The sequence below is a fragment of the Diceros bicornis genome, chromosome 19, assembly GCF_020826845.1.
Source record: "Diceros bicornis minor isolate mBicDic1 chromosome 19, mDicBic1.mat.cur, whole genome shotgun sequence".
Lineage (NCBI taxonomy): Eukaryota > Metazoa > Chordata > Mammalia > Perissodactyla > Rhinocerotidae > Diceros > Diceros bicornis.
This window is the reverse complement of record NC_080758.1, coordinates 4,634,456-4,702,950: the sequence shown is the minus strand read 5'-3', so window position 1 is coordinate 4,702,950 and position 68,495 is coordinate 4,634,456. Positions and strand designations below refer to the sequence as shown.

The 68,495-nt window shown below is 47.8% G+C and overlaps 5 protein-coding genes across 8 annotated transcripts; 2 read left to right on the top strand and 3 right to left on the bottom strand.

Annotated features, from left to right (window-relative positions):
- Positions 1 to 2,331: 2,331 nt before the first annotated feature.
- Positions 2,332 to 15,192, top strand: NELFCD (negative elongation factor complex member C/D). Of its 2 annotated transcripts, XM_058562394.1 has the most exons (15): positions 2,332 to 2,439; positions 6,303 to 6,418; positions 6,668 to 6,777; positions 7,612 to 7,721; positions 9,318 to 9,425; positions 9,905 to 10,057; positions 10,278 to 10,408; positions 11,063 to 11,228; positions 11,536 to 11,670; positions 12,106 to 12,245; positions 13,299 to 13,413; positions 13,789 to 13,884; positions 13,969 to 14,109; positions 14,466 to 14,595; positions 14,693 to 15,192. In XM_058562394.1, the coding sequence occupies exons 1-15, from the start codon at positions 2,353 to 2,355 to the stop codon at positions 14,725 to 14,727; spliced, it is 1,773 nt and encodes a 590-aa protein (XP_058418377.1). In that variant the 5' UTR covers positions 2,332 to 2,352; the 3' UTR covers positions 14,728 to 15,192. The 2 variants fall into 2 exon arrangements, with proteins under 2 accessions (XP_058418377.1, XP_058418379.1); XM_058562396.1 differs by lacking the exon at positions 13,969 to 14,109.
- A 49-nt stretch (positions 15,193 to 15,241) lies between these two features.
- On the bottom strand, positions 15,242 to 24,386 carry CTSZ (cathepsin Z). Its single transcript, XM_058562397.1, has 6 exons — positions 24,100 to 24,386; positions 23,506 to 23,669; positions 19,228 to 19,407; positions 17,224 to 17,374; positions 16,721 to 16,883; positions 15,242 to 15,840 (listed from the first exon to the last, which is right to left on the bottom strand). The coding sequence occupies exons 1-6, from the start codon at positions 24,237 to 24,239 to the stop codon at positions 15,730 to 15,732; spliced, it is 909 nt and encodes a 302-aa protein (XP_058418380.1). The 5' UTR covers positions 24,240 to 24,386; the 3' UTR covers positions 15,242 to 15,729.
- Positions 24,387 to 35,777: 11,391 nt separating this feature from the next.
- TUBB1 (tubulin beta 1 class VI) lies at positions 35,778 to 40,534 on the top strand. Its single transcript, XM_058562392.1, has 4 exons — positions 35,778 to 35,859; positions 38,500 to 38,608; positions 39,117 to 39,227; positions 39,353 to 40,534. Exons 1-4 carry the CDS (start codon positions 35,803 to 35,805, stop codon positions 40,429 to 40,431), a joined length of 1,356 nt encoding a protein of 451 aa, XP_058418375.1. The 5' UTR covers positions 35,778 to 35,802; the 3' UTR covers positions 40,432 to 40,534.
- Positions 40,535 to 44,200: 3,666 nt separating this feature from the next.
- Positions 44,201 to 47,909, bottom strand: ATP5F1E (ATP synthase F1 subunit epsilon). The gene is made up of 3 exons (XM_058562393.1): positions 47,795 to 47,909; positions 45,822 to 45,948; positions 44,201 to 44,355 (listed from the first exon to the last, which is right to left on the bottom strand). The coding sequence occupies exons 1-2, from the start codon at positions 47,824 to 47,826 to the stop codon at positions 45,825 to 45,827; spliced, it is 156 nt and encodes a 51-aa protein (XP_058418376.1). The 5' UTR covers positions 47,827 to 47,909; the 3' UTR covers positions 44,201 to 44,355; positions 45,822 to 45,824.
- A 771-nt stretch (positions 47,910 to 48,680) lies between these two features.
- PRELID3B (PRELI domain containing 3B) lies at positions 48,681 to 58,853 on the bottom strand. 3 transcript variants are annotated; one of them, XM_058562389.1, is made up of 8 exons: positions 58,745 to 58,853; positions 54,063 to 54,231; positions 52,793 to 52,882; positions 52,296 to 52,366; positions 52,078 to 52,180; positions 51,564 to 51,647; positions 51,338 to 51,461; positions 50,619 to 50,741 (listed from the first exon to the last, which is right to left on the bottom strand). In XM_058562389.1, the coding sequence occupies exons 1-8, from the start codon at positions 58,774 to 58,776 to the stop codon at positions 50,710 to 50,712; spliced, it is 705 nt and encodes a 234-aa protein (XP_058418372.1). In that variant the 5' UTR covers positions 58,777 to 58,853; the 3' UTR covers positions 50,619 to 50,709. The 3 variants fall into 3 exon arrangements, with proteins under 3 accessions (XP_058418373.1, XP_058418372.1, XP_058418374.1); XM_058562391.1 differs by lacking the exon at positions 50,619 to 50,741 and having other exon boundaries at positions 51,394 to 51,465; XM_058562390.1 differs by lacking the exons at positions 51,338 to 51,461; positions 51,564 to 51,647 and having other exon boundaries at positions 48,681 to 50,741; positions 58,745 to 58,852.
- Between the last annotated feature and the right edge of the window lie 9,642 nt (positions 58,854 to 68,495).

Here is a 68,495-nt window from a genome sequence, read left to right as displayed (position 1 = left end):
CACGAATTAAAAAAAAAAGATCCAAGAGGAGAGGTAGTAGGAGTTTAACAGCCATCCATTCTTTGCAACATTTTCAGAAGGCAAACGAAAATGAACCCTGAAACAAGCCAACAGCAGGGGTACTCATTAACTTAATACACTTTAATCTTGTGAACAGAAGCTGGAGCTCGATTCAGTGAATCCAGAGCCTCAGACTTCCACCTCGGGCCACCTGCAAGACACCTCGGCATGGGGGTTCTGACGGCACCTCCAATTAGCACATCCCAGTCTGAACTCATTATCGAACTCATTATGGTCCCTTGCAGAAACCTGCCCTCCTCCTGGGTTCCCTGACTCCGAGGTGCGCCATGCCTGGCACACAGGCTGCAGGTCTCAGCAGCATCTTCCTGGGCCCGCTCCTTGGCTCCTCCAAGGCTGCTGAGTGCTCAGGATTTAACCTCAATCTCACAGCAGCCACCCGGCCCCTTCTCAGACCCAGTTAACTCTCACCGAGGCCTCTTAACTTGCATTCCTACCTCCAAGCTCCCCTCCATCAGCCCTCCTGTTTCAGCTATGGACAGCAGTCTTAAAAACCTAGACACGGTCCTGTCACTTCCTCAAAGCAAGCAAATCAAAAAAAACCCCAAATGTTTCATCCTCATCATAACAACTAATAACTTCCTGTGCACCTACTGTGTGCAAGCTCCATGCTCAGTGCTCTACATACATTTTTGCATTAAATCCTTTCAAATAGCCCTCAGTTAAAAACCTAACTCTCAAGGACGGGCCCGGTGGCATAGTGGTTAAGTTTGCGCACACCGCTTTGGCGGCCTGGGGTTCTCAGGCCTGGATCTCTGGCATGGACCTATGAACTGCTTATCAAGCCATGCTGTGGCAGTGTCCCATATACAAAATAGAGGAAGATAGGCACAGATGTTAGCTCAGGGCTAATCTTCCTCAACAAAAAGAGGAAGATTGGCAATGGATGTTAGTTCAGGGCCGATCTTCCTCACCAAAAAAAAAAAGCCTAACTTCCTACCAAGATCCACCCACCTGCCTTGCCCACTTCATCCAGGCTTCTCCCTGGCCTGCCAGGTGCCAGTCTCAGTTGCCTCTGTGTTCCAAGGCCACATTGCAAACCTTGCCCTGGCAGCTCCACTCTCCTAAAATGCTCTCTCCTTAGTCCTAGCTTGCTTGAATCCTTTCGTTATATGACTCTCAGCTCAAATATGTTTCTCTGATCGCCCAAAGTCGGTCTCTCCTGTTATCACAAAACACTAGCACTTGTCACCCTCTGTCATTATTTGTTTGCTCCCTGTTTAGCGTCCTTAGTGGAATGTAGGCTCCCCCAGGGCAAGGATCATGTCCAATTTGTTCACCAATGAGCTCCAGGAGTAGCACAGTGCCAGGCACTTAGGGGCACTCAATAAACAGTAGTCGACCGAATGAAAGAAGAAATGAATAAAGACACAGAGCCTGGTAAGCCCTCCGTAAATGGTCGCTATTATCAGTGTTCTAGAGTTTACGTCTCTCACACACTTTCCCCACCGACATGGGCGTTACCTTTCAAAGCATTCAGATCTGATGATGTTAACATCTCTGCTCAAAACTCCTGGTGAGGATCACCAGGCTCTCACTTTTGGATCTCCTACTATGTGCAGGAACCATGCTACAGGCTTAAGCATCATCCCAGTTATCATTAACAACTACCCCACAAGACAGGCCCTCTTTTCCAGGGCTGCATTATGACATTTGTGGGCCCTTGGCACTTTTGCCTTCGTGGGCCCATCTTCCATAAAAGAATATTTAAAATTATGTGTTACACTGCTCTAGTTCTTTATACCAATCATAGTTACACAAATATAATCCAGGCTGAATTCATTATTATAATATTCATTTTTCTGATTTTAAAAGAAATTAAAAGATTTTCGTAGGCCCTAGACACAGTGCCTGATAAGTCAGCCCTGCTTTTGTGTCCAGTCGTCAGATGAGGAAACTGAGGCTCGCAGGACCGAAAGTCGCAGCGATGAAGGCGGTGAGCCGGGACCAGAACACAGGCCAAGCGTGAGTCTAGTTTTGAAACTTACATCCGGAGCTAAAACCCCTGGGATCCAAGCAGGCCGTGTTCCTGGATCAATTCGGGACCTTCCCTTTGCAGGTCCTCGCCAGTCTCCCGCCCTGGGCGCCAGGAGCAAACAACGTGGGGCAGCCCTCTGCCCCGCCCCTCCTTCCAGGCCCCGCCCCCCGCCCGGCCCCGCCTCCCGCCCGGCCGAAGCGCGCGGCCGAGGGGGGGCGGGACCGCGGGGCCGCGCCTGCGCTCTCCCGCCCCGCCGTGCGCATGCGCTGTGCTCGCGCGCTCGCTCGCGGGAAAGGATGGCGGGGCCCGCGCCAGGCGCCATCATGGACGAGGACTACTTCGGGAGCGCGGCCGAGTGGGGCGACGAGGCGGACGGCGGCCAGGTGAGCGGGGCTCCGGGCGCCCCCGACGAGGACTGTTGGTCTCCGTCGCCGGCGGGCCGGCCTCGCCCCCGCCACGCCCGCGGCGGTCACCGTGAGGTTCAAGCACCGCCCGCCCCGCCCCCTCCGGCGGCGCGCCCCCCGCGCCGCCGGCCCCCCACCCCGGGCCCGCGGGCCCCCTCGCGCCGCCGCCGCCGCCCGGGGTCCACACCCGGCCCCTCCCCGCCTCCGGCTCCGCGCTTGCGGACGAGTCGGGTGGGGGCGGGCCCGCTGCACCCGCCCGGGGCCTCAGTTTCCCCAGTGAAGGGCTCTTGCTGGCGCCGGGTCCGAACACGCGGTGGCCCGCTGACCACTCCGTCTGGGCCAGCCCCACTGCCAGACGCTGTGATTGCTTCGCCCCCAAGGCGGGGCGGACACAAACTCCAAGGGGAGGACTGGGCGCAGCGCCACACAGTTTTGTTTTGTTTTTTAATAATACGGTCTTTCAAAAAAATCGAAGTCAGAACTAGGGAAAAAGTTGAACTTTGGGCTTCCTTCCATGGGTTTGACTGGTGTGTACACCTTACCCTTCAGTGCTTTGCGCTGATTTACTAGTCCTTGGGCCGGCCAGCCGACATCGGAAGGCTCTTCCGGCCTTGACCTTGCAGGGTTTGGTGTGGAAGCCCAGGAGGGGTCATTGGTTCTCCTCTGGAGACGGTTGGAGAGCCCGAACTGGGAGCTCTGGCCTGGCAAATGTACCCCAGCCTTATTCTAATCTTGAGACCCACCCGAAGGGCACCTTTCAACTAGGGCTTCTCAGGTCCCTCACCCAGAGACTGTGATGTGGTTGGTCTGGAGGGGAGCCTGGGAATCTGCCTTCTAACAAAAGTCAAGATTAAATATGTTTGGGAAATATTGAACTAATATTTTGAAGGAAGAAGGGACGAAGTGGGGCGTACTTCCTTGAAAGGGGACAGCGGTGCAAAGAGGGCATTGGAGGCACAAAGACGCAGGGATAGGCGCTGTATCTAAAAGGAGTCCTGGAACTAAAAGGAGTCCTTGTGTGGTTAGTTGCCTGGTGGAAGCAGGTCCTGAAGGGCCTTTGAGAGCTGCTGAAAAGTATGACTTGTTTAAGAGTTTTGGGCAGGGAATGTCACGTTGGATCATTCCACAGTGTTGGAGGCTTATAGTGGAGTGGTTGGAAGGTCAGATTTAGGTAATTGAGAGCTTGTGTTAGCTAGGTGTTTTCATGCATTATCTCATTCTACGCTCAAGATTTTGGTTGGGTGTTCATTTTGTAAATGAAGAAAGCAAGGCCAAAAGACTTAGTGGCCTGCCCAAGGTCATGAAACTAATAAATGAAGGAATGGGGATCCAACCCAGGTCCTTTGTCTCCATTGCCACTTTGTCAAACTGCTGACCATCGAAGTGGTCTAGATGAGGGAAACTTAGGGTGTCAATTAGCTTAGTGGTGGGTTGGTGTTTGGAGTATCCTGTTCAAAATGTCATAGTACTTGTCACATTGAGCCTTCAAGTCATAGAATGTTAGAACTAGGGTGTATCTAAGGGCCATCTAGTCCATTGCCCTCATTTTATAAACAGCACTGCAGTTACTTGCCCTAGGTTATGCAGCTAGGAATGGCGGAGCCAAGCCTAGACCCCGCTGATGGGAGGTTGGAGAGTCTCATATTGAGAGAACTTTAATCATGATCCTAATTCGGCCCACTGACCCTAATTGGCTCTCATTGATGAGAGGGGTGGACCAGATATTCATTTCATATTCATTCTGTGACTGCTTAGAGGAAGGAGAGAAAGCCAAGAAAGGTGACAGGGGTGGCATGAGCTGGATTTTGAAAGACAGTGGTAGGTCAATTTTTGTGACCCTAATTCTATTCACTGGACACCATGTTAGGTGGATTGTGGGAGGTAGGCAGGAAGATGCGTAAGGAGGCTCCTGTGATGTTAAGTCCAGTTGATAGAAGCTAAGAGCAATTGAAATGCAAATAGTTTAGTCTGGCTGCAGGTTGCCAATGGGGAATGGCCAGAGATGAGACTGGCCAGGCAAACAGGTAGAAGCATAAGGTCATGGATGGCTTTCTTGGATGGCTTTCTTGAGGGAGATAGGAAACTTTAAACAAGAGAGAGACATAAGCTTTGTGGCTTATGAAGGTCATTGGGGCATCAGTGTGAAAGATGATTGAAAGGAAAGAATGAGACTGAGCCGTGAGGGGAATATACTACTGCCCAAAATAAGGAATGGTAGAGGTGAAGATGGAAAGAAGGGCTCAACTGGATAGATATGTGGAAGATAGAATTGATGGGTCTTTGTGACAGGATGTGGGGGTGGAGTGAGGGAGAGAAATTGAGGATGACTCCTAGATTTGTGAGTTTGGGGTAACAGGTAGGTAATGGAATCCTTTACTGAAATATAGGTTGTAGGAAGATGATCTGCTTAGAAGGAAAAGATGAGGTCAGTTTTGGATCTAATGGGTTTGGAATACTAGTGAAACATCCTAATAGAAATGAGAATAGACTGTTGAATACTTGAGTCTGGAGCTCGAGAGAAAGAGAGAGAGATCTAGGCTAAATTTAGATTGATGAGCAAGAAGGTGGCATGACCCAAGAGAAGATATAGTAGAAGAGAAGAGGGTCCAGAGTAGAAGTCCAAGAATACAGACACATAAGGATGAATCTCAGGGTGAAGTTGGGCCTTCTTTCACAGCCTGTTCAAGGCTCTTCACACAAATAGGGTCTGAGCGAAGACTCCTCAGTCCGCTCTGTGAAGGAGTCATGCTCCACCTGCTCCCAGGACATTAGTCTAGACCAGAGTGGGCAAACTTTTCTGTAAAGGGCCAGATGGTAAATATTTTAGGCTCTGCAGGTCTGTCACAGCTACTCAACTCTGCCGTTGTGGGGGAAAGCAGCCGTAGATAGTATGTTTAAAAAATGGGTGTCGCTGTTCAAGTAAAAGTTTATTTACAAAAACAAGAGGAGGGCTAGATTTGGCCCTGGGCCATCGTTTGCCGATTCCTGGCCCAGCTCTTATGCCGTTATGTTAGTCAGTTGTATGGAGGTTGGTCTCTCCTACTAGTTTATGAATTCCTTTGGTGGAGAAGGCCATATCTTGTCTTATATTTTCTTAGGTTCCCTGGTGACAAGCACAAGTGCTAAGTGCAGAGTAAATATTCAAAAAGCATCTGCTTGTTATTTAAGATGACAGTGTTAAAGCTGGATAGACCTTGGGGTCATTCAGTCCATCGTCATCACATCATCATCCTGCTTTGTCCTTAGATTCAGTAACTTGTTTAAGGTTGCTTCCATGCGAACTGGGACTAGAATCCAGCCAGACCTGCTGATTCAAGGCAAGTCAGTGATCTTTACTTTCTAACTGCAAATTGATGGCTTATGCCTTCAAGAATCACTTCATCAGTCTTTGTTGGAAAGCAGTAAATGGCACATATGAAATAATAATAGTGAAAACAATAATAGCTAACATCTATTGAACTCTTAGAAAATGTCAGGTACTATACTTGGCTCTTCCAAAAATTAGCTCATGGAGTCTTTATAATGGCCAAATAGGAGTAGGTACTGTGATTATCTTTGTTTAATACAGGAGGAAACGGATACCCAGAAAGGTTAGGTAACTTGTATGACTGCTGGACACAAGGTCATTAGGGTGGAGTTGCGACACAAACCCACCCGTTGTGATCCCTTTTTCTTAGCCACGCATTACTCGTTCAGCCTATTTCATGAGATTGTTGTGAAAGAAAAATGAAATATTGTATATGGAGTACTTTTGAAAGGGACAGTGTTATACACTTTAAGGAGATATTACAGAATATTTGTATTAGTGAAAAAATTGCCTGGCTCATGGCGTTTACCAACAGCAGGAGGATGATTATGGAGAGGGGGAGGATGACGCAGAGGTCCAGCAAGAATGCCTACATAAGTTTTCTACCCGGGATTACATAATGGAGCCCTCCATCTTCAACACTCTGAAGAGGTATGTGAGAAAGGTTATTTGTATGGGGAGGAAGGTGGGGGATAATTTGGAGAAAGTTTTGTGATAGACCCAAAAGATGATATGTAAAGGTAAGAATAATGTGATATTGGAATGGAAGGCTTCTAGGGGTCCCCCCACACTTAAAAAAACTTAATAGCCTGTCTTCCTCCTCATCTCCCTGTTGTCATCCATTCCCATGCCCATCTACATTCATTTTAGTGTAATAGCTTCTTTGTTACTTTTTTCTAGATATTTTCAGGCAGGAGGGTCTCCGGAGAATGTTATCCAGCTCTTATCAGAGAACTACACTGCTGTGGCACAGACTGTCAACCTGCTGGCTGAGTGGCTCATTCAGACAGGTGCATTGTGGGTGGTCCCTGTCCTGGCTAGTCACCCCGCCTTTTTTAAATAGACCTTTGGATCATGATAATGCTGATAAATTGGAAAGGCCTTCTTTGTTTTCCTGGTTTTTTAGACTTAAATAAGTAAGAACTGAACTTCTTACCCATCTTCGTCTGCTTGATTCTTATCTTTGATTCAATAATTGAGGTTTACAGATAGCCTGCAAATGCGATTCTCATTGAGCTGTTTTCCCTACCATGTTGTAGAATTATAGGATTATACAGTGTATGTTCAGTGTGTCATTTTTAAGAGGTCTATTATAGCAAGCAGTAAATGATGGATAATTTAGGACTGGGTATGATTATGGCTTTTAGCTAATATGATCAAAGTAGAGCCTTACTGTAAATCCACTAAACTGGGTGCAGATGACATCACTGAGTAAGTATTGTCCGGAAACTCGTCATTCATTGCTGTCACAGTGCTTAGATACCAGTGTGTCTCTTGGCCAGATCTGCTCTGCTCTGCTCTGTCAGGGTGTGTCTTTCCATCTCTCCCACCTGTCTGTTTTGCCAATTTGTCCTCCTCCTCAGTGAGGTTTTGAAGATGTTGTTTTCCTTTCCACGTAGACAAGGGTAGAACGTCCTTGTGTGTGCTGCTCTTGCTCCTTTTTGGGTCTTACCATCAAATATGATTAATAAATATTAATTTTTATAAGAAGTCTGAAATCCTAAGTGGACATGAGTGATTCTGTTATTTGATTCATAGACTTTCGACCGGACTGCTTTTTCTGAAGTATTACGACAGATTCAGAGATCACCATCTTCCATCTAGCTGCTTCCATTGTTTTCCAGGTGTTGAACCAGTGCAGGTTCAGGAAACTGTGGAAAATCACTTGAAGAGTTTATTGATCAAACATTTTGACCCACGCAAAGCAGATTCTATTTTTACTGAAGAAGGAGAGGTGAGGAATCTTTTTTTTTTTAAGTAGTTTTTTTTTTATATAATTTTATTTATTTATTTTCCCCCAAAGCCCCAGTAGATAGTTGTATGTCATAGGTGCACATCCTTCTAGTTGCTGTATGTGGGACGCGGCCTCAGCATGGCGGGAGAAGCGGTGCGTTGGTGCGCACCCGGGATCCGAACCCAGGCCGCCAGCAGCGGAGCGCACGCACTTAACCGCTAAGCCACGGGGCTGGCCCAATCTTTTTTCTTTTTACTTTTTTTTTTTTTTTTAATGAGGAAGATCAGCGCTGAGCTAACATCCATGCCAATCCTCCTCTTTTTGCTGAGGAAGACTGGCCCTGGGCTAACATCTGTGCCCATCTTCCTCCACTTTATATGAGACGCCACCACAGCATGGCCTGACAAGTGGTGCTTCCGGTGCGCGCCAGGGATCCAAACCCGGGCCACCAGCAGCGGAGCGCACGCACTTAACCGCTACACCACGGGGCTGGCCCCTCTTTTTTCTTTTTTTAATACCAGTTCCCAGGGTCTTTTTCTAATTCCCTGTGCACAGTGGAGTGTGGCATATTATGTAAGTAATGTAAGAGTTGGGTAGTAAAATCAGAGTGTGAGACAAATTGCATAGAGTCAGAATTGCCCTTTAAATGCTATACTCAGTGTACTGAGATCCTGCATGCCGGGAGGCACATAGGTACTGAGCCGGAGAGAAGGAACAGCAGATTCATACCTCCCGTTTGACGGTAAGTCTGGGGCACAGGCTCTTTGAGTGGTGTGCTGTACTTGTTTGAGTCCTCCAAGAAGCAGACACCAAGACAGGATTAGATGTGCAGGAGATTATGGAGGACACGCCTCTGAGGGAAGCTGGGTAGGGGCTGTAGGAGCTGGGGGAGTCGTGATGCAGTCACACCCCTGAAGGCATGTGGGAAGGAAGGACGTTTGGGTAGGAGGAGTCTTAGATGATAGTGCAGTTTTTGGAATGTTTCAGCACTATCACCGGGGAGTCCTCAAACCACAATTACCTGTCACTGGAGCCCCGTGTCTCCTAGGAACAGGCCTGCCTCAGGAGCCTTGCTGCACTCAGTCAGCGGCTGGGAGCAGCCCATGGGAAGCCTGGCCTTGGGACAAATGGGAGGTGGACTCGGAGTCTAGCCCCCGGTCTGTCAGCCACATAGGAGGAGGGCTGAGAGAGACATTTTCGTGGCCACTACACATGCTGATGGACAAAACCACCTGCGCCTTTTTCTCTTTTGCCAAGGGCATACAGCTGATGTAGCCTGAGTTAATGGTGCGTCTGCTGCAGCTCCACCGTACACATGCTTCCACCAGATTCGTGTATCCAGGAAGCACCTTTCAGTGCGCTCTTGTGCAGAGTCGGGTCTTCCAGAAGCTCTGAGTGGGCATTCAGGGGCTCTGGCTCTGCCCCTCAGCTACCCATGTGGCATCACCAGCTCCAGGTCTGCTTCCTCTTATGGGGACTGCCAGGCCAGAGCTCACAAGGGCTCTTGCAGCTGCAATATTTTGTGATTGTTTATACCACATAATCTTGACTTAAGCTAAAGCTAGGCCTCTTCTCTTGCTGTTTGTTTGTTGGCAGACCCCAGCTTGGCTTGAACAAATGATTGCACATACCACATGGAGAGATCTTTTTTACAAACTGGCTGAAGCCCATCCAGACTGTTTGATGCTTAACTTCACTGTTAAGGTAGGAAGAGTACTGGAGACAGAAAAGATAAGAGTGTTTATGAGCAGAGGTTATTTTATATTGGTTGGTGGTCTCTTTCCTTTGAAAGATCATATTTGCTTTTCTTGGTAAAGGTCTTCCTCATTTCACTTTAGAAAGTCATACATTGAGAAAGAAAAGCGTAGAATATGTATCTGTGTTTTGGGAGCAACATGGACTATATTTTGGGATTTGGCAGGAACGTATTTATCGAGTCCGTTGTGTTCTGAGAGGAATCTCCAAGAATGTCTCCTCCATCTTATACACAAAGAAACCCAGGCGAGTGGTAGCCTGGGCCGCAGACCTAGCTCGTAGTGAAGCAGGGATCAGAGTACAGGTTTGAGACCTGAGACCAGTGCTGGCTTGTCCGCCTCACCACAAACACTGACGACAAGCCAGCTTTCCGTGAAATGTGTGCTCACTGCTTGTTGACACTTTGGCTTCTTATTTTTGTCCCATAGCTTATTTCTGATGCAGGGTACCAGGGGGAGATAACCAGCGTGTCCACAGCCTGCCAGCAGTTGGAAGTGTTTTCTAGAGTACTTCGTACCTCTCTAGCTACAATTTTGGATGGAGGAGAAGAAAACCTTGAAAAAAATCTCCCTGAGTTTGCCGTAAGTTCTTTATGTATCTCGGATTAGAGGGAGGCTGTTTTGGGTCTTGCATTTTCAAACATAAAAAGCTCCTTTACTTTAGAGAATGTCCAGGTCGGAAGGCACCTTCCAAGATAATAACTTCCGTGCAGAACTGTTGAAGTCTGACTCTTTTCTCTGCGTTTGTTTTCTTTTCTCTACCATTGCTACAATCATGAAACCCCAAATTCTCGGTTTCCAGAAAATGGTGTGCCACGGGGAACACACGTACCTGTTTGCCCAGGCCATGATGTCCGTGCTGGCCCAGGAAGAGCAAGGAGGCTCCGCCGTGCGCAGGATCGCTCAGGAAGTTCAGCGCTTCGCCCAGGAGAAGTGAGAGGCGGTGTTTCTGCTTACCCTAGTCCTCACTAGGTGCTCTCCCCAAAATCACACCCACTGCCCCATTTCCACAACCAAAGACTCTAGGTCCTCCTGTTTTGACCTATAGGTAAACTTCCTTTTATCCAGTACAGCAGGAAAAGTCAGGGTAATTTTAAATACATGTAGAGAGCTTGCTTTCTAAAGTATTGCTTTGATGAATATTTTGTAAAGTATTTGATTATTGTTCAATTCACTGGATTTATGAACCTGTATTTTCCTATAGTAGTGTTCATCAATAGCAAATAACAATAGTCTTGAAGTCAGTAGTATTCAGTAGTCTGTTATTTTGTAGTCCATATCTTAGAGAACAAAGTTAGCTGTTATTATCTTTATTTTCTACTAATGGAATCTTAGTGAGATATTTAAAAAGTGTGTGGTTCCTTTTAGAAAGTCTGTGAGCTGTATTTGAAGTATTCTTTCCCAATTAGCTCCAAATGTTGTTTTCATGTGTCAGTCATTATACCAGTGAATGACAGGAACATGAAAAAACAAAGGGATCCCAACAATTCAAGGTATTTAATGTGAAAAAGGGAAGGAGAGGGAGGGGAAGGGTAATTAACGATATATCGCACCTTATGACCAGTGGATATTTGATTTCCCATCAAGAGGCCATGATGCCAGTCAGATCACACTAGCGTTAGGCACAGCTGCCTCCTATCCGAGGGCTTGTCAGGCCCTTGGGGCTATGTTGTCCAAAGGAGCCCTGAATCCGGCCGACATCACAGTCTTGTTCAAGATGTTTACAAGCATGGACCCGCCTCCTGTTGAACTTGTAAGTTGCTTTGCATTTTAATAATAAGATGGGATACCCCCAGTACTGATTGGAAGGGTTATTTTGGAAAGTCCATGTTTCTCTTAATTCTCTTGAGTGAGTGAGTGCAAATTCCTGTAGAAATGTTTCAGTCCTTTTCCTGGTCCTTCCCCATCACGCTCTCGGAGCTGCACACATTAGAGCACCTGCTGGGCAGAGCACAGTGCGGGGGGTGTGGGCGGCATGCCTGTCTGCTGCCCTCAGTGGGTGTGGACTCACCTGCCATCTCTCTCCTGCGTTCCTTTCTGCGGGTTGTGTTTCTCCTCAGATCCGGGTGCCGGCCTTCCTGGACCTGTTTATGCAGTCACTCTTTAAACCAGGGGCCAGGATCAACCAAGACCACAAGCACAAGTACATCCACATCTTGGCTTATGCAGCAAGCGTGGTGGAGACCTGGAAGAAGGTACTGGCAGTGCGGAGAGTTTAGGGACTTTTAGGGAGACAGGTAACCTCTGTTCCTTGGTAGTAGTTGAGAATTTTGGCTGCAAGAAATCATGAGCCCATCTAGTCTCAGAAATATCTTTTCTAGTGATTATGCATAAAATAGTCCAAGTGGAAAATGTCTTAAGAAAATGTGCATAGCCTCTATACTACTTATTCAGACTCTAATTTGAAGTGTGACTAAAGAAATGAAACTGGCTTCCCTAAGCCACAAACACTGGTCTCATTGGTCTTCAGTTTCTATATGCTGAGCGACTGTGGAGTTTGACAAGTAAATTGACTCTGACTTGAGAGAGAGGGAAGGCGCTTCGCAGAGAGAAGTGGCCGATACCAGATTACCCCAGCTGCAAGGACACGTGCTCCGTCAGCGTTCACCCGCTGTTGTGTGTGTTTTCAGAACAAGCGAGTGAGCATCAATAAAGATGAGCTGAAGTCAACATCGAAAGCTGTTGAAACTGTTCATAATTTGTGTTGCAATGAGAACAAAGGGGCCTCTGAACTAGTGGCAGAGTTGAGTACACTTTATCAGTGTATTAGGTAAGCAAAATGAAACTTGTTTCTAAACTTAATCCTTGTTGGAAGAAGTGGCTTGGGTTTTCATATTAAAAGCTCAAAAAATATGTAACAAAGCTTCAGAGATACTTATTCATTTTATTTATTTTTTCTTTTTAAAACATATGCAGAGAACTTTAAACTGTTTTAGCAGCATGAGTTATCTTCAGGTGCTTACTTGCCAGAAGTCTGTTCACAAATTAGACTTAAGAAAAAGGAAGACCAGGGCCAGCCCTGTGGCTTAGCGGTTAAGTGCGCGCGCTCCACTACTGGCGGCCCGGGTTCGGATCCTGGGCGTGCACCGCCGCACTGCTTCTCCGGCCATGCTGAGGCCGCGTCCCACATACAGCAACTAGAAGGATGTGCAGCTATGACATACAACTATCTACTGGGGCTTTGGGGGAAAAAAAAAGGAGGAGGATTGGCAATAGATGTTAGCTCAGGGCTGGTCTTCCTCAGCAAAAGGAGGAGGATTAGCACGGATGTTAGCTCAGGGCTGATCTTCCTCACAAAAAAAAAGAAAAAGGAAGACCAACCAGAATTACAAAAATTGATTTGCAGAAAAGGGTCTATTTACAGTAAAAGACCGACAAAGAATTACTTTGATAGAAGTGATTTGCAGTTATGCCAATTATATAAATAAGTATTCACTAGAAAAGCTTACAAATAGGGTGTCCTCTTAGGCATTTGATCTTGCCCCTGGGATTTGCACTAGGGACAAAGAAAGGATTTGCTAAATACAAGTAAACTTCAACCTAGTCCACTAAGCTCACTGTTTTGCATTACTGATCTTTTCCTTTTAAACCAGGAAAGTGGTTTAAAGTAAGCTGAGAGTTGGGTTCTCGCACTGCACGTGTGAGAGGATGCTGATCTCATCAGGCTGTTTTCACTCCCTGGCCTCTCCCCAGCAGACCATATTGAAGAGTGAATTGATGGGCTAGATTGAGTTCATTGTTGTTTTTTAAACCTTTGTAACCATTTAATTTTGGTGTGTTTTGTTTTTAAAAACTTGTTTAAGGAAGCATTATTTGCCTGTAGGTTTCCAGTGGTAGCAATGGGTGTGCTGAAATGGGTGGACTGGACTGTATCAGAACCCAGGTACTTCCAGCTGCAGACGGACCATACGCCTGTACACCTGGCGTTGCTGGATGAGGTAGGAGGCTGCAGGGCCCTTCACAGCGTGCTCTCTGTCTGTGCCTTGTACTGTTCGTGACTGCACTTCCAGCACACGTATTCAGTGTTCAGGAGATACTCTTTTCAAACCTAGTTATTTCTATCCTAAAGGAGGATTTTCCTTTTAAGGAACTAGTTTCATTAACTCTGTAGATTTCTCAGTTTGTATGAAGTGTCTCTGAAAGGATGAGGAATGGCACAGAAGGTGACCAGCCCTGGGCCGAGTGTTGAGGACCGCCATTGTCAGCGATAAGCTGTCTGGTGGCTGTGACAGTGATGGCAGTTCTTTGTGCTCACGCTGAGCCCAGAGACCCGACCGTAGTGCTCAGTGAGGCTCCCTTTGGCCCGTTCGTAGATCAGCACCTGCCACCAGCTCCTGCACCCCCAGGTCCTGCAGCTGCTTGTCAAGCTTTTTGAGACTGAGCACTCCCAGCTGGATGTGATGGAGCAGGTGAGCAAGTGGCCCGCGGGGTCTGTCATGCAGCTTGGGGTGAGGACCCCACTCTAATGGACTTCGCTGCCCCCGCTCTTGTAGCTGGAGTTGAAGAAGACCCTGTTGGACAGGATGGTGCACCTGCTGAGTCGAGGTTATGTACTTCCTGTTGTCAGTTACATCCGCAGGTGCCTGGAGAAGCTGGACACGGACATTTCCCTCATTCGCTATTTCGTGACTGAGGTCAGCAGCGTACCGTTCGTTTCATGTTTCATACTGTTTACACCAGCAGTGCCCTTTCCGGCTTAATTCAGTTCATTTTGTACCTGACTCGGAGCACTGTGCTTTCTGATAATCATGGTGATAACAATGACATAGATACCAATTTACGAAGCACCTCCTGCCTGCAGGAGCTGTATTATGTGCTTTGCTTCCATTACCACCTGGGTATCTTAATGGCGGAAGCTGGTATTAGCACCGGGAAGCAAAAAGCGGGGAGAGGAGGGGGGTTTTCTCCTAACTGCCGTTTCTTCAGCGTGTTGGTGCGATGCCGCTCACGGCCTGTGCAGGGAGGGTGACCTGGCTTTCTCTCCTCGTAGGTGCTGGATGTTATTGCTCCTCCGTACACCTCTGACTTTGTGCAGCTTTTCCTCCCCATCCTGGAAAACGATAGCATCGCAGGCACCATTAAAACAGAAGGCGAACATGACCCTGTGACGGAATTTATAGGTATGGTTGACATGAATGTCCATTTGCTACAATTTTAAATGTCATTTTTTACCTCCTGTTTCTAACCCAGTGACTGTTTTCCTTCTGTTTGTTAAAGCTCACTGCAAGTCTAACTTCATCCTGGTGAACTAATTTAGAGCATCTTCCAGAGCTGAAGTGGAACATTCCAGACCAGTTGTTGGAAAAGTCCTTTCCAGAAACTTGTTTGAAGAGGCTCAGTTAGCAGCTTGGAAATGGGCTCTGCTGGGAGGAGGTGGATAACTTTTTAAAAAAGAAGATGTTAGCAGTATACGTGAATTCTATTCACTTCTATTCTGAATGGTCCCCTCTCCTTCTTGTAAAGCCAGGGCCACCCCTAAATCCTGTTTACAGTATTCTTTCCCCCAATATAGAAACTAGGTTCACGTTACCTCTCAGGATGGAGCCAGGTGTCAGCCCCAAGGGTGGTGGGAATTCGGAAACAGACACTTAAATGAACTGCTTTCAAAGTTGACTTAAGTCTTTTACAAGAACCCAATTAGCTAGTTGATATTTTATTGTAATTGTTTTAATTTTCCAAGAACAAATAAAAAAAGGCTTTCTGGGTTGGAAGGTATAGATCCTGGTATTACGTTTTCATGTGTAAATAAGGCACGTTCAGGCTCAGTTCTTGTGTGCAGTCATATTTTATTCATCACTTGGGCAATCTGAAATTGCCATCTCCCCCTTCTGTCCCCACTATTGATTCCAAGGTGACATAAGAACTGGTGATAAGTCTAAATTGTTTTACCTCTTAAATACCACATTATAAATCACACTTGCCAAATAGAAAATACCGAACCATCTTGAAGAAAATGGAGGCCATCATCATGGCAGGGGAGCAGTCCTGTGCAGGTGTTTAAGGCATCACACTGTAGACTCTCCTCTCGGGAATATTCTTTCAGCCAGTACCTGATTGGTCTGCATTTTGACAAGTGCCCCTTCTCGGTGCTGAGTGCCGTTACCAGCCATCAGATAGCAATTTGATTAGAATCTCAACCCCCTGTTCCTTCAAACCATGGCAGTACCAACCCAGTGCCCATAACGATAGGATGCCCTCTGGTTAGGACTCATGATATCATTTCTTAAAAAACTGCTCTTCCGGAGACATCCGCCTTAAACGATGGGGTCCCCAAATGTACAGGACTCCTCGATATCAAGGTTGTAACAGTTACCCTTGCCGTCTTTATAGGTGCTGGTCACTATCCTCATCCAGCCTCGCTCGCCCTGGGAGTGAGAAGAGGAGTCATGCATTAGCTCAGCCACCACCATCTCCTAATTCTCCCTCTGCTCTCAGCTATAAAATGAGCCTCCTCTCCACCTTATCACCCAGCCTCAGGCGGGGGATGCAGCACCCAGACCACCTCCTCAGCTGCCCCTTCCCTTTCCTGGGACCTCTACTCAGAAATATCTTTTGTTAAATTTTTAACGGCGTTAATATTTAATGAGGGGTACGTGGCCCTTATGCCAGAAGCTCACTGTCACTAAAATGTTGACTCTTTAGACCAGACAACCGGACTCCCTATGAACATCCCCATTTGTAGTCATTTAATAAAAACTGGCGTTTCATCACTTCGACATGGATCACTTCCCCCATTTCATATTAGTGAATTTCTGTGTCTTAAACTGTTAATGGTTAACGCTAGGTCTTAGAAATTAAAATTCTGGCAGTTAATTTATCTCCCCTGGATGTCTGACCCAACTCAAAACTATTAAAAAAATTATACGGTATTACTTAGGAGAGCCGAAACTATGACAGGAAAAATCTTTGTATAGGTGGCTAAACTGAAACTTCTAAAGCAGCCTTTCTCAGCCGTGGTGATTTCTCCCCAGGAGATGTTTGGCTATGTCTGGAGACACTGGTGGTGCTCACTGCTGGGGGACAGGGAGAAGGAGCTATCAGCGCCTAGTAGGTAGGGGCCAGGGATGCTGCTGAACACGCGATGCACAGGACAGCGGCAGCCACACACAACACAGACGTACCAGACCCCAAGTGTCACCGTGCTTGATCCTGGGTTGGAGCAAGAAGCCCCTCTGCTCAGGGCCACAGTTCTTAGCTACAAAGCCAACAGAACCATCGAAGTTAGAATCAGTGGAAATATCTTACCCATGGTTCACCCCATGAATTCCGGACAATCCAGTACTCGGTCCCATTACTGACACCCCACCCGACCACGGAAACGATGTGGTTTATGAAGGCCTTGTCATGGTATTCAGCGTAGATGCCTCCAGTGTAGTTAGCCATCTTTTCTGTTGCCATTATACCGCAGCTGAGAGCAAACAAAGAATTAGCACTTCAAATGGAAAGAATTTACCATCTTTAGAAACAGCTGTGTAAATCCAACTCAGATAATCAGAGGATTCTGCCTAAACTTGCGCTATTACTCCCTCGGTGTCCGCCCTGCGGAAGCAGCGCCAGCGTCCCCACAGCACTCGCTACAGCTCTGGGGCCTTTGCGTGTCCGTGCACTTCACTCAGCAACCCTACGAGGGGCAAGTTAGCTGAGCTTTGCTTCTGAGAAAACTCACCCAGCCTAGTGAGTAAAGCTGGCCAGGAGGACCGGTGAAAATGGCTCGGATCCCCACGGCTGGCAGCAGTCTCTCTCCTCACCTGATGGGGCCGTTTGTGTAGATTTCTGCCATCATCTTCTCCCTCCCGGAGAGGGAGCCGTAGTCGCCCACTTTCCAGACGGTGTAGTTATGGATGGCATGGCACTCTTTGAATTCAGTGCATGTTCCACATTGGTTAAACTTGTCACACTCTGGGGGGCAGCATGGAAAGTTAGCGTGAGGTCGTCTCCTCATTAACCTGCTAACAGAGAAGCGTGCCCAAACCCCCTCTCCCGTTCCCATTTAGCTAATATGGGAAATCACTGGACCATCAGCTGCTGAATCACGCTCTTCTTTCAGCTGCAAAGGAGTTGACAAGCCCTCCCCAGGCCTCACGGAGAAGACAGACAAACATTAGTTAACGCATAGCAGGCACTCAGAAGACAGCTCCATTTCCTTTAAAAGCCCGGAGAAGGGACTTTTCATAATACTCTGCAGCTGAAAATAGAGTTAATTAAATTATTAGCTCTTAATTAGATGATTCTATTGCTGGCCATTGAATAGGCCAATACATTTGGAAAAAAGTAAGCATTTTCTGATTATTTTGGTTTGAGGAGGTATCAAGAATTAGGCTAAAAAAAAAAATGCAGCTCTTAGTTCTGTAAGAACCCACACCATCCCCTGCGTTCCTCCCAGCCCTCGGCATCCTCACTTCTCACCCCTAGATGCTGCCTCGGGCCCTCGGCCTGCCTGCTCACTGCGTTCATGCTACCTTTTGCCGCTACAGCTTCATATCTGTCCAGACTCCTCCCCCAGGACATTAAACTCCTTAAGGATTAAATTGTTGGCTCAGTGTGTCCCTTGGACACCAAATGCCCAGTGCCCAGCACAACCGGAAATGGTGGATCTGTGGCCACATTTGCTAATACAAAGACAAGACTATTTGTTGCAAACAATCAGGTTCCTGATGCGCTCCATCTGCTCCTGTCATGCTAGGTGGGTTAGAGGGGCCTGGCCTAGGCTGGACCAGACTAGCTCGGGGCAGGGCCGCGCAGGGCAGGGCGGGTGCGGCCCCAGGGACCACCTGATACTGTTCTGTTGGGCCTTCCCTCCTCCCTTTCATCTGTCCCTCTTGGTTCTCTGACCCCTGCTGTGTTTACCACTTAACAAGACTCACCCAACCAGTCTGGGAGAGTTCCTTCTGGCTGGGCCATATGGCCCAGGAGGCCACGTGAGGGCATCCCGTGGGCGTGAGATGGTGCTAGAGTATGTTGTGCCACTTCAGCGGGCACAGGGGCTAGAGCAACCCCTTGGTAGGCAGAGAGGGCAGGGGCGGAAGAGCGCCCAGGCTCCCCCCATCCTCCTGCCTTCCTGTCTCAAACAGCCTTTTGAGTTCGTCCCGGGTCTCTGCTCTGACTACGAGGGAGCTCTGACAGGGGCAGGTGACTTAAAACTGCAAATTATGGGTCTGAGGTTTGGACTTTTCCTTTCTTTTGGTTTCCAAGGGGAGCAGACTGAAAGGAATGTGCCAACTCCAGGAATTCCAGGCCAGCTGAGGTCTGCTGGTCCATGCAGCACCCCCTTGGCTCCAAATCCACCTGAATGTGCACAGCCCAGGCCCAGGGTCGTGGGGTGGGAACCAGGCTGATGCTGTGTTCCAGCTGGGCCCTCTTGCTTCCAGTTCAGGGCAGCGGCCTGCCTACTCTCCCCACCCAACTCCTGGAAAACTTACTCTTTCCTCGACAAGGGCTACACGCACCTCTCCCTTACAGAGGCCCACAAAGCCACCAAAATGTCAGAACCCAAACCCCACAGCCAGGCCCGGCCAGAGGGGATGCAAAGCTGGAGACACCCCTCCCCAGAAGACTGTTGGTTTTTTCAACAAGGACTACGGGCTCCAGCTTCCTGCTCCCCCACACCCACGAGGCTGAAGGTGGCAGGGGACTCCCATCTCTGTCCCGCCTCCCCCCAGCGCCTTGGCCACAGAGCCTGCGAAGTGTGGGCTGCCTTAGGCTCCAGGCCCCACTTTCCCTGAGAAGCAGGCGGTGGGGGCGGCAGAGCCTACCCTGGTCCTTGGCCTGGTAATTGTTGCAGGTCTCGTCGGGGATGCCGTGCTCATGGGCGTACTCCCACACCTTCAGATCATTGCCTCCCTCGCAGGAGCCTGCATGGCCACAGTCGATGACTTGCTGCACAGACAGCAGGGCGGAAGGCCATGCCCCCTTCCTTTTGATGTTGATCCGATCTGCAAGACAGCACCCACTCCCGGTCAGCACCCACCCCACCCTGCCTGCTGCTCCGGCTGCCTTCTCCCACAGACCCCTTCAGGAGGTCTCGGCTCTGCAGAGAGGCCTCCCCCGGCCCCTCCCAGGCATGGATGTGTCTGCCCACCCACCGTAAGCACCATGCGGGCAGGGCCAGGTTGGTCCTGCCTAGCTGTAGATGCCCCACAAGTGCCGGCTGAAGGGCTGAAAGGATGAAAACTCAACCACCAGTGCCAGCTGGGCCCGGCACCAAAGACAGTGCCAGGAACACAAGACACAGTCCCTACCCTCCTGGAGCCCCCAGGCTGGAGGGGGGCCGAGGAGGGCACCTCCGGAGGTGGCGAGTGAGAAGCAGGTCCCTCATTTTTCCACCACCCAGTCTACCAATTTTCTGCATCCACAAGCCTATTTCCCGTGACAGCAGGTGGCGTGTTTCCCCCCAAGGCCCACACAGACCCCGAGTCCCTCCCTCCCACCACATCGGCACCTACACGAGCACTTGGGCTGGCACCCACCTCCACGTACTGCCGCAGTTCTCTGCCTCCTAGCTCAGCAAGCAGGACAGCTGTCCTCCCACTGTCTCCACTCCACTGCCCGCTCTCTCCTCAGCCCCAGCCAAGCACACTTTCGTCCCTTTCCCTCTGCCGAAGTCGCTCTGATCAAGGCCCATGGTCTCCACGCTGTCAATTCTAATGGCTAGTTCCCCATCCTCATCTGATCCAGGCCCTCTCCAGCAGCGGTCAGCAGCCTGGCCACTCTATCTTTCTGGAAGCACCTCCTGCCCTGGGCTTCCAGCACACGACTGTCCTCGGTTGCCCTGTGCCTCACCAGAGCCCACTCCCTCCCTCCAAGTAAGGGCAGCCACGCCCAGCTCCGGCCTCTCCCCTGACTCCTCACTCCTGTATCCAGTCCCCACCTGACCCACCCACAAACACGCTTCCTTAGCGCGGCCCAAACACAACTCTTCAGTCCCTCCCCACCTGCTCCTCGTCTTGCCCGTGTAGCCATAGGTGCAGGTTCACACCCACTGTGTGCCAGGCTGGGAGTACAGCAGAGAGCAAAGCAGACAGAAGCCTTGACCCACGTGGCTCACAGAATGGCGGAGGCAGGACAATAAACAAGTGTAAACGCGGACACATGAAGAATGCAGTGCCAGGAGGAAAATAAGAGGGGAGAGAACGCTGGGGGGTATCGTTTACAGAGAGTGGCTGGGGACCTCTCGGTGGCATCCACGGGAAGGAGGGAGGGTATCTGGGAGAGCAGGTACTTGGCGTGAGAAGGTACCTCCTGGGCTTCAGCCCTTGGCATCCAAACTGGGTCCCCACACGGAACAGGGAGCCAGCTGACATGGGCTCTTGTAGGTCAAGGAAGGTTTCTGTCTTTATCTGCGTGAAATCTTTAGAGGGTTTCAAGCAGAAGAGAAACGTGATCCCACCTGGGTGTGAACAGGCTCATTCTAGCTGTTTGGAACCTGATGGCAGGGAGGCCAGGGAGGAAGCAGGAGACCAGTCCCCAGCGCGGCGGCTCAGGCCGGGGCGCAGCGGTGGAGGTGGTAAGAAGCAGATGAGTTGGGAATAGGTTTTGAAAGTAGAAGCGACAAATCTATGTGGGGGATAAGACACAGGAATCAGGGGTGGCTCTAGGCTCCTGCCTGAGAAAAGGGAAGGATGACCCATCATTTAGTGAGCTGGGGAGGACCCGAGAAGAGCTGAGTTTTTGGGATGAGGGTAGCGGTGGAAAAGACCAGCTGTTCAGATCTGAACATGTGAGGTTTGTGGTGTAAGGTGACAGAGAGAGAGAGAGAGAGGCAGAGGGAGAGGCAGAGGGACAGAGGGAGGAGGGAGGGAGGATGGAGGGAGAGAGGGAGAGAGAGAGAGAGAGGGCAGCTGGGTGTCAAGGTCGAGTTCAGGTGAAGGGTCTGGATGAAGCAAAGGACTAAGTCTTGGGGAAGCTGATGTTGGGAAGTTGAGAGGATGAGGAGCTGGCCAAGGAGCTGGAAGGAACGTCCAGGGAGGAAGAAGGAGACCCGGCCGTGTGGTGGAAGGCCAGGAAGGCGTCTGGAGAGCTGGGCAAGCTCGACCAAGCGGGGTGAGGCCTGGGAGCTGGCACTGGACCTGCCTGCATGGTGGCCAGCGACCTTGGCAAGGGCGGGGCCGGTGGAGTGGTTCAAGGACAGAGGAGAGGAGCCCAGAAGTGGGGTGGTGGCTTGAGGTGGGGTGGCGTCGAGGCCCCTGCTCATTTGTTCACAGTGAACGAGGGGCTTGGACAGGAAGGAAGGCAAACTACGGCCAGCTGGGCCCGCGCCTGTGGAAGTCCCCTTCTGGGGGCTTCTATTTTCTCAGCGAAAGAGGAAGAAGGGACCTGCCGCTGTGGAAGGTGTCAGAAGGTTAGGGAGAAAGAGGCAAAAGCAGTCGTCTGCCCAGGAGAGAGATTCCACTCCAGAAATGTGGCAGGGTTAACCCTCCCAGCCAAGACCTGTTTGAAGAGGGAGCACATCAAGGGCCCACCTCCAGCCAGCCCCTCCACTCCCCGCCCTGCAGTCTTTTACAAATGCAGTCTTAGCACGTGACTCCTCCTCTGAGATCCCTCAAGGCTTCTGCCAGGCCCCTCCCCTCCCCAAGACCTTTTCAGCTCCCCCTCCCCCACCCTTAGGGCCCCACCACAAAGGCCCTCTTTCAGTTCCTCAAAGCCAGCTCCACTCCTGCCCCAGCCTTTGCCCTGAACTTCGGCCTCAAGGCCTGCCCACACCCTGCCTGCCCGCTTGGCCCAAGGTCTCCCAGTGGCTCCAGTGGTTAAGCCTCTGGCTCCCCCTTCTCCAGGGCCTTGTCCATCTCCACTCCAGTCAGAGGGCCTTCTCAGCCGCCAGCAAGGGCTCCAGTACCTTGAACCAGAGCCTCAGACCACCTGCAGAGTCAGAAGAGAGAGACAGGGCAGGGCCACCAGGGAGACCCCATCAGATGCCCCAGATGCCCCAGCTAGCTGGCTCTGGGGTCCAGACTCCACTCCTCGTCCTAAAGACAGCCCAGCAGAGGTCCTGGCCCAAAGCCCAGGCTTCTGGGTTCTACTCTCGGCTGTCACTCACACCATGGCAAAGTCTCCTGACCTTCCTACCAGAGTGTCTGTTTCCTCATCTGCAAACTGGGAGCAACCACAGTGCAGCTGGGAGGCTTAAATGAGAAGAGGCACAGACAAGGGCGATGATGCCACCGAGCCTTGGCAAGCAGCAGTAGCCACGTGGCTGTTAATCCGTTTAACACAATGCCACACCTACAGCAAGACTGCCCCGTGAGATACCCAAGTCAGGCAGGAGGCAATGCACCCAAGGCCTCCCAAGGCCAGACTCCCAGTTAGAGAGTCCCTTCTCCAATGGAATTCCAGTGCAGGCTTCTGGAACCCTGGGCTCCCCCTGGAGATGGCAGAGCCCCTCCCACATGTACCAGGCAGGCGTGGGGCTGAATGAAGGCCCCAAGGATGGTTTGAAGTCTCTTCTTCTCCCTCCTCTCCTCAAGGCAAGGCCCAGCAGCCTTCTCAAGCAGTAAGGACCTCAGCGTCCCCCTCCTTCCTCGCCACAAGCCTTCCCGCCCTCACCGTGGCCAGCTGGCTAAGGTCCTGCTGAGAAAACTGGCCAGCCCCACTCAATACTCCAAGCCCAGGACAGGCCTTCCCCTCACATATTGACTGCTGCTGAACAGCAGCTTCACCTCCACGCCCCCAAACACCAGCAGGGGGTTCGGTGAGTTAAATTTCTGGTTCCATCCCAAATGGCCGGGGTCACAAGCTCTGGGAGACAGAAGGCATCTGGGAGCCACTTGTCACTGGGCTTCAGTCCTAGTCCTGCCTGCCACCCACAGGCCCCAGCCACGCCCACCCTGCACAGCGGAGACATTGTCTAGCCTGTGTCCCTTCAGCCTTTCCTCGATGGTGAGGGGCAGCAGAGGGCACAGGTCAGCTCCCCTAGTCCTGAGAGGCTCAGATGCCCCCATCCCAGGCTGAATGTCCTGGCATGGAATCACAGGTCCCTGGGACCCTGACAAGGAGGCTTCCTGGCCTCCTTGTGGAGCCAAGGGCCCTCCACCTACCCGCCATGGCGCTGGTGCTGCCGTGGGCCCAGCAGGAGCCGCAGTACTGGGGGATGTGTTGGTTCCTGGTGACACTGACATAGTTGACGCCATCCACGTTGCGCCAGTCCCAGCTCTTGGGCAGATCCAATGGGGACAGGTACTCGTGAGGCCGGGGGTATGTCCTGGGAAGAGACCACCACCCCCAGAATCATCACTGAGGCTCCTGGTGCCCTCTCCCCTCCCCAGAATGAAAGGGAATGGGGGTGAACACTTTCATCACTAGGTGAACCCATGTCACACTGGGAGACCCCGCCTTCTCAGAATTGAAGGAGGCAGGGGCCCCCGGAAATGCAGGAACCACACTGCTCCCCAAGCAAAGCCCCAAAGGCCAGGGAGGTGGGCCGGCCTGCTCCCGGCACAGGAGGGGCTTGTCCAACCACCAACACCAGCGCTCCCTTGGATGCCAAAGAGCAAGAGGGACTCCCCAATCACAGGGGCTGGATTCCACCCTCAAAGGTCAGAGAGGCAGGGGCCTGGGTTCCCGGCACCCCAAGGGGGCGGGAGTGCGCGCCAAGCCCCGGGAGATGGGCCAGCCCCCCAAGCCAGCCGGACCTGCGCCCCAACTTGGACAGCTGGTCCCCCCGCAGGGGCCGGTAGCAGCTCTGGCCCCGGCGGAAGTAGAGGTTGGCCCGCGCCGAGCCCGCCAGCAGCACGAGCAGCAGCAGCAGCCGCGCGGGCCTGGACGACACCATGGCTCCCTCGCCGGGTCCTGATCCGGGTCCCGATTCGGATCCCGCTCCGGGTTCTGATCCGAGTCCTGATCCGGGTCCCGATTCGGATCTCCCGGGCCCCTCCGCTCCAGCCCGTGCCCCGCCGGCCCTCGCACTCTGGACCTGGCCCCGCCCGGCCCTTAAGGTGGCGGCGCCGGTGCCCGGACACACCCCCGGGGCGGGGCCGCCCGCTCCTGCCCCCGGTGACCCCGGCCACGCCCCGGCCGACCGCCGCAGGGCCAGCCCCGAGGGAGCCGCCGGCCCGGGCCTCCGTTTCCGCCTTTGGGCGGGGGGCGCCTGAACTCGGGGTCACGCACCAGGCCTTGGAGCCAGACCCCAGACCCGACCCACCACTAGCCACTAGCCACTAGCCACTAGCCACGTGGCTTGGTGGCTTGACTGAGTGCATCATCGTCAGACCTTCAGGAGCCCTGGGGCAGGAGGTGGGGGCTGCAGGGTCTGAATGGCCCTGCCAGCCTTGGATTCTCTGGACCCTCGGCCCTGGAGAGGTGCCACCTGTCCCCGCATCCCACCTGGGCCCAGGCCTCCCTAGGAACGGGCAGGGATCTCCCCAAGTCCTGAGCTGTCCCACAGAATTGTGCCCTGGCCTGGCTTTCTGAACCCTATTTCCCAAAGGCCCAGGCGCTTTCTGGATAGATGAGTACCCTTCACAGAAAGGGAAGGTGAGGTGCCCCTAGAAAATGCCCCTAAAGAAAGTTACACTTGGCACATAAATCTTTACTTCTACATTCCAACTTCCAAAGAGCTGGAAAAGGTTTCTTGCTAACAAAGCTCTTCATAGTCAAATGGGGAACTGAAAGCAGAAGTGGGACCCCCACGCCTTGGTTTCCTAACAAGATTTCTCCCCTCCTCCTGCCCAACAAAATGGCTTTCCTTTTCTTGTAAGACAAGGGTCCAGGCGTTTTGTTCTAGGGCTCCCGCAGGCCTTTGCTGTAGGGTCCTAAGATGAACTCAGTGGGCACTCGGCACCTTCCTGCGGCCCCTCCCTCCGCCTGTGCCAGGCTGGCAGTCAGAAATCAAAGTGGCTGCCCCGTGGACTTCCAGCAATTTCCATGACCACCTTTGGAAGCACTGAGGTGACCACAGAATCCTAGCAGGGCTGGGAAGCCTGTCTGGCAGTGCTTGTCAGAGCAGAGTGAGGCTTTAGAAGCAAAGGCCTGGCATTGCTTTATCAGCCCAGAAGTGTTAGTCTTGTTCTTTTTTTTTTTTTTTTTTTGGTGAGGAAGATTAGCCCTGAGCTAACATTTGTTGCCAATCCTCTTCTTTTTGCTGAGGAAGATTAGCCCTGAACTAACATCTGTGCCCATCTTCCTCTACTTTATATGTGGGTTGCCTGCCACAGCATGGCTTGATGAGTGGTGCCTAGGTCCGTGCCTGGGATCTGAACCTGCGAACCCCACGCCCCCAAAGCAGAGCACGTGAACTTTACCACTACACCGCTGGGCTGGCCCCTAGTCTTGTTCTTTTTTTTTTTATTTATTTTTATTTATTTTTTATTGATTTATTATTTTTTTTTTATGAGGAACATCAGCCCTGAGCTAACATCCATGCCAATCCTCCTCTTTTTGCTGAGGAAGACTGGCCCTGGGCTAACATCTGTGCCCATCTTCCTCCACTTTATATGGGACACTGCCACCACAGCATGGCCTGACAAGCGATGCGTCGGTGCGCGCCCGGGATCCGAACCCGGGCCGCCAGTAGCAGAGCGCGCGTTTAACCTCTACGCCATGGGGCCGGCCCCCCTAGTCTTGTTCTTAAAAAGCTATCGCTGAGGTAAAGTGTAGACACGGGCTCTATCCACTGATGTGTCTTTTATCTTCTCAGGAAGTCAGCTCCTGAAAACCCTTAGGGCCAGTCAGCTCATCGTTAGGAGGTGGATGGGGTGGGACCCGGCTGCCACCTGAGCCTGTGAGAAAACACTCAGGTTTGAGCTGTAGGGACTGGTTTGCTGGAACGGGTGTCCTGGGCCTGGCCTCAAAGCTTCACTCTGGGTGTAAACGGCGTGGCTTCGAAAGGAGTTGCCGGCTGGACCTTCCCCTTCTCACGTCAGCCCTCTCCTCCATGTCTAAGGTGAATCGGCCTTGTGGAGAGGAGTGAGGAGAAAGCCTGCAGGATTGTCCCTGTGATGTCATCCAGGCGGGATGTCTGCCTAAGAGGTGGGTTTTTGGTCTCTAGAGAAAAATCTAGAAGCTCATGTTGCTGAAGAATGACGAGAGTGGTCACAGTATTGCAGGGTAACAAATCTTGTGGGGACACCCAAGTACCTATAGACTGTCAGGGCCCAGAAGGTGCAAAGTCCAACCCCGTGTTTTACAACATGGGAAACAGGAGGCCGGGAGGGGGAGGGCTCGTGCTAGGCCTCGCCTCTGACGACTGGGCCGTGGACTCCGGGTGCGCTTGATATGGGGTGAAAATGCGCTGCATACAAGCTTTGCCATTCTCGCAGTGTTGGGAGACCTGGATGCTCTGAAGATGCCCTGGGGTTCTTAGAAGAGGTCTGCCTCGTGTAGAAGGTATTAGGACAGGCAGGGCCAGCTTCTCGGGCATGTGACCCCTGCAGTCGCACAGGGCCCCGAGCTCAGAGGTCCCCGCTCCTGGTGTAATGCTGCACTGAACAGGGCCCCACGTTTTCATTTTACTCCGGGCCTTGCAAACTCTGGAGCTGGGCCTCCAGCAAGGGTCAGACAGATGGAGGGAAGGCAGGCAGCATTCATCCCCGTGAAATGCAGGCTACAGAGAGGGAGGGTGACGTTTTCCGGCTGGTAACGCATGGGACATCCAGAGCTGACACGTTGTGGCATAGTATTTCTCTGACATAGGAGCAACTCAGTCGGCAGGAGGAGGGGAGGGAGTCCAGACATTTGAAACCACAACTTTCAAGGCAAGGAGAAGTGAGGTCCAACGTGACTCATTGCCTCTTCAGCCCCTGTGACGGGTCGGACACGTGAACCCAAGCGGCCCTGGGGCCCTTTCTTCGCCTCTGAACTTAGCTGTGGTCGGCGGATGCGTGCCCTCCTGGCTGATGGCTCTGAGAGGCGGACTGGCTGCGTCACTTCAGGGGTGACTGCCACTGTGCACGGATCCCTTTCAGCAGAGGTTCCTAAATGTGTTCTGTTGAGGGGCCTGCCACGGACCGAACCAAACCCAAATTCCGGCCTGCAGACTGCGGGCAGAGCAGAGGCGCGTGCATGCACTGCCGTTAGGGAAGGGCATCCGGCCCAGGAGCTCTGAAGGGCACTCGGATAAACTTAAAAGGCCGCTGGGACTAAGGAAGAGGAAGGCTGCATCAAAGAACCTGCTGGACTGGCCACCCCCAGCCACCTGCTCGTCTCTTATCAGAGCAGAGGCACCTGGGCAGCAGCTTTGGGGACTTTGCAAACTTGAAAGCTGTGTCCCTTCCTGACACCACTGTGCATGCCTGTGAGGGCATTTTGTGGATAAAGACTCATCTTCTCCTCTGGCCTGGAATGGAGAAGGCTCAGGGCAGTGCCCTGCAACCGGTTCCCCTCTGAGGCCCCCCTTGCCTGAGCTTAGCTCCAGCCTCTGTCTCGTCAGCTGTCATGATCCCCGCTGTCCAATCTGGGGTGAGTCTAGTGGGGCCTTGAGACTCGGAGTCTCCCCTGAAACCACTATAAATTTCTCTACATGGAAGCCTACCCAGTGCCCTGGGCTTTTCTTTGTTTATGTAACTGAGTCATACCCGCTCGCCAGTGGTGCTTAAAGGCAGAGACAGTGACATTCTAGAAGACTCTCCAGTATGTGAAATGTCTGTCTTCATTTGATCCTTGGCACAACCTGTGAGGTGCGTCACATGCTATCGCCCCATTTTACAGGTGGGAAGACTCAGGCTCTAGAGCAGTCAGAGACCTGTATGCCCCATGAGGCTTGCGGGTGGCAATTGAATCTAGTCCCCCCTTTCTTGTTTTACCCCATAAAGTCTCCTGGCAAACACGTGATCCAAGGCCATGATACAAAAGCCTACTCATTTCTAAAAATTAGGTTGATTTTTCCCCTCATCCCGATAAATAACACACACACACTTTAAGGTGAGGCCAGGGCCGGCCCATCTCCTAAACTGAAGGAGAAGACGACAGGATGAGCTTTCGTTTACTATGGAATTGCCTCCAAGTCCTCTCTTTCCTTCTTCCTTCGTACCCTGTTGTCTGGCTCCCACCCTGCAAGCTGCAGACATTTCCTATTATTCCACATTCCTGAGTGTAGCCACATCCTGGATACCAGCATTTGTTTGGAGGGATGCTGACGGTGCTCAGGAGGCAAGCCTGGCTTTGCAGGGCACCATGGCTTCCTCGCCGGCTGCAGGGGCTCCTCTCTGTCCACGGGGCCTTGGGTCAGGCACTTGTGCTGACTCCCAGATGCCTTTGCAGCGAAGGCCTTCCCATTGGGTGGGTCAGGTGTGCTGTTGACCCTGCCGCTGTCCCCAACTCTATCCTCACCACACCCTCTCCTGGCTGCCCACACTTGCTCAGGAGGGAACATGGTTCCCTGGGGTCACATTTGTGAGGCTGGCCTGTCGGCATCACCTTCAGAACACGCCGGCCACAGCCCACCCTGGAGTTTGCCCACGCACTCTCTCAGAGGGGCCTTGCTCATTCACCTGATCCGGTCTATTGGTCTCTCAGGTCAGGCAGTCAGCAAACATTTGTTGAGCACCCAGTGTGTACCAGACTCCCGCCCCAGCCCTGGGGGTGCGGCAGCGATGAGCCCCTGCCTGCGAGGAGCCCACATTCTGGTAAGGGCCATGTGCAGAAAGGAGAAGGCTCTGGTAGTAGAAGGTGCTTGGAAAAGGATAAAAAGGGGGCATGCTAGAGCCGGGGCCCACTGGGGAGTTTGGTCTGGGACAGTTCTTTTCATGATCCACGTGAGTTGCAATTGAATGATGCGGTCACAGCCATGGAAAGTCCTGGACTTTTTAAGCAGAAGGAAGAGTGTATGCAAAGGCCTTGACGTGCAAACATGCTTGGTAGGTGTGCCCAGCTGGAAGGAGCCCGTGGGCAGCATGGCAGCAGAGATGGCTGGCAGAGAGGTGGCAGGCCGAAGTCACTGGAGAGCTCACAGGTAGCAGAACAGGTGCCTCTCAGACCTCCAGGCAGGGAGCACAGTGGCTGCACTCTGCAAGCCAAGGCCAGGCGTCCCACAGGCTGCCTCTCCTTCTCTCCCTCCCCGGAGTAGGCCTGCATCTCGTCTCCTCCATCTCCCTCCCTGGCCCCCACAGGTTCTCCCATTGAGGAGCTGAATGACATGTGGGCTGTGGTAAGAGCGCTGGTTTTGCTGTGGTTGCCGTTGGTTTCCCGGAGGGCAGTGGGCAAGATCTGATTGATGTTTATAAGATCCTCTGGAGGCCGTGGGGAGGGTGATATGGAAGGAGTCAAGAGTAGCAGTCAGTTAGGAGCTATTGTGGTTGTGGATGGGAGAGCTAGTGATGGGCTAGGGACATGGCTGCAGAGACACTGAGAGTGGACACATGGGGCTCTCTATCAGGGAGGTAGGGCTGGCAGGACCCAGTTATGGACCAGAGATGAGGAGGAAGGTGAGATGAGCAGTTGAGGATCCTCAGATGCTCAGCTGGAGGCCATCTGACTAGCCACCCTCTTGTCACTTCAAATTGTACCCCTAGATGTAGGGGTCCGAAGCCCTGTGACCCCTCTCTGGTGCTGCTGTGTTATCCTGGGACTTGAGTGTGTCAATTCCCTCTCTGAGTCTCAGTTTCTTCTACAAAATCAAGAAGCATCGCCTAGCTCCGAGGTAGGCTACATGAGGTGGCATGTGAGAGACCACGGCAGAGCACTCGGGACGGCCAGTGCAGGGATCAAGTGCTGCCACGTCTCTGAGTCCCCGGAGCACAGGCCCTATCTTCCCCTCTTCTCCGAGACCCGTCGAGCCCTCCAAAGAGACTCAGCCAATATTTGTTGGATAAACGAATGGATTTCTGAGACTCATACAACAGAGATTTCTTGGACAAACACTAGGCTTGAAGAAGCATACATATTTGTTTGATTTCAGCTCCAGGTGCAGACCCGTATCACGCTTCTCTCTGTTGCTGCTGCAGAACACTGCTTATCAGGAGCTGCACACCTTGGGAGATGGGAGAGATGCAATTGAGAAGGTTAATGTGCTCATACACCTTCAGAGCCACAGAATCACAGTTCAGGGGAAGAGTGTGTGTGTGTGTGTGTGCGTGTGTGTTTCCTCCTATAAATTAGAGATGCCATGGCCCAGGATGCTGATTCTCAATGTACCCAAAGAGATGGCACAGCGTTTTCCACTGTGGGCTTGGAGGCTGGAAAGGCCTGGAGAGCAGCCCAATGCCCCAGCGTGGTGCAGGTGCGGTGGAGCATTTCAGCTGCGGAGGAGGAAGCCTAAACTCCTCCCTGTAGCTGGGCAGCCTGGCTTTGTGAAAAACAGCAACATCCTCTCGTCCCTTTCCTTTTGTAGTTACTTAGTTACTTATTCATCCTCCCAGAACTTTCTTTCACAGTTAGAGAACACACATCGAAGCAGAGGACAAGACAGTAGAACTCAGTTCATCTCATGATCTGCCCACACCCGCTGAGTCACTCATAATGGCCCCTCAGATGTCATTTTCTTGCTAAGACATTTGGAAAAATTTTTGCTTCTGAATCACAAGCAAACACAATAATTCAACAATCTTCTCTGAGTTATTCAAGGAACTTCGGTGCACTCAGAAGCGGAAGATCGGGGCAATGAAATCAATGAATTCTCTGAGCACTCTGTTCTCCTAATTATATTTCATTTGCCAAATGGAGGCAGGGGAGCTCCGTCTGACCACTGGGGGACATCTCTTGCGGGAAGTCTGGAACCAGCTGATTTAGGGTTTCTGGGTGACACTTGGGTTTTCTTATCATCTTAGTTCTGTTCCCATAATAGAGCTAAGTGTCATCCAGGAAAAGGCTCGCTCCCACAGCATCTCCTCGTGGACCGCTAATTGCGACAGCCTGTGGAGGAGAGGATGCTTCACCTAAGGACCGGCCTGGTCATCCCTAATCATCTCAGTGTTCTCAGGCGGCAGGCCCCCTCACCGTGCGGCGTCACCCCGTGCTTGCTAAGGGGAGCTTTGGCTCCTGCCCTCTGCCCTCTTGGGCCACGCTCGCTGAAGCTCTGCGCTGGAGTGCAGTCGCTGCTGACCTGCCTTTGCCTCAGCCCTTCTCTGGGGGGAGAAAGGACTTTGTCATTCATCACAGATGGCCACTTTTTATCACTCGCTGCAGTTCAGGGCTGGGGGGTCATCTTCAGCCTGGCAGGAAAGCAGACCTTGGGTTAGCGCCGGCCTCTCAAGGGACACGGATCACCGGTGTCTCTGGAAGGGGCCACTTCTATTGATCTGAGAAAGGCACTCTGTATTCACCACTTCACTGGTTTTTACTAAATTGGCAGTCACAGGAGAGCCCTTTCCTCAGGGGAACAGGTACCTTCATGAGTAAGAACAAAGAGCAGAGACAGGGCAGGCTGCTTTTCAGCCCTCCTGCGTTTCCTACCACTCTGTTCTACCAGGCATTTCAAATTCAGAGAGAGAGCTTCTGTGCCCACGACTAGATCAAGACTGACACGCAGAAGGTGCTCACTACCTAGAGGTGAAACCAATGGCGTTGTCTACACAGGGAGCCATATCTTCTTCCATCCTGCAGAGCAGACTTGAAAAACACTGCCTTGCAGAGGGGTGTTAGGGGGTCGGCCACAGCGTGCTCAGTCCTCACAGCAAACTTGGGATGGGGGACCGTTATCCTGTTTCACAGAGGAGAAAATTCCGGTTTAGGAAGGAGGTGGGCTCTCCTCCGCGGCAGGGCCGGGCCTGGGCCCCAGGGACCTGCAGTCTCCCTGCCCGGCATCTGCCCCGCCTCTGGCAGGGTCCAGAGCTCAGCACACACGAGACTGAGTCAACATGGCTGGTGGTGCTGGGAATCAAAGCAAACAGGGTTCCTCTTTTCCCCCCTTCTTGCCAACTGCCCCATTAACAGAAAAACCTTTTACGCACTCATCTGGAAACCTGGCCTTTTCCCTCCCTGAGCAAACTGAGATGACCAGGAGGAATGTGCTCCAGGGCGGAGGTGAGGGGGACCCCAACACACTGGATCCTGCTCATACAGCAAAGAGTGAACACGAGAAGATCAAAAATGCCCCTCTGGCCCGGCCCAGCAGCCCCTGTGGTGGCCAACAGGGGCCCCTTTCAGCTGCTCCGCCAGCTGCTGCTTCCCGTAATAGCTCATGTGGTTACTCCATCTACACTCCATTCCTGACATCCAGGCTTCTTGGAACAGTTTACACTTTCAGCTTTAGACCACCTCTTAGGGGATGGAGGAAAATGTCCTCGGGCACCATGCCCCTCTCCCCCACCCCCATAAGGACTTACTTGTGAATAAATACATTGTTAGCTTTAAGAAAACTTGCCATTCTGAGCAGAACTGCTCAAAATTGCCCAGCTGTTGGTGTGAACTCAACAGACATTTATTGAGGCCCTGTTATGTATCAGGCACTTTGGGGACTCAAAGGTGAAATGACACCGGCAGTTCCCAGGCTGGCAGGGAGATAAGGCATGAATATAAGTGATTAGCAAACACCACCGTGTGTGATAACTGCCAAGGAAAGTGCTGTGGCTGCAGGAGGCAGGGGCGTCTCTGACCCAGGAAGTGCCCCGGAAGATCAGCGACGCTCCGGGAGGGTGGCAGTGGAGCTGACTTGGGGCTTTGCAGGAGTCTGACAGCTGGGGGAGGGTGGGGAGGGCAGGTGGAGGGGGACGGAGGGAAGAGGAAGGGGCAAAGGGCTGGGAGGGAGGCACCAAGGGAGGGAAGATGGGGTGACTTCTGTGCAAGCTGGAAGGTCCATTCTGTGTGTATTATTTATTTTCTTTTTTTATGCTTTATGCTTTCTGCTCTTACCCTTGGGGGCGGCAGGGTTTGGACCAGAAGCATCTGTGAATTATGTGGTCATTCAGATTTGAGTAGAAAAAAATTCTAAACAGAGAAATATTACAAGAGTACTAATCTTGCAGCTCAGTTTGGAAAGTCACCAGTTGGTAACATTTGCCACATTTGCCTCACCTCTCTCTCCATCTACCACGTTGTTATTGTTGTTGCCCAACTGTTTGAGAGCAAGTTGCCATCGTGAAGACTCTTGACCCTGGATGCTTCATAGTAGCTCTCGAAAACAAGAGTTTCCTTCTGCATAACCCCTGGGGCCATGATCAACTCAGGAAATATAACGAGGATACAATGTTATTATCCAGTCTACACAGTCTATATTCAAATGCCCACAATTGTCCTAGTAGCGTCCCTGACAGCAACTTTTCCCTGGTCCAGGACCCGACCCAGGGTCACAAGGTGCTCTTAGTCCCACATGGCCCGTGAGGTCACGGGACAGTGGAGGACAGGAGCGGTCCTGGTGCTGGCACCCACAGGACAGAGTCCTTCCCCACCCCTGGGCTTCTCTTCGGGTGTACGGCTCAGGTCCTTTTACTCTGTGGATGAACTTCTGTGGGAGTAAGTAGAGGCTATTTTCCCCCAGAAAGTCCATTGTTAGTAACATCCTGGCCTCACGTCTTGGGCCTCACCAGGCCTATAGAGAGTGCATAGGGTTCAGGAGGTGACGGTCAGGATGGGGCAGGGACAGGGGCAGGGCAGACCCCTCAGTGAGGCCAGGGAAGCGAGGAGCCCGGACTTTAGGTCTGAATGCAGTTCTGTCCTGCCTTGGGATCTGTGTCCCAGGGGATGGTGTCTTCCTACATCAGTCAGCTCCACGGAGGGCTCCGTGAGCTCAGAGGCTGCCTGAATCTCTCATTCATTCCCGTATCGCCAGCTCCCAACGTGTGGACAGCCGTTGAACAAAAGGGGGCCAGCCTTAGCAGGCCTGGCAAATGCTGGAGAGAAGCCTCGAAGAGCAGGTACTTGCCGGGTGTGGTTGCCCTCGTCCTGGGGCTTCAGGAGTGAGACTGCCCCAGGCGTGCCCTGCTCCCGCACCTCCACAGCTCACGGAGCCACCTCTCACCAGCTTTCCCCTCATCCAAACCCGTGCTCCTGCTTCCTCTCTAGGGCTCCAGTTCCCTCTTCTGCAGATCTGGCATTCCGCTGTCATCTCCTCCAGGTGGTGGGGAAAACACACACAAGAGCAAAGCCTGCCGCCCGGCCCGTCGCGGACATCCTGGGCAGGATGGCAAGCTGGTGGTTGGCCAGGCTGCCCTGCCCTGCCACCGGGCAGGGGGGCTTGCAGGCTGAGGGGAGGGGCCCGCGGCTGGTTTGGGAAGCTGTGTGTTGGGCACCCTGTGCAGCCAGCCCCTGCCGGAGTCCGTCCAGTCTGGGAAAGGGAACCAATGGGAAACGATGAGCCTCCAGACAACGGAGCAAGGAGCCAGGAAGGGTGCGAGGGGGCAGCCAGGCCCGGGCCTGAGCAGAAGGCTGGGCAGGACCGCGCCAGAACTTGCAGAAAGAGTGGGAAATTGGCACTAAGGGAGGGGAAGGGTGAACACCCGTGTGAGCGTGTACGACGGCAAACTGCAGGCGCTGCCAGGAACCCAATGGCCCAGCGTGAAGGTGTCGCCCAGAACCCGCACAGCACAGGCTTTCTGAGGGCCGAAGTCTGGAAAAGGGGCTAGGAAGGTAATTTGGGGCCAGGTTGGGAAAGGCCATGATGGTGAGTCACGGGGTTTAGATTTCTCTGTCGTTTGTGGTTTCCCAAACTCACGTTACCTTTACAATTCTGGCCAAGTTCAAAAAGGAAACTTTCTCTCTTGAACATTTTACTGTTATAAATACTAGTTGTTTTTTCTCTTAACATTAAACCATACAACATAAAAATAAAAATTGGCTACCCAAGTCCCCCCCAAAGTCACCTCAGTGCCACCAGTGGCTTTCAGACCACTCCTTAGGAAACACAGCTAAAGACAAAGGGAGCCATGGCAGGTTATTAAGAGAGGGTGGGAGATGTCTTACTGGTTGTGTGGCTGTGGTGGTCACTTCATGCTCTGGGATGTCATGGCCTCATCTGTCAAGTGATGGGTTTAGAGAAAAGGATTTCTAATAATACACCTGGCTTGGACGGGGAAAGCTCTGTGGAGGTGGTCCTGGTCACCCAGTGAGCTAGGAGCCATGGCTCAGTTGTCACACCGTGTGCCTCACTAGCTGGGAGCCCAGAGCCAGCTCTGGTGCCCCGAGTCCACCATGGTAAAGCCTACGGCTGGTACTAGCCCTCCAGGCACTGTGCACAAAGGCAACCTTTGGTCTTGAACTCTAGGAAGTGACCAGGCAATATTCTGTGTTGGGAGAGGAAACCGCCCCCCCCCCCCCCACCGCTTCACAAGGATGATAGGCAGAGAGCAGAGAAAGGCGGGGGCTGGGCCTCTGGGCTGGACACGCTTAGGTCACACTGGGAGGATAACTTGGTCTGCTGGTACCATCACTGCGATGACCAGAGTTGTGCTGGGCTCACACTGGTGAAGGGCGGCTCTCCCAGAGTCTGAGCATTCCGTGAAGATCTTACACTTGGGCGCAAAGCAAGGATGCGTGAAATCGTCCACATTCAGATCGGCCAGTGTGGTAACCAGATTGGAGCCAAGGTAAGGCAAGTTGGATGCCTAGTACTGGCTTTACCGTGGTCCCTAGGCGTAGCCAACTAAGAGAATACCAAGCTAGCAGGGAAGACAATGAGCCTCGCAGACTGCATGAACCTGCCGAATGTCTGATTTATTAAACATTGCCTTTAGTTAGAGAGACACAGGAAACAGTAAAAGCTTAAAGGATCAATTTAATTCATGTCAATTTTGCCGATAATGACATGTATATAATGCACACGTCAACCATTTTTACTTTTATCACCTCAGCAATGAACTTTACATATCTAAAAACAGTAATTTGGCTCAAAACAGTTTTCCAAAGATTGTTGGGAAACTTTTTTTTTTTTACATATACTTTTTTTGGTGAGGAAGATTGGCCCTGAGTAACATCTGTTGCCAATCTTCCTCTTTTTGCTTGAAGAAGATGGTCCCAGGGCTAACATCTGTGCCAATCTTCCTCTACTTTGTATATGGGATGCTGCCACAGTATGGCTTGATAAGCAGGGCATAGGTCCGCACTGGGGATCCAAACCCGTGAACTTAGTCACTATGCCACCAGGCTGGCCCCGGGAAACTTTTTATACTATATCAGTAAGATATCTTTTCCTCCTCTCCCATGTTTATGTTTTAAAGTTAAAAAAGATCAATTACTGTTCCATTCAGTATGCAACAGAAAATTAAAGAGGGAAACCTAAAAGTTTTTGTGTCCTGTAGCAGAAATAATTAAAATACTCTCTGGAAGACAGATAAGTTTTTCTCCCCATCCCCCTCTTAAATTTTTCTACCAAGTACCTGGTTCAATTGGCTGAAACTAGGAAAACAGAGCCCAAGGTTTCCCATCCTAATTGTAAGATGACCACTCCTGCTGTGGAACAGCTATCTGATTGTTCTCTTTGCTTTTTTGTTTTAATTTTTGTTTTAAAATTACTTTTACTAGTACAAATTGTACTAGTAAATTTTTAGTCTTTAAATTTTAGTCTTTAAATTTTTTTAAAATTATGGTAAAACACACACAGCATAAAATTTACCATCTGAACCACTTTTAAGTGTACAGTTCAGTAGTGCTAAGTATATTCACATTGTTGTGCATCTCCAAATCTCCAAAATACCTTTCATCTTGCAAAACTGAAGCTCTGTCCCCATTAAACACTAACGCCCCATTCCCCTCCTCACAGCCCTTGCCAACCACCACTCTACTCTGTCTCTATGAATCTGACTGCTCTAGGGACCTCATGCAAGTGGAATCACACAGCATTTTTCCTTTTGTGACCAGCTTATTTCACTTAGGAGAATGTCTTCAAGGTTCATCCATGTTGTAGCAGGTGTCAGAATTTCCTTTCTTCTTAAGGCTGAATAATAGTCCACCGTATGGATAGAGCACATTTTGTTTATCCATTTATCTGTCAATGGACACTTGGATTATTCTGGCTATTGTGAATAATGCAGCGGTGAAAAAACTAAAGTCTTTTAATGCAGGTGTTTAAAATCTGGGGCAAAGAATATTACTGCTTGAAAAGAAGCTGTCATCCTTCCACCCTACAGAGATACAACGTTTGTAACTAAAACACACAGAGAAGTGGGAGGCACGAGCCCCCACTGCTCTGAAGTTGGAAGATAATATAGAGGGAGTGCCGGGTCTAGATAGGGTCTTAGCTTTTACTCCAGAATTGTGTTGTCTAGTGGTTAGAGCCCCAGCAACTACTTATTATTTGGGGCCAGAAGAACTTTAAGGCACATTTAATTTGTGATGTCATAGAACTTAAATTTATTTATTCTTCCACACTCTGAACACTGTTGCTAATTTGCTATAAAATAGTCTTGTTAATAAGACCACGGCCAGAGCAGAGCCATCATTTACAAGATATGGTTGGGAAAACACTCTTGGGGATTTTAACATAAATGAATATATTTTCATTACATTTTAATATGTGCTTCTCCAGGGGAATAAAAAGGGGCCATCTCAGTAACTGTTTCCATGTTAAGAGCCTGGCACGTATCTATATTAATAAATACAGTATATGTGATTGAAAGTGTAATGTGTTTCAAATAGCTACAGGAGAACAGCTATGCATAATTTTGAACTGTGTGCATAACTGATAATCAAAAATGCACATAGCTTAAAATCATGCATATATGTCCTAGTTGTGGGCTTTTTGGAAAACTGTGAAAGTAAATCCCCAAAGTGCAATGAGATATTATTGTGAAATCAGATAAGAATTCAGTCTATTCTCATTTAATGGGATCTATACTTTACAAGCTTGAAGCACTACAAGGCAAAATTAGAGATACACTGATGTGAAATTCTAAAACAGCTTTAATGTATACAATGGCCTGAATTTAACAGGAGCAAAATCCAATTTAATATTTTATGTGTTGACATTTTATTTAAGGAGTTTAGGTGGGTATAAAATGCAGTCTTCACATTCATGTTTAGTAGAGGCAAAAAGTGAATTGTGCCATGGAGCAGGCATTTATGAAAAGGGCCCAAAAGAATGTCTTGGGAAAGGATAGTCAGGCAGACCCAGGAAAGCAGGCCCAGGAGCTCTCATTTCCTATCTTTCTGCTCAACCTGCTGGCTCACTGGCACCAGCATGGCCTTTTTTGGGGTCACTCTACACTGACCTTGCCTTTTTCTGCTTTCAGTTCTGGGAGGTGATTGGTGAAGAGCACGGGATCGACTCAGCTGGCAACTACCACGGGGACAGCTCTTTGCAGCTGGAGAGGATCAGCGTGTACTACAACGAGGCCCATGGTAGGACGCCATGCTCTGGTAGCAGTGGTCACCAGCCCTGGGAACACGGTCAGAGAGAGGAGGGCCCACGAGACCGGAACATCACATGAGTAATGTCCAGGCAGAGCAGCAGAATTCCGAGAGACAGGTCCCCAAGCCCTGTCTGAGGCAAGGCCTGGCGAAGTCACTGAGTGGGTGCATGAATCTTAACACAAGCAGCTTAAGCACCAACTTTCCTTCCTGGTTTTTAAATGAAAACCAGAATCATTTCCGATAGGAACAGAATCTCTGTCATTGACAATACAACAAACAAAATAGACAATGAGGGAGAAATTTTTAAAGGTATTTTACAGATTTGTGATTGTTGTTGGGGTCAAGGATATGATTTCAAGTCTCTTTCTACCAAAGACATCTTCTAGAATACCTTTTTTTTTTTTTCTTGACCAGTATCACGAGGTTCTAATTTTGATGAAACATTAACTTTAAAAAAAACAACAATTTGCTGACTTCTTCCTGTTTTTCTACACAGGTAAAAAATATGTGCCCCGAGCAGTCTTGGTGGACCTGGAACCTGGGACAATGGATAGTATCCGATCTAGCAAATTGGGAACCCTCTTTCAACCAGACAGTTTTGTCCATGGTAGGTTTTTCTGGAAGGTTTCATCAGGAAGAGATGAGGATGCCTCCTAGTGGTGCCCTTTTCTCTCCACCTTTTCTTCCCCGGGCTTCTCTGGGCCAGGTGACCATGACTCCTTTCTGCCACAGGTAACTCAGGGGCTGGCAACAACTGGGCGAAGGGCCACTACACGGAGGGAGCGGAACTGATAGAAGCCGTTCTGGACGTGGTGAGGGGCGAGAGCGAGAACTGCGACTGCCTGCAGGGCTTCCAGATCGTCCACTCCCTGGGCGGGGGCACAGGCTCTGGCATGGGCACTCTGCTCATGAACAAGATCAGGGAGGAGTACCCGGACCGCATCATGAACTCCTTCAGCGTCATGCCCTCCCCCAAGGTGTCCGACACGGTGGTAGAGCCCTACAACGCAGTCCTGTCCATCCACCAGCTGATCCAGAACGCAGACGCCTGCTTCTGCATCGACAACGAGGCCCTCTATGACATCTGCTTCCGCACCCTGAAGCTGACGACGCCCACCTACGGCGACCTCAACCACCTGGTGTCCTTGACCATGAGTGGCATAACCACCTCCCTGCGCTTCCCGGGGCAGCTCAACGCAGACCTGCGCAAGCTGGCGGTGAACATGGTCCCCTTCCCCCGCATGCACTTCTTCATGCCTGGCTTCGCCCCGCTCACGGCCCAAGGCAGCCAGCAGTACCGGGCCCTCTCGGTGGCCGAGCTCACCCAGCAGATGTTTGACGCCCGCAACACCATGGCTGCCTGCGACCCCCGCCGCGGTCGCTACCTGACGGTGGCCTGCATCTTCCGGGGCAAGATGTCCACCAGGGAAGTGGATGAGCAGCTGCTCAACGTGCAGACCAGGAACAGCAGCTGCTTTGTGGAGTGGATCCCCAACAACGTCAAGGTGGCGGTCTGCGACATACCACCCCGGGGGCTGAACATGGCTGCCACCTTTATAGGCAACAACACGGCCATCCAAGAGCTCTTCAACAGGGTTTCGGAGCATTTCTCGGCTATGTTCAGAAGGAAAGCTTTTGTGCACTGGTACACTGGTGAGGGGATGGACATAAACGAATTTGTGGAAGCCGAAAGTAACATCCATGATTTGGTATCCGAGTACCAACAATTTCAAGATGCCAAAGCAGTTCTAGAGGAAAATGAAGAGGTCATGGGGGAGGCGGAAATGGAACCAGAAGATAAGGAACATTAACCACGAGAAGCTGTGTGAGCCTCAGCTGCAGGGTGTGGTCACTTACACAACAGTTTCTCTGAAGATGAGTGTTACCCTGCAGCAATCCCAAGCCTATTCCGCACTGCAGCACAGTGAGCCGTACCCACACGGCCACTCAGCATCCGCTTTGACACAGCACTGTGGGGGGAGCGGGCCGGGAAATAACTGATAGGCATTAGGGTCTTCTGCTGGCATTTACTAACCTTGAAGAATCTGATATTCAATGCACACTGTATTAACTTTTTTTTTAAATAGCAAAGCGAATTTACCATAAAGCACTCCCTTTGTTTAAGAATGTTTGTTGGGTATTTACTGTATGCATAGCACCATGCCCAGCACCAAAACGATGCACGTGAACGTGTGGGGAGCCACCACTGTTGACATGAACGTGTCAACTCATTAGCAGCACTGATAAGCACCCTGGAATCCTTACTTGGCATCCTCTGGGGCTGCTCTTACTTCAGGTTCTCTCTTAACACACGATGCCCAGCATCCTACCTTCTCATCCTTGCCAGCTTCCAGAAAAGCCAGGTGACTAATTGGTATGTGGGGAGCTACCCAGCCAATGTAAATGTGAGTCAGTGTCCACTAGTAAATGGTGTAGGGCTGTGTACACTTCAGCGTACCAACAGGAAAGGAAAAAAAGGAGGAAAGAAAAGTGGCAGTCTTTTCCACAAAAATATCCAGCCAAAAAGTAAAAAAAACAACAAGCAACCAAGATATCTGAATAGCTTAGCTTTTAACACATATATTTGTATACTTTAAGTTTCTGATTAGTGTTAGGTTCTGGGAACTCATTAATCATCATCTTTGGTTTTCCTTGTAAAGACTATTCCAAAATGCCCTTTTCACTCACATTCAGTGATCACCTTCTGAAAACGCTCTGTAGCCTCTTTGCTCTTTCAGAAAGGGCACCCCGTACGCTCGGCAACCATTCAAATGTAGGAATTAAGCAGCAAAGGCTGCAGTATCCTTCTCAGTTACGGAGGACACTGTCTCATTAGGGAACTTTTAAAGTTCAAATTAATTTGCAGAAGTTGCCATAAATGTTTGCATGATGACACAGCTTTAACCATTACATGATTTTAATCTGCTCACATTACAACAGGACCAAATACACAAGAGTGTAATCAAATCATCCACGACTTCTTAATTACAGTTTACCTATTCCTGACATACAGCACTGCCACCCCTTCCAGTACCATAAGCGTTTTAATGGCCTTCCAGAATTACCACTGAGCTATACTATTTGATCCATGGATAGCTAGGAAAGGGAAGACACTCCAACCCTCACTGCAGGAAATATTTACATGCAAGCAACTAGGTTCTCATCTCCCGATTTGCTTTTGTAATCTGCAATAAGGGAGCAGGTAGATGGATGACAGTAGCTCATTGTGAGAAACTTCACTCTTTTCACATAGGCATCATGAGGGAATAACTAAAATATGTACCAAGAGAATCTTGCTGTCGGTATCATGATAAGCCTTCTATTTACAAAATTAAAAAAAAAAGTTTTTTAAACACCTTCTACTTGTGGTTCAACAAGCACTAAAAACAAAAGCAGATTTAATAAGAAACTGCACCTTTATACTCTCATTAGTTTGAAGTTCATAACTTCCTTAGATGCTAAAAAGACTTACAACTTATGGTTATGTAAGAATGTATACACGTGCTTCCTCTAGCACTTTCCTTCTCAAATCTAAAAAGGCAATTAAATAGATGCAAGGAAGGACAGAGATCTAAAGTAAAAAAACTTCCGCTGATTTATACTACTGTAAAGATTTTTGTTTGCTCAATAGTAATCATTAATGTACAAAGAAATTTCAATTTTAAATGGCCAAATTGCTTTATTTCAGATTAAATAAATTCCTTTTCTTGGATCCTAACCGCCCAGACTGATTAATTTGAGCAGTTAAAAATATTTCAAAATGCATCTCAGCATCCTACTCTTTCATATGGTAGAAATAGATTAAAAAAAAAAACAAAAAACAAAAATCCCTAGAAACCAAAAGAAATCTGTCCCCTGATTTTGAAGAGCGTATTCCTTTAGTGGTATGGTTGCTACGGCGACACGGGTCTCAGAAATTGAGAGAAGGATCAGAACTTTAGAGCTTGTCCGGTTCCTTCATCTCACATACAAGAACACGGCACAAGTGAAGAGATTAACACCTCTCTCAAAAATCACCCAACTGGTTAGTGAAACATCCACGACTAGGTGAGATCAGGGTCCCCTGGTAATCTGGACACAGTAGTTCTACGGGTTACTGGTTACCCAGCAGGGCTGGTGCAGGACGTTTATTTCATCACAGTCTCAGCTCAGGAATTTTTTTAATCACAGAGGAAGAGCTTCAAAGAATTTTTGCTGGGCAGTAAATCTGTCTTTTATTCGGTTCATCCTTTCCATGTTGCAAGCCCTGTCCCTAAATCTCACCTTTAATTAGCCCATCTGCCTCCCTAATAAATGACCTATCTCTAAATTATTTGGCTGGAAATAATTTAACCCTTTGTCCCTCAGTTACTTGATTTGTCTGGTATCAAAAAGGCCCGAGAGCCTTGTGATTCATTTATTCCTGTCCCTGGAATGAGAGACGCTTCCTAGTACCTTAATCTTGGGGATGAAGCACTGGCAACCGAGATGCCTTGACTTCAAAACAGCAGGACAACAGCCCCGAGGCAAAGGGCTCAGGGGCTCTTAAGCTGCTACTGTCCAGCGCCCCCGCTCTCCCACTCACTCTCGGGCTCCTCCTTACATGTACTGTGCTGAGAATTAAATAAAACCTATAGGTCAAGTGTCCTGGGGCAGGAGGGCATCTCCAGAAGCCGAGAACAAAGACATTTTCCTGGGCTCCTCCTTAGCACTGCTGAATGGCCGTAAGTTCTTGAAAGCTTAAGTACCACGGTGAGAACTAGTCCTGGTGCAGAAGATGAAAAGTGTTTCAAAATTTCCTGTTCAGATTAATTTTCCATTCTCCAAAAACAGTTAAAATCAAGCAGTTAACTTTGCAATGGGGTTCTACTCAACCAAATGCTTCCAAGTTTCAAAGAAAGATAAAAACAAAACACTTGCAACAATTCTTTGCCCCTAAATATTTAACAAATAAACGAATCACCATGCAAACACCATTGAACTGCTGAAATCATCGTGCCCGAGACCTGCAGTCAAGAATCTTAGATTTTAATTTCAGCTTGGCCATCAACTCAATAAGCAAGTTATTGAACAGCTTTGCCTCATTTCCTATGAGAAATGCTTCCAGAAGATAAAGATTCATTTATAAAAAAACATGAAAAGCATTTTGTGCTTAGATGAATTCCAACATTAATAGTTCTTCTCTATAGGTTTTAAGTACAGAATAAAAAATGTGTGTTTTTTCTTCTAATCTATTAAGAATGATTTTCTTTTAGGCTACTGGCTAAGCAGCACTACCTAGAAATACTGCTGCCTGCATAAGAGGATGAGGCCGGCGGATAACAGCCCACCCACTACTCTGACACGGCTCTGCAATTCAAAGATAACGGACAAGAGAGGCTCAGTGACAGAGTCTAATTTCGTCAATTCAAGTCATGGAAAAGAGAACTTTCTATTCAGAGACATTTTCAAAATGTTTTCTGTATCCCTAAGAGCCCTAGACATTAAACCTGCTCCTCTCCGCCCCTTAAGGCACCCCAGTTCATATGGTCATAATCCTGCAGTTGTGCAGATAGTTTCCATAAAAAAATAAAGGTCCAATGGAAACCAAAAACCAGCGGCAAGAGTGAACCATACTTCAATTTATTGGCATTGTCAATCTACGAGCAAGACAGGTATTTTTTTTCCCCATGAAGTGAGATCATTTTCAATCTGCCATAACATGTGCCCACACATCTTCACCTTGAAAATGGAGAATTTCAAGCTTTAGTCAGGGTCTAGGAGGAAAAAAGAAAAGGCAACAGTTGCTAGTCCTTTGTGTTTTCTTAAGAATCCAACATGAATATGGGAAATAACTTTCTTATAATGAACTGTGTAATATAACTGTGGCTTCAATTCACTCGGGGGATGATGAACCCTGGCTCTCGGCTGTAACAAGCTCACGTACATGGCCTTAACCGAACAGGCACTTCTCTGCTAAGTAAAACCAAACACCCTCTTAGCAATAAAGAAACTACTTCGCCTTTAAAAGACAGTAAAATCTGCCCCTGTGCTGATGGGGTGGGGGCTGCATCCCCTGCAGGACATATGGAGTTGTCAACATTTTGATTATGGGAGCTGGACACTACTTCCTGACCCCAAGGACATCACAAGGTCAAGAGAGTTAGATGCGGAGTCTGGCTCAGCTATGCTGCAGAGGCTAAGAAATTCTCTCAGTTACCTCATCGTTAAAACAAAACACCCCGACACAAAACCAGGTCTCATCACTCAGATCATGAGATTAGACAGAGAGCTCCTAGAAAAGGGCTAAATTCAAAACACTGAATCTCTAGACTCATAATAAAATATTTACTAATTCAAAATGAAAATGAAAAGAGCTTAGGGGAGACAGTTCCAATAAGTAAAACTGCTCATAACCACAAGCTGCCAAAGGACGAATATTTATCACATTTCCTTGCTACTGTGGGTCTGAAGCTTTTTTAAAGCAAAACAAGAAAATTAAATCTGAAAAACATCTCTCTGGTAGTTTGCCTTGCTTATCTCTGAAATAACAATGTCAAGAAAGTAGTTTAGAGATCAAATCACTTTAGTAGTTTGGAGCACAAAAGTCTGAAACTATCAACTGTATAAACCTGTCTTTTATTGCATAGAATCTAACTTCACATTGCCAACATCTTTGCAAAAGTAAAATGAACCAAACTCTCTGAAAGCGTAATAAATTTAGCAAAATAGTATTTACTGCAGGGTCTTGCCGATTTTATTGCTTGATAAAATAGCAGGACCCTTGTCTGTATTTGTAGCCCTCCTGTTCAGAAAGTGGTGATTTGTAAGAATATTAGCAGACGTAGGGGAAATAAAAACGTAAAGAACTATAATTTCTCATGCTCCTGAACTGTTATGTAACTCCAATAGCAATTACAAAAGTGGGGAGATTATCCTCTAAATTATTTTATTTTGTGCAGACAAATGAAATAGTTTTAATTAAAATCAGATAGCTCTTTACCTGAGCATTGCTAAATGAACTGACTATCAATGTGCCAATTACCTCTGCTTGTCAGGGCCCGAAATGACATTCTTCTCTTAAGCCACAGGACTTCTATAAACCTGTATGCTTTAAATTATTATCCCACTAACTTCTAAATGTATTAACCAAAAAATGGACAAAACTCAAAACTAAAATTAGATTTTTAAAAGTGCTTTAAAAATGTAAGATGCAACTCTTCTAAATAAATCAGTAACTTACAGATTATTCCTTTTTCACTTTCACAATTTTTACGTTGCTGCCAGCAGTCTTCTCGGCATTTGCTTTGAATTCTGTCTTCAGTGCATCTCTCACTGCTTTTGCACAGATCTGGGAGTATCGGATGTAGCTGGGAGAAAATGAGAGACGATATAAGTTATGAATCAACAATTCAGACAGATTGGTTGTGTTACTGTGTTTTGTTTTTCTTTCCATACTTGTTAATTTCAGTTTGATTGTACATTATTGCAGAACTGGATTTAAAAATGATGAATGCTAAAAGGATTCTACACAAAGAAAAAGAAGACTAGAAAGAAATGTACTGAAGTCTTAATTGGTGTTAGGGTGGGTGATCTTTGGTTTTCCTTCTTTGTACTGTTTTCTCTCTAATACATATTAATTTAAAATAAAAGATGCATAGATATTTAAAAAAAAAAAAATCCCTCAGCACAGGAAAAGAAATAGACCAAAATGTTAACAGAGGCTATAACATGAATGATTTTTTTTCCATTTCTTTACTTAAAAAATTTTTTTAATTATATTATTCCTACAAAGTAAAATATATAATTAAAAGGGAAAAAACCCATTTTCAGTTAAAATAGTTCCTCTAATTATTTAAAGGCTTTCCTGAGAATACTGGATTCTGTTTCACAAGTCTGCCATGGAAAATACTTCCCAATCAAGCTTTCTAAATTAAAGTGAAAAGTCCTTAGAGCACATCATCAATTCTAGCAAAATATCTAGCAGCCTGCTTCCTGTTTGGTAGATGGACTCCCATCAACATCTTATTTTCCAAAAGATGTCAGCTCACTTTTTACACTTTGTGAAAACAGGAAGGTGGGAGGGTGCTGCTGTCTATTTTTCTATGTTTCAGATTTATTTTTTTTTTTTGGCCAAGAGGTAGGAGTTCCACTGCTTGCACTCTTACTGACTGGATGACCTTCAGGCTGTTCTATCTTTTTGGCTAGTTGATTCACCTGCAGAAACAGCAGAATAAATAGAAGAATAATAACACCTGCTCCACAGGGTCGTTGGGAGGAGGAAAGACAAAGTATGAAAAGCACCGAGCACCACACCAGTCACATAGTAGGTGCTTAATAAATGGTATCTGTTACTGGGACTATCATCCTTCCAATTCTACAAACCTGTGCTTGACCTTACAAGTCAGGAAACTCTTGGGTTGCTGAGCCGCCCCACAGTCATATACCCCCAGAATGTCACCGCCAGAAGGTGCTACTTTATCTAGTCAAGTCACAAGGTGTGTCACCTGGGGCGAGGCACGCCGCCCGCTCAACTGGGTGCACAGGCAAAGACATGAGGTGTGATAACCTGACCGACGGCTGCCCCTCTCCCTGGGCGCCGGCTCCTCAAATGGGTTCCATATTTGAGCTTCCCAAGAGCAACCACTCACCTCTGTGCAGCGCCCTCTACAGTTTACCAAGGGCTTTCACCCGTTTTAACGACAAGGAAACCTGAGAGCAAGAGGAGTTAAAGGGTAAAGTGAAAAAAAAAAAGTGTGCCCCATCATAAAAGGCCCCACTTTGATGCTGGAAAGAAAGGCCAGAGATGCTGACAGTGGTCACATGGAGAGCACTCTCCCCAATCCTCCTCGTTCCCGAGCTCTGTGTAGCGACATCGCGACTACATCACTGCTACAACAGAAACCGAGTGCAACTCGGCAGGACGAGGGCCCTGCACAGAACAGCCGCTGTCTCTGGGGACGCAGCGCACGCGCCAGGGGCTCGGCTGCACCCCGAAGGGCAGCAAGGGCAGGAACACCGGCCCGTCGCACAGACGAGGCGCGTGCACGCCCGAGGCTGTGACCCCGGCCCCGGCCTCCCAGTCCGCGGGCCGCCATCTTGGGGCCGCATTCGCCCGGCCCCCGACCCCCGCCGCGCTCCGCGTGACCTCCGACCCCGGCCCGCGCCGGGACCCCCGCGCCCTCCCTGCCCGCTCCCCCCGAGGCCCCGGCCTACCTGAGTCCAGCCTGTCGCCAGTAGGCCACCATGATGTCGCGAGAGTGGGCGCTTCGGGCCGAATCGCGAGAACGCGTCAATGTCGGCTCCGAGTGCGACCCAGTTGCAGGAAGGTCAGGCCTCAAAAGCGGAAGGGGCGGGGCTCCGGGCCTGCCAATCCCACCGCCTTCTGCCCCGCCCCGCCCTCACGAGCAGCCCCTGCTGCCCCGCCGCGGAATCTCCCCCGGCGCCGGCAGCCAATGGGGGCGCGCGGCCTGGGCCGCGGGAGCCAATCCCCGGGCGGGCCGGGCGGCCGCGCCTGCCTATTGGCTCCGCGGGCGCCCCGAGTGTGTGCCCCGCGGGCTTCCGTAGTAGCCGGCCGAGCGGCCCGCGAAACAGAGGAGCTGGAGGGAACGCAGACCGCGTGGTTTCGGGAGTGCGAGTCGCGAAGCCGCGGGAGAGTCCGGTGTCGGGGTGCACCCTCACCCCGGGGTCCAGACCACGGCGGCGCCCCCGGGCTTATGGGGAGACGGCCGCGTCGTGACGTTGACATTGCGAACACTTGAGCACGTCCACCCCACGAGTTAGCAAACAAAGTGGACCTCGGCCGGCGAGCGGGACTCCCCGACATTTCCCGGGGTTTTAGGACCGCTCATGATGTGGGACGAGAGGGGGCAAAACAGTTGGCCGGGAAGGAGTGGGAATAAAAATCGGAGGGAAAAGGGGCGGGAGGCGCCAGGCCGATCCCACAGCTGCTACGAAACCCCCGGGCTCCGCGCGCGCTGTAGGGAAGGGAAGAGCGCAGGGCCGGCTTACAGCCAGTGGCAAACTAAGTGCATTCCTACAAGGAACAAAACTACTTTTGCTTTTCACAATTATTAAAAAGAAACTATAATCAGGAAAAACATCATAGTTAAAAGGAATTTTTTATTAACAAAAAAGTTTTTCTTAATTCACGTAAGGTGCATTTTTAATAGGATAAGATGCTCCACAGTTCAAGAGTCTAATCTACGAACGCTATTCCAGTTTAGTCCTCTCAAATGCATTTGCTTGCTGTGTGTTTATATTTTAACAGGTAAAAGCCCAAACTACCAGCTATTAAAACTAACTATATTGGAAAATGAAAATTTACTGAATTTTTCCATTAGATCAGTTAAAAAAATCAAACAAGATAAAAACTTGTTAGAAATCTTTTCATCATTAGGGCACTACATCTTTTTGAGAACAAGTATAATTTACAGAAATTATACATGGCAACTTTTTATCAAATTCAATATTTAGCAATGTTTTGTTTAGCTGAAATGTTATTTCAATTGTAAAAAACCATCTCTGGTTACAAAAAGTAATCAAAACCTTATTGGATTTAACTTGTTTTTACAAATGCCCTAAGAAGTCTTAAGCTAAACAGTATTTCAAGTAGAAAAACACTAATTTTTAAATAGTTTGGTATACTATTTCTGTGGTTTATGTACATATATTACCTGGTTTCTCTTATAGGAAACCTGATGAGAAGTTTATCACACGAAGCATTGTAAAATAAAGGCAAGAGCTCATCACCTTTTAACAAAAATACTCGGTATGCAACAACCGCAGGTATCAAAGATATGATTTACTGGGTGGTAACTGCCTGCTACAAAATAGGAAACAAAATACATTTACCGGATTGTTTTTGAGATTGCAGCTGCCTTTTGGAATCTAAAATAAGGATTTCCCATAAATAAAAGCTGCAAAGCAATTCACGTGGTGGTTAGTTTAGGTCAATGCTTTTGTTCTCCTCATTATTCTTTTTTTCTCCCCCACGGCCCCCACTCCCGCAGTGGCACATCATTAAAAACATTAAGTACCTGGGATTTATGCTCCAGATCAAGATGTCATTTGAGTAATTTCAAATGATGTACAGCTCTTCATGTAAAAAAGATGTTTTGTGGTCACAATTACTTCAAAAACTAATTATATTCAAATAACCTGACATATCATGCTTTAGCAATTACAGAACCATGATTTTGACACATGGCAATTTATAAGTTAGGCAAATGTGAAATGCTAAAAGATGTGAACAGCTGTTCTTCTGTTTAAGTTTAGAGTGCTGCAAAATTCCGGTAATGACTTTATTTTTTCAGTTAATATAACCAACCCACGGTACAGCATACTAAGTCATAAAGTACAAATCCAAGGAAGGTAATACCTTTACTAAGTTATAAACTTTGGCAAATCAATACAGTACTCTTTGATACAATAAAATCATATTTTTGTTGAAGTCATACATTACTTTAGTGATAATTTTCACTCCAAAAATGTCATTTAAGTACCAAATTAAAACACTGGTTTTTAATGGTGGTTTATAGCAGAGCAAGTTATTTTATACAAATTAATGTCTTTTAAAACTATACAATCTCTTCTTTTAAAAAAGTGAGTTCCTCATGCAAGCTCCTGAAGTTTCCCACAGCAGGGCAACTGTGTGTATTTAAGAGGAGGCTCTGCTTTGTTCTGGGGTTGGTCCAAAGCCAGGTAGAGTTCCAATGCATGAAAAGCTTTAAAATTCTACCTTAAGGAGATTTAAAATGCCAAAACCTATTACCAAGTACTTTTCAAAAACTTAAATTTTCACATAAATACTGGAATCCTCAAAATTAGACGGTCATTTCAAACAACACTAATTTCAGATGATCCCTTTTATTTAGAAAACCTGTATGTACCTCTTTGTTTTGATCACAAGTCACATAGCCTTTTTCTAGCTTATTAAAAAAAATTCTACCTAAAATATTGTTGTATTTTTTAAATAACAAATAAATATCTTGTCAGCTTGCAGAGACCTGGGGGACTGAGGGTCGTATATCAGCTTTCATAATCATTTCTCTACAAATGCTGCTGCTGCCATTGGTGTCCTGATGCTCCCTCTTGCTGAAGCTGTCAATTCTTCAATCTCAGCATTTAACTTACGTATTACCCATTCCATTGCTTCTCGGCCCTTAAAAAAAACCCAATACATTTACTATTACCGAGTGACAGCAAAAGCACATATCGAAAGGCACATCAAGAAGTAACAAGGAATGTTACAAGTATAATTAAACCCCACCAGGACGGATCGCTTTTGTCCTTGCTCTTTCTTCTTTAATGCTATTTACCAAATACCAAATGCCTTTAGCATCTGGCTTGATCTATAAACTGATTTTTATTTTGTATGCAAAAGATGACCTCAAAAGAACCTACAATTAAATGACAGTGATGTTTTACTTATTTCATGATTAGAGTGGTCCCCTTTTTGGGGGTGAGGTCAAACCCCTTTTTCCTTTTCATGTCCATATTTTAAACCAAAACCCTGTACAAGGAAGGCCCTGAAAGATCTGCTCCCTGACTTCCTCTTCAACCACTCTCTCCTGGTGCTCTATGCAGTTCCTCGAGGAAAAGTAAGAGGAGCATTTCAAGCTTCCTCTGTCTCAGGGCTTTGCACATGCAGCTCCTCTGCCTGGAATGCTTCCTAGCACACCCCTCACAACCAACCCGCCCCTCATTCAGCACTCGGAGAAACATCACTTACTGAACACTCAGTAAGCACTCTCATACCTTTCTGTATTTTTCCTTTCCTAATGCCGTGTTGTGTGATTACTGTCGCCTTCCTCTTAGTTCCACGAGGGCAGGGACCACGTTTGTGTTGTTCCCCGCTGTATCCCCAGTCTAGCCTAGCACTCTGCCTGGCACAGAGAAGGCATCTATGAATATCTTTTGACTGTTGAATGATTCAGCATGTGTTATAAAACAGTGCATTAAGCATCTCTTTCTCTAAACTTACTTGTTTTAAATCATGCAGGGTGGGGTGGAAAAAATCTCTCTTTTTATGTATAAAGCACAGACTCTCTCTCTCTCTCAAATGGATCTAGGGGTGAGGGGGAGAGGATAATGAAAAAAGGTTGAGAATCAGTGCTTTAAATTAACGACACAGGGCTACACATCACTGAGCACTTCCCACGTGCTAGGCCCTGGGCCACATGCTTTCCACTTGTTATCTCATTTACTCTTCATGCCCAGCCCTGTAAAATGGGTAATTTTCATCTCCACTTCACAGAGGGGAAACTAACGCACAGAGGGGTTAAGGTAAGCGCCCGAGGTTGAAAGGCTGGGAAGGGTCCGAGCTTGGCGGTGACCCAGGTGTGCCGGGCCAGCGCCTACACAGCTACCTGCCTGTGTGGGTACTCAGTGCATGGCAGTCGAGAGGCGGCTTGTGAAGACAGACACACGTTCAGTGCTGAGCTCTTCCGGGAAATGAAACCCAGGAAGAACAGCAATTGGGGAGCAGCCTTACTTACTTTATTAGCATTTGAAGATATCGTACTTGCCATCAGTCCTTCAAGGTAACTGCTGAGGCTGACGCCCTTCACAGTGATTATGGCTTCTTGAGTCAAAACTGTCCTGGATCAAAACACATTCACACAGCTTCAAAATGACCTCTCAGTTTTTAGAGAAGTATTTAATAAAAAAATTAAAACATGCTGTAAACTAACTTTGTTAAAACCTTTTTACTCACTTTTCTGGGTCCTGAGGATGTGGTTTGTATACAAGTCTCTCGTCTACTGAAACCATATTTGTAAATGAAATCTATAGAATAATAATTTTAAAAAGTCAAATCATTTTGGAAACCAGGATTAAAAACATTTCCAAAATAAATTCACAAACCAAAATCTTGCTAGCTAAACATAAAAAACAACAATAAACCACTTTGATATTACTATGTAAATAGAACTTAAATTTCACTATTGAAAATTTCACTTTTTATTAAAAAAATGATAAATTTGACAAAAGTATTGTAATAGTATAATATGCACATGATCCCACATTCACTTCATTGAGTGCTGTCCCCCAGAAACGAGAGGCAGGCTCAGCTGCAAACAGACGACACAGCTCTAAGTTCTGATTTCCTCAACCATGGGGAAGGGCATAGACTCATCTGTATATCAACCACGAAAGAGACAAGAAATTAAGCCAAATAGTTTACAATTAAAACAAAAGGGAGCCAAAACTTACATTAGTAGATTTAAGTTCCATTGTTTTTTCTACAGGATCAACTACAGAATGTTCTTGCACATATGTTTTGGTTCTTGCTGCACCAATAAGCTAAGTAAAACATTCAGAATTAGTAATCAGAGGAGGAAGGATTTCTTAACAAGTGTATCAATATTTTATTTGAAGGTAAAAATGTGTTAATATCTTGAACCCAAAATCTGTTTCATAAAAAACATGAGGAATCAGACAAAGGTCAGAAAGGAGGGTAACAGGAATTCACACATCATGGATGAGACTGCCAGACACAAAAAAGACTTCCCAGAGGCAATCAGCAACCAGCCCAGTGAGAATGCATGCAATATAAGGCAGGATGCTGAACTGCCAAGGGGCGATGGAGCAGTGAGCCTGAACACGGAAATCAGAATATCTGGGGAAACACGGCATCGAGAAAAAGGAGAGCTCACGAGTACCTAGGGCAGTCCAAGGGAGAGGGTGCCGTGGCTTCATTTTCCAGACAGAAAAGCAGCCATCTCATGATGGAGAATAATACATCACATCCAGGATCACTCCCACTGCTCCGACCCCAAGCCAATCCCCTGATCTTGCTCATTTCTGTGTCCCCACTATCCAATGTAATGGTTTGTACAAAGGAAGCAATCAGCAGGTTTCTGCTGAAAAATGTCCACTTTAGTTTTCTGAGTGAACCTACCTCCTAGAAAGAGAACCTCTACAGAAAACTGGGTCTACTTATCACACCAGAGTTTTCTCACAGTATGATAACCTGGCATTCCAGTTTCTTGCTGGTTAAATTGTCTCACTAAAGCCTGCTCATTTGTAACTGAACAGCATTACGTTTTTAAATGTATGAGGAGTACCAGACCTTGGAACAAATGTGGCGAAAGCAAAGCCTGAGAATACACTCCTCACTTAATGTGCACGACCCACCACTGACTACAGCAACTGTCAGCTGACAATCACCACCAGACCATCACTTCCCAATCTTACTACTGGTTCCAGTTGCTGGCAAAAGTACGAAAAGCAGAATATAACTCCTCTTAGATTAGAGCATTAGCTGGCTTCCTTCAGAAGGTTTTATCAGGTGCCTTCATGAAGACTGTAATAATATTTCCAATTCATTATACACTCATAACTCAAGTTTATTATAATACAATTTGAACTGATGCAAAAATGACATTCAGAATTGGCTCCCACAACCTATTTGAAATTATAATGTGGTTTAGAAAACTTCTCTACAGCAGTCACATTTCTACAGGAATAAAGACGCACTTACAGACTTCACAATGGAAGGCAGTCCCCACTCTGTGCTGAGAAGTCTATGGCTGTGCAGCTTTCCAGAGGGATCTATACGTCTGTCCAATACATCAACTCCAACCACACTTGGGTTCATAGGGTTTGGGTATTTCTGCATTGCAGCTGTTGTAACTGTTTCCCATGGGTGGCTGCCAATATGAACCAAAAATCAAACGTTTAAAAATATGCATATAAATTAAGCCATTTCTATAACCCATCAAATTATTCTTTACAATTGAAGTTTAATTAATTTGCCTAGGGAAAATGATTTTCTGAAACTGACTGAAAGATGACTTTGGGGGATCAATCTATATATTTTTTTTAACTGTATATTATGGGTTTATTTTATTTATTTATTATTTTTGTGTGTGAGGAAGATCAGCCCTGAGCTAACATCCGCACTAATCCTCCTCTTTTTGCTGAGGAAGACCAGCTCTGAGCTTGTCAGAGCCTTCTCCTTTTTATTGCCAATCCTCCTCCTTTTCCTCCTCAAAGCCCCAGTAGATAGTTGTATGTCATAGTTGCACATCCTTCGAGTTGCTGCATGTGGGACGCGGCCTCAGCATGGCCGGAAAAGCGGTGCATTGGTGCGCACCCGGGATCCGAACCCGGGCCGCCAGCAGCGGAGTGCGCACACTTAACCGCTAAGCCACGGGGCCGGCCCTCAATCTACATTTTGAATATGTATACACTTCAGTATTTTTTCAGCACACAGGCTATATGGTACAATTGATGTCTATGAAGATTAAAATAGACTACGGAGCATTACAGTACAGTTTCTTAAGCAATCTTTGCTATTTACCCGTGTTCACTTTAACTGTACATTTTGTTTCTAAGAACCACTGATTCATAAAAATGTATTTAAAAATTATGTTCTAAAGAAACAAGCAGCAAAAATTGTTATTACTTTACCATTTATGCTTTTGTCTGACTCCAAGTCTAAGAAGCTATAAAGTAACAAGAGCCAAAGAACTTATAGGCACCAGTGAATTCTTATAGGAATTACAAAAAGATCCAAAGCATTATTGATTTAAATACTGTAATATTAAAAATGTATTTTTATCTATATTAGAGTGATAAGAAACTCTGGCTGCTCCAGTCAATCTTAATCCATTGCTTTCCTCAAAGGAGTGATTCTGATTTCTATTTTGAAAAAGTCACTCAATACAATGTTTTTAAGGCACTCCTAAAATCCTATTCTCTAATATTCTCTCTTAATATAATAAGCATTTGCTTATCATCTAGGATTCAAACGGTAACAATATGATGGAACTTGCAGCACTTTTATCTTCTTGAAAAAGCACATGTGCTTGGGTGATTCAAAACATGATGTACATTTGTTCACTTCACAAGTTATGTGAATAAGATGTTTGTACAAAGACACTCTTTTCAAAAGAGCTCCTTATTAACTATAATGAGTATTAAAGGTGACTTAGTCCACCTGCAATCTGATTCTAGACTATCCATCTGTGATCCTGTCTTCATTGAAAGGAAAAAGACAAGATCTGGAAATGACGTTTCAAACCACATTTGCTGATAGAACACACAGTATTACTTTTTATTTTTCTAAAAGCAAAACAGGTAGGCATTAATCTATTTCAACTTTTCAGAGAACTAAGCCTGATAAATACATCTTGTTGACAGAAAGAAAATCTCAACACCATTCATTTCCCAGAACCCAGGACAACCAGTGACATTATTTTTAATGTTTTCATTTTTGCTATATTATTATATAAATGAACCTCATTCTGTTTTTAATCTCAGGCCTTATTCAGCAATCAATGCAGGTATATAAGCTGAGCTACTTCATAACTACAAACAGTCCCCACAAATAGAAGTGATACAGGCCGAGCACTCTTGATTATTACCAAGGCAATTATCTAAAATGAAAATCAGATGAACCCTTTCCCTGCCTCCATCTAGTCATACACCATGGTTAGCTGGCTTCCTTGCACTTATCTCTTCTCCCATCCCCTCTAAAAAATTAATAATTACGTGGCTTCAGGATGGTTACACATTATTTGTAATTTAGTTCTTCTCTCCTCTCTGAGCCAACTTGAAAACATCAATGTTGACTTAGCTTGGACTAAGACAGCTTTATGAAACATAAGCAGCTCAACTGCTACAAAGGATGCATATTATGATTAACAGTGTTCCAGCAATTAGTTTTAACTTTATCAATGTAATTGTGTGAAAAGACCTCACACTGGGAGACACTCAAAGATGGCACCAGAAGGGCAGTCACGAGAACCTGGTGCCTTACTGACCTGTCCAATTTCTTCACCTATAAAACGAGGTGTAGGACACTGTTAACTCCACGGAGGCAGCAACAATGTCTTGACTTATTTACCAAAATGTAAAGAATCCCAAGAACAGTGCCTGGCACATAGTGGGCGTTCACATTTGTTGAAGGAATCAATGAATGACTTCAACTGGACGCCAACTTTATGCTAGGCCTCAGAAGGAAGTACTGGAAAATCAAAGATGGGTAAGACACAGAATGACGACTTAGATGTTGTTAGAAAGCAACAACTTCAGATGGGAAACACAGGGAAACAGTACGATTTGTGAGAATAAATGACGACTTAAATTTCAGGTATGCTGAGTTTGAAGAGTCTGTGGGGCATGTGAGCAGAGATGTCTGGTAAGACCTGAAAATAAGAATTTGAAGTTCGGGGGCCAGCCCCATAGTGTAGTGGTTAAGTTCAGGCTCTCCGCTTCGGCGGCCCAGGGTTCGCAGGTTCAGATCCTGGGACATATGTACCACTTGTCAAGTCATGCTGTGGCGGCGGCCCATAAATGAAGAGGAAGATGGGCACAGATGTTAGCTCAGAACTAATCTTCCTCTGCAAAACGAGGAGAACTGGCAACATATGCTAGCTCAGGGCCGATCTTCTTCACAAAAAAAACAAAAAACAAGAAAAGAATTTGAAGTTCAAGAGAAGGTGGAGCCCAAGGTACAGATTTGGGTGCCACCAATGTTTACATATCAGCCGGGAGCTCGATGGAAAAGCCCAGATTATCTGAGGAGAATCAGGATCAGGGCTTCTTCTCCCAGAACATGTACAGCATTTACTTAAATATGTCTATCTTCTGGGAGGAGGGTCCCAGAGCTTTCATCAAATCTGAGAGGTCTGTGATGAAGAGAAAAAAGAAAGATTAGGAATCATTGACAAAATGCAAGACAAGAAGGCCAACAACAGAATCTCATGGAACATTTTCACTGAAGGGGAAAAAGAGGGAAACGTTGAAGAAAGGGGCAGAAAGAGAGGAGAGGGAAGAAGGGGACAAGCCAGAGAGAAGAAAGTTCTAAGGAGACGGTGCCAAGGAGACCTGTTGAAGTATTGAAAGCTGGAAGAGGACTGCAAGGAAGAAACCATCCACTACCCCAAGGGCTGAAATGGAGTAGTGAAGAATGTGACTGCGTTCAAGAACATCAGAAAGACAAAGTTAGGGTCTTTTTCTCCAGAAAGATGGTAAACATTAGGGAGAAAAGAAACCTTCCCTCTGATTCTAATATTCTATACTTTCCAGAATCCAGTGGACTCGGATGTGTCTGATTCACTGAGTATGTAAAAAGTTTACAGCTTCTTTTAAAATTGCTCTTGGAAACACTTAAAAAAATCAAATGGTTAAACCAAAACATACTACAAAGCTATAAAAATTAAAGCAGTGTGGCAACAATAGCAAGATAAGTGGAATAACCAGATAGCTCTGAAATGGATTCAAATATACATCACGATAGTGTTTAGGACAAAGGTGGCACTTCAAACCAGGGAGGGGAAGATGGATTAGTCAATAAAGAGTGCTGGGGTAACTGATTAATTCTCTAGGCAAAACAGATACAGCTGCTTATACGTATGGTTCTCTTTCATGCGGAATCACAGAACCAGAAGAGAACTGAATTCCCAACATCCAATTGGTGTCAGGCCTATTTTCGTTAGTAAAAAGTTCTCGCTAACAAGAGATGTCACTGAAAGTGGCCTCAAAGACATCTTAGAGTGGCAGGCCCTGCCGATACCATCCTCTTCCATGGCTCATATGAAAATGGGTGACCCAAGGTCACACGGCTTGTTGGAGCCGGAGCCGGACCTTGGACTCCAATGCCAAGGCTCCGTTCCTGACGTCAACGAGCTGCCGGGACGGTTTCGCCTCCGGGTCGCCTGAGCGCACCAGAAATTCACGTTCGAGGTAAGCAGCTCCACCCAAACGCTGGCTGGGCGAGTAACTCTCGACAAAGCCTACGCCTTGTTCTCGGGATCCTGGGTTCCAGTTCCCCGAGGGTTCTGCAAGGCCGGATGAGGCAGCGAGGGGCCTCTCACACCCCGAGAGCTGTCGAGGACCTCGTGCCCCGCGACGCCCCACCGCCCAGGGGGCTCCCCGGGGGCAGGCCGCCGGTGCCCGTCTCTGGCCCCCTCCCGGCGGGGCGGCGGCTGGGCCCCTGGGGGTTCGGGGCCCTCTCCCCTGGGGCCCTTTCCTGGGGCGCAGGGCGGCCCGGGCGGCCCCAGCCCCGTGGGACTCAGGCCCAGCTCTCCCCACTAGGCCCGGCGCCTGGAAGCTTCCTGAGGGGCGCCCCGGCCTCGCCGCGACTCCAGCCCCGCCCCGCCCTCCCACCGCGCAGCTACCGCGTCCCCGCCGACCCGTCCCACGCCCCAAACTTACTCAAAGACGTGCTCCGAAGTCCAGATCTTCATGCTGCCGGCGACCTGCGCGATGTCCGGGCGTCGCTAGGGGACAATGAGGCAAAGAGGCCTCACTTGCCCCCGCCCCGCCCCCCAGCCGCCCCGCCGGCCGCGCAGCGCGCACGCGCCGTCGGGCCCGACGCGAGGGACGTCCCGACGCGCTGCCCCACGCCCTATCCCGGGCCGGGTTTTGCCCCAGCCTTGCGCGCGGCGCAACGAAACCCCGCCCCTTAGCGCCCGGTGCATCGCGCCGGCGCAGTTCCGGGGGCCGTGCTCAGGGCCGCCGGGGAGGGCGCTGTGATGCGCAGGCGCGGCAAGCGCCGGGCGGCCCGCCCCCTCGCGGGCGTCGCCGGGAGCGCTGACCTCTGGGCAGAGTTGGGCCAGGCCCAGCCGGTTCCTGGGCGCAGCGGTTTGGCGCGTCTCGTGCCCTCGGTCCGCGTGGGCCCTGCGCGCCTTGCAATCCGGCACCTGTTGAGGGGTCCACTCAGCCGCTTACACGGATAGTCCTTGTGCTTTTCACTTGAGCAAGTGTTCATGGCACCGAGTTAGAAAATTCCTCCCTCTTCCTGCGGCAACCCAAACTGTGGAGGCTCCAAAGTCGTCCAGTCCAGCAACAGGCCGCCTCCTGTCTCAACCGAGACTATGGAGGCTAAAAAGTCATCCTGCCAGCCAACCAGCTAACCAACCAACCATTCCAGAGATTATGACCCTAGATGGGGAGGAGACATATAGACATGGAGAAACTAACATCAGACAGTGTGATTAATGCCCAAATGAAGTGTAGTTAGGAAGCATGGGTGCTATGTGGAACAGATGGAAAAGCTTCATGGCCCTGGGTTTATAGCATGGGTTCTAGCTCAGATGTCACTCTCCAGAGAGGTCTTCCTTCATCACCATTCCTCAGCAGATCCTCCAACCCCTAGTACCTCCATCACAACCTCCTGTGGCATTTTTCTTAGCACTTACTCTCTGAGATCATCTTGTTTATTTAACTTCCACCTGAATGTGAGCCCTTGAAGGCAAGGATATTGCCTGTCTTGCTCAATAACAATTCTCAGTGCCTCATCTATAGTAAAGGGTCAATGATTTTTTATTGAAAAATGAAATAATAATTATTTGTGGAATGAATGAATTACTGAAATCATCTAGTAACTGTTTAACTTCCACTGAACTGTAAGCCTCTGAGGGTGAGGTTCTTGCCAGACTTGTTCAATGATTCCTCTGGTACCTACATAATAATTATTTGTTGCATAAATGAATGAATGACTAAGAAGTGAGGAGGCAAGAAGGAATGGCATGTGGTTTCATCCACAGCTGAACCTTGTCCAGTGGACAAATTGCCCGGCCTAGCTTTCAGGATGAGTCCTCCCTCCACTTCAGAACAATTTGCCATTTTAAATGATGGCTGTGGGGGAAAATCTTTATATCTGGTCACTTAGAAGCTAGTTAGAAGCACCAACTTATTCTTGTTCTTAGCTCATTAGATTGTTGAAAACAAATAAAAGCCAGGTTAATTTAGGAGGGAGGATAATTTTTTAAAATAGCCAAAGTCCTTTATATAAAAAAATTACATTAGATAGAAAGGAAATAATATGGTTGGGTAGTTGCTAAGTGCAATTTATGGCACCTAGGACTTTTTTAAAAAAACAAACCTACAGTACTTAGAGTGAATTCTCAGGGAGGTAATACTCTAAGGGCTGCTGAGACTGTGCCTCAGCCTTGATTAAGATGCGAAATTAATGTTACTGAATGTTAAAAACACTGGTTCAGGAACCATCAGCACAGAACAGCCTGTCCCTGCTATTCCTGGAGTTCTGTGAAGCTGTTCACCATCCAGGATTCCACTTCTGTTTATTTTAGAGAATGTTATTCTGCCCCCTAGTTCAAGATTTCTGTTTTTTAAAGTTGTGAAAATTAAATGACATCTATCCGCTACCCATACCTTATTAGTCTGTTGATTTTACTTACTACATCTGGAGTGATGGGGATGGGGGCATGGAAGGTTGGAGATCTAGGACCCAAGTATCTTTTCTGTGTGTGTCTCCAAGGTGGAAATAATATCACCTTATAGTTGGATTTGGAAAGCAAGACCTTTATATGTATTGTCTCGTGGAGACTCACTTAGAAACACACAGAGGAAACAAATTAGTGATTTTTAGATACCTAAGCATTGTATCCCTGAGTGTGCCTCTCACAGAAACAGGCAAGTCATTAGCAGGTCACTAATCTGACTAGCAATTAAGTAGGTGACTGGTTCTTGTGGCACTTGCCCCAGTGATGACACACAATCCCCAGATCCCCACCTTCCCTGTGCCTGGGGGAGGGAAGAATGCGGATCTGATTACTACCAACAGGGAACTTCACATCTGGCTGAGGAGCCAAAACAGAAGTCAAGAAATAACTAGAAGATATTTAAAGCAAGGGTTAGGTGTTCAGAGCAGAGAGACCCATGACTGTGAACTGCAGCCCCTTTGGGCGGGCTTCATGGAAGATGGTGGGAGGAGCAGAGGAGGATTTGGCTGAAAGGCAGGATCAGGGGTTGGTATGGGAAGAGGTAGTGTAGTGGCCCACATGAGCGGGGCCCAGAGACAGACCAGACAGGAGAAGCGATGAATTCACGGGCTCCAACTTCAGTTGGGCCCCTACTCCTTTTATTTCCCAGCTTCCGTCATTCACATACTGTCTTCACAATTTGCCTATTTAACCTGTTCCGTCATTATTTCATTTTTTTATATCAGCTTCTTTACAAATACATTTTAAATGAAACTTTATATAACTACTGTCAATAGAAAATCGTTTTTTTTTTTTGATACACACTAAATACATAACTATTAATATAAAACAGTAAGCCTGTGGACTCCCTTCTCTTTCACATATTCCAGCAGTGGGCATGTCTCACTTTGAGGTTGATTTCCAAGATTTCTAGCTGCTCTTTTGACTCTTTTCCATTCTCTTCAAACTCCAAACCCATCTTTTCCTCTGAACTTCTCAGCAATAACCTTTGTCTCTGAATTCACTGTGAACTTCAACTTTCCTTCCTTCCTCTTCAAAATGTCTTGTGTTCTCATCAATCCTCTCTGTATTTCTTCTGGACTCAGAGAACATATTCTTTCTCCTTTCTGATCTTTTTTGCCTTTGCTCTCTTCATTTATTCATTCAACAAATAGCCACAGATCATCTATTCTAGGCCATCCCTCTGCTCATGGAGCTTATACTACATCAGTGGCTCTCAACCAGGGGCGATTTCCTCCAGGGGCCGTTGGGCAATGTCTGGAGACCTTTTTAGTTGTCACATCTAGGGACGGGGTGCTACTGGCATCTAGTGGGTAGAGGCCAGGCATGCTGCTAAACATCCTACGACACACAGAACAGAGACAGTCCCCCCACAACAAAGAAGTACTTGGCCCCAAATGTCACTAGCGTCGCTGTTTAGAAACCTGGGGCTGTAGCTAACAGGTTCTTGTAATCTGGCCCAGTCTACCTGTCTAGCCTCTATCTTTTGTCTTCCCATCACGCAACTCGACTGAACCCTACAGCTAGATCCATTACTCGCTGTCCCTCAACAAGCTACACGTTTCCACACCCTTGAACTTTGTACATGGCGTTCTCTGCCCAGAGTGCTTCTTCCCCTTATTTGCCCTGAAGAGTCTTACTCACGTCTCGAGACTGTGCAAATACTCCACTCCCCCTGAGTGCCTCACTGATATGCCTCTCCCCCAGCTCAGAACGATGCTTTGTTCCTGCCTCTGTGCTCCTTTTGGCATTTATATAGACCTTGTAATCGTAGTGTATGTGTGTATATGTGTGTGTCCACAACTGCAGTTTAAAGTATAAAATGATGACTTCTGTCTTATTCCATTCAGGCTGCTATAACAAAATACCACAGACTGGGTGGCTTATAAACAACAGAAATTTATTTCTCACAGTTCCAGACGCTGGAAGTCTTAAGATCGGGATGCCAGAATGGTCAGATGTGGGTCCTCTTCTGGGTTGCTGACTTCTCATTGTGTCCTCATGTGGTAGAAGGGGGATAGAGAGCTCTCTCAGGCCTTTTTTATAGGAGCATTAATCTCATTCATTTGGGGACCTCCCAAAGGCCCCATCTCCTAATACCATCACATTGGGCATTAGGATTTCAACATATGACTTTTGAGGGGACACAAACATTCAGATGATAGCCACAACCTCTGTGTTAGAGGGATGGGGGGGTTCCTTATCTAACTCTTCATTTTTTGAGCCGTTGCTGTAAGGTGGCTACACAGGGAAGCAAGACTCATCAAAACATGAAAATATTCACTACTGAACCAAATACTTGTAAACTTGGTGCGCATTGAAAACACTAGTCTAGACCCTCATCTGTCGAGCCCACGTGTTTTCTGGCTAGTCTCTCACTGGTTGTCCATGGCTAAAAATGTACCCTAAGTGGTTGGAAAGTGAAACAGAAACTCTTGGAAAAGATGCAGGGTTTCATCAGGTTGAGGAGGGTGCTGCTCAAGACCTCCTCCATCAGACGTTGAAGCACCAGTAGACGACTTCACGTGGAATGAAGGCAGTTAGCAACTGAGAAGAGAAGATTGACAAGCGATGGTTTCCAAAGAAAAAGCATGTCGGAAGGCAATGATTTGAACAGCTAAGGATTGGGAGAAACCCGTGGGAAAACTAATCAAATCCTTGAATATTTATGCAAAGATCTCCATCACTATGATTGGGCTGTGAAATTCAAACATATTGTGTAGTGCTTTTTGCAGTTTGGTGGGGAAAATTATGGTAAAAACAAGCACTTGATTCATTCTATGTAACCAGTATTTGCATAGAGTTGCAATTTTAAGTTATGTTTGTGTGTGTATATATATATCTCATAATATATATAAATAAATATATGTATATGTATCACTTCATACCTGCATATGTATATATGTGCGTGTGTGTATATAAACTTACTATCATCAATTTAATTTCATTTTTCAGGATAAACTCTCAGCCACACTTTTGTTTTTCATGATTTACTGTGAAATTTTGGTGTTGGTTTTAAGTGGGTTCGGTGGGGCTTACTGGGCACCAATTTTACACTAAAAATGAGAGTTTTCTTAAACCCCAAGAACTGAGACTCCATAGGAAGATCAGTTAGGAGAACTACGTAATAAGGACTTAAGGTGAGGAACAGCAAGAGCAGAGATGAAGGAGGGCAGGGGGATGCTGGAGACACTTTTAGGAAGCCCTACTAGCGGAGTCCTTGCACGCCCTCTCACCTTTCCACTTTGTGACCCAAGCAGCCCTCATAAAATGGAGAGCCAGAGTCGTGTGGCCACAGAATGAGCCAACGAGAAGTGACCTGCACGACTCAAGCCTGAGACTTCAACATCCCATGGCCTCTCCTACCTGGGGGATTTCACTGGCCCCGGAGGGACAGACCGGAAAGCAGGCGGAGCTGGGAGGCCTGCCAGGACCTCGGGCCCTGGAGCCCACCCACTTCTCTCTGCTAAAGAGACCTCCCCATTTCGGGAATCTCGCATTGCTTCTAATTTAACAAGTATCTCAAGTCAAATTCAATTTCATTCCCATTAGTGATTGAAGATTTCGGGTAACTGTCCAGAACTTCCTATTTCTATGATTTTTTTCCCTGCTTTCTGTTTACCTAAGTATCTAACCAAGTTATCCCTAAATTCCTATCATAAGAAATGAATCTCTTCTCCTGGGAAGACTTTGACTATTCCAGTAATTCCTCATCCTGAGAAATTAGGGTAATTTCTTAAAGCTAAATCAATTTGTCTTATTAGCAGTCTTCCCATAAACAGGCCGTCCATATCAGAATGAGCTTCACTCTCTTTCTATGCTAAAAGCTTTTACCATGAAAAGACTCCCTCACATATATACTCACACACAAAGTTAGGCAATAAAACCTGGCCAGAAATTCTTACCAGGATAATAAAAATGTCATCAATGCATGTGTGCCCTGAGATGAACACTTCTCGCAATCCTCTCTTTCACATCCGTTTGAGGCTTTTTGTTTGGTCCCTATTACCACCGCAGGAGATGGAAAGGTTAAAGAAGATCCACTGGCCAACCGCCAAGTGTCTGAAGACCAAGGAAGGCTCGGAGTAGCATTTGTGTGAACATAGACATGAGCCGCGTTGTCCTTTTTTCTTTTCCCTTATAAAGGACATTTCTCACTTGAAGTCACCCAGACAGTGACCTACTATTTGCTGACCTTGGCCAACATAGCAAGTTGACTGCTCGTCTCTTGTGTCATCAGGGGAGAGGGGGTGTCACCCTCTTCGTGAGAGGCATAATTAGGTTTACGAGAGGGGACAGAGCCTTGGCAGTCTCCTCCATTTTGCCGGAGGCAAATTAGTTCTCCATCTTTACTGGAGGCAAATGGACCAATCTAGAAACAGACTAGGCCTTGTAGGGGGCTCCCCTTCCAAGTACCCCCATCCACAGGCGACCTTGGAAACAGGGAATTACACATGCAGCTGCATATTGGCCTGGGATGGATTCAGACAGAGCCTTTTTGTGTGGCCTATTCTTGCTCACCTTTATCTTGATGACCTTTCGGATATAACATTTCAGTGGCCAACAGCGGGAACACCGAAGGAGAGAACAATTACAGCCACAATCCGCTTCCTGAGAGCAGTTCAGCTGACTGCAGTTTCAAAGGATCAAACTGGCACCTCTTTCAAACTCCTGGGGTCTGACCCATTCAATAATGAGTGCCTGGGAGTATTCTGGGATTAATAAATACCTGGTCTTTCTCCAAAGCAGCTCAGAGTGCATCACGTGTATCTTCTCATTTGCCAGTGTCACATCTTGTAAAGAAAGGAGGTAGGGACTATTATTCCTGTTTTACAGCTAGAAAATGGAGGCAAAGAGATGGCGGTGCCTTTCCTGTCACAGTTGCCTTCCACTTCCCAGCTTTATTCTCTCGTCACTAGCTTATGGTTTGGGGACCAGGGAGGGGGGGGTGGTGGTGGTGGTGGTGACATTATGATACAACACTTGTGTAGTGTACTTCCCTTGTTTCTCAAGTTGTAGGTGGCAAGTCCAGCCACTGCAGAGCACAGATGTTTGACATCATGGAGTGTGACATTGCAGCTCACCCTTATTCGTTCGTAAGAAGGTGGGTACGTTATAATGTTCTGAACATAAGTAGAAGTGCAATAAATACTTGCTGGATTCTATTCACAGAATTTGGGGCAGAGTCAGCTTTTTACTTTATTATGGTCCTTCCTAAGTGATCCTTTCTGTAGAAGTGTGACATTTTATGTATGTTTAAGAAATTGTGTTAAAAACAAGCACAAAGTGGTGGAAGGGTGGAAGGAAAGTCAGTGGTTTGCCTTGAATCATCTTGTAAGAACTGACCTGGCCCTTTTAAAAAATATGTTATTTCATCATCGAGACCCAGCCCCTGGTACAGAAGGGCGGCATGATACTGCGGAGTACACTGGGAAGCTTGACAGCATGCAGGTAGAAGGTTCTTGATAAAGCTCCAAGAGGACTATTTGGTGATTCTTTTCCAAGGCCCTGGGAGTCAACAATACTGGACAACAGGTATCTGCGGGCCTGGCAGGTAGCCCCTCCTCTACTCACCTGGGAGTCTGTTGCTTTTCATGTTGCCATGATACTCAAACTGGTTGATTCAGTCAGTTCCAGAAAGAAAGATTAAACCAGATTATTGGCATCCAAGATGGAAACCAGAACATTGAGCGGCCAGTCTCACTGGCAAAGTGTAGGCACAGCCTTTATGCACCTAAGCATCATGTTGGAAAACCTTTAGGAAGAGACAATACGGAGATGTTGGCGTCCATTCCCATCCTGTGTTCGCATGCTTCCTCCCAAACAAAACACAACAAACAAGACAAAGGAGTGTGTCCTTTCTATCTTTCTGTGTGCTTCTCAACTGAGAAAACAGAAGGTCTGTTCACATCTGCATGCTCCAACATGATGTCGGAAATTTGCCATGAAGTATAAACTCATACCATTCTAGACTACAAACCAAACAAAATCTCAGCACTCAGGATCGGAGGGGTCCGTAGGCCTGCAAGAATCCAGGGTTTTGGTCTTCTTAGTTCTGATAAGAGTGCTTAGACAGAGGGAACAGTCTGGAAAGATGACCTGTCTTGTTCACAGCTGTTTCTCCAGTGCCTATCCAAGACCTGGCATAGTGCCAGACACATAGTAACTGCTCAATAAGCACTTGTTGAGTGAATAAAGGAATAAATTGAAAGCAAGCCAAGCCCTAGCTTTAGGTGACACCAGTCTTATGCATGGATGGAGGTCAACAACAGTGTGGGCAGGTTTATGAAGCTGGACGGTTACCAGAATTTGGAACCTGCGAGGCATAACATGAAGGTCCCAAAGCCAGAGAGAACACAAGGTTACTGGGAGAGAACTAGTAGGTGCTGAGTCTCAGCAGTGTCCCCAGCAGGTGTAGGAGTTGGCCTAGGAAGACTGGTCTTGGGGGCCAGAGAGAAGCAGGGGCAGCGCCCCAGCTGGTGGCTCAGAGCAAGCCTGGAGGGAGGGATGTGCCCACAGCCCAAACTGCCTTCATTTGAAAGAATAGCTGTCTGCTTGGGCCTAAGACTGGGAAAAAAGAGCTGAGCCATATGTCCTTAGTAAATCAGTGCATGGCCCTATTAGAAAAAGTGCCTGAGTGATTGATTAGAAAGTAACCAGCCAGCCCCTGCATATTGCTTTACTTGTGCACTGCAAGTTTGTTTAATGTCAAAATGTACCAAAATCCACCCTGATCCTTCCACTTCCATTTTTCTTCAAAGAAATATTTGACAAATGCATGTACTGTAACCATTGGGGAAGAGAGGAAAGTAAGAAATTTTCTTAAGGGCTAGGACTGCAAAGTAAAGCATCAGCTCCAACAGAAAACATCCCCTTTTATGGAAACTATGTTATAGTAAACAACGATGAAAATGTTTATGAGTACTTGCAGGCTGTTCTATCATGATAGATTCTTCAGTTCACATAGATCTTTCTTCTAAACACTTTAGACACCTAGCGAACGGGGAAACAGAGGCACCAGAACCATGGGTTGAGAATCTTTGGAATGCAGTGAAGTAAGACCATATCTGCATGTCTAGACTTTTTTCTTTTTCTGACTTGTCTGTTCACTAAGAGTAACAACGTAGAAAAAGCCTGCTGTAAGAAGTAATTTCAGTGGTTTCTCATTTCTTCAAATGGCATTGACTATAACTCTGAATAAGACGAAATCCTCAAATAGCTTTAGTTATTTACATCAGCAAACTGGTGTCTCAGCACAAACACATCCAGATATTTACATTTTTAAAGAGATTAATCAGCAAATAGCTACTAAAATTATACTTTGGGTAATTGTGACTTATTTGAAAAGCTAATATAAAATCTTTTAAGCTTTATTAAAAATTAATTGAAAAATACAGAAATCAATAGCTTTCTTTCATACCAGCAATGATTACTTATAAGCGATAATAGAAAAATTCCATTCAAAATAACCCAAAATATGAAATACCTAGGAAGAATCTTAACAAGAGATGTATGGGACTCTATGAGGAGAATAAGAAAATTTTTCAGAGGAAAATAACAGGAAACTTGAATAAATGAAGAAATACCATGCTCCTGGGCAGGAAGATTGAATGTTTTGATGCTGTCAATTCTCCCCAAATTAGTTTAATGAAATTTCAATCAAAATCCCAATGGGACACTTTTGGAACCTGACAGAGTGATTCTAATATTTATTTGGA

Excerpts from the sequence above, each read along its gene's own strand:
- NELFCD (XM_058562394.1), top strand. The coding sequence starts at position 2,353 with ATGGCGGGGCCCGCGCCAGGCGCCATCATGGACGAGGACTACTTCGGG. Across the intron at positions 9,426-9,904 it reads TGCTTAACTTCACTGTTAAG|CTTATTTCTGATGCAGGGTA; the intron begins GTAGGAAGAGTA and ends TTTGTCCCATAG. Across the intron at positions 10,058-10,277 it reads AAAATCTCCCTGAGTTTGCC|AAAATGGTGTGCCACGGGGA; the intron begins GTAAGTTCTTTA and ends CTCGGTTTCCAG.
- CTSZ (XM_058562397.1), bottom strand. The coding sequence starts at position 24,239 with ATGGTGTCGTCCAGGCCCGCGCGGCTGCTGCTGCTGCTCGTGCTGCTG. Across the intron at positions 23,670-24,099 it reads CTGTCCAAGTTGGGGCGCAG|GACATACCCCCGGCCTCACG; the intron begins GTCCGGCTGGCT and ends GTCTCTTCCCAG. Across the intron at positions 15,841-16,720 it reads ATTCATGGGGTGAACCATGG|GGCGAGCGAGGCTGGATGAG; the intron begins GTAAGATATTTC and ends TCTCACTCCCAG.
- TUBB1 (XM_058562392.1), top strand. The coding sequence starts at position 35,803 with ATGCGTGAAATCGTCCACATTCAGATCGGCCAGTGTGGTAACCAGATT. Across the intron at positions 35,860-38,499 it reads GTAACCAGATTGGAGCCAAG|TTCTGGGAGGTGATTGGTGA; the intron begins GTAAGGCAAGTT and ends TTCTGCTTTCAG. Across the intron at positions 39,228-39,352 it reads ACCAGACAGTTTTGTCCATG|GTAACTCAGGGGCTGGCAAC; the intron begins GTAGGTTTTTCT and ends TTTCTGCCACAG.
- ATP5F1E (XM_058562393.1), bottom strand. The coding sequence starts at position 47,826 with ATGGTGGCCTACTGGCGACAGGCTGGACTCAG. Across the intron at positions 45,949-47,794 it reads TGGCGACAGGCTGGACTCAG|CTACATCCGATACTCCCAGA; the intron begins GTAGGCCGGGGC and ends ATTTTCTCCCAG.
- PRELID3B (XM_058562389.1), bottom strand. The coding sequence starts at position 58,776 with ATGAAGATCTGGACTTCGGAGCACGTCTTTGA. Across the intron at positions 54,232-58,744 it reads ACTTCGGAGCACGTCTTTGA|CCACCCATGGGAAACAGTTA; the intron begins GTAAGTTTGGGG and ends TCATATTGGCAG. Across the intron at positions 50,742-51,337 it reads GAAAGGAAAAATACAGAAAG|GGCCGAGAAGCAATGGAATG; the intron begins GTATGAGAGTGC and ends GTTTTTTTTAAG.